General features: G+C 39.6%; 3 protein-coding genes across 3 annotated transcripts; 2 read left to right on the plus strand and 1 right to left on the minus strand.

The window, feature by feature from the left end:
* The first annotated feature begins 8367 nt into the window (after nt 1-8367).
* LOC129762831 (GTPase HRas) lies at nt 8368-10408 on the plus strand. The gene is made up of 4 exons (XM_055761389.1): nt 8368-8781; nt 9166-9306; nt 9374-9489; nt 9547-10408. Exons 1-4 carry the CDS (start codon nt 8643-8645, stop codon nt 9721-9723), a joined length of 573 nt encoding a protein of 190 aa, XP_055617364.1. The 5' UTR covers nt 8368-8642; the 3' UTR covers nt 9724-10408.
* Nucleotides 10409-20289: 9881 nt separating this feature from the next.
* On the plus strand, nt 20290-40064 carry LOC129774973 (ethanolamine kinase-like). The gene is made up of 5 exons (XM_055779101.1): nt 20290-20925; nt 27232-27659; nt 28001-28227; nt 28290-28509; nt 39525-40064. Exons 1-5 carry the CDS (start codon nt 20809-20811, stop codon nt 39595-39597), a joined length of 1065 nt encoding a protein of 354 aa, XP_055635076.1. The 5' UTR covers nt 20290-20808; the 3' UTR covers nt 39598-40064.
* LOC129774964 (lipoamide acyltransferase component of branched-chain alpha-keto acid dehydrogenase complex, mitochondrial) lies at nt 40011-56914 on the minus strand. Its single transcript, XM_055779092.1, has 4 exons — nt 56670-56914; nt 55683-56354; nt 40494-40889; nt 40011-40430 (listed from the first exon to the last, which is right to left on the minus strand). The coding sequence occupies exons 1-4, from the start codon at nt 56736-56738 to the stop codon at nt 40191-40193; spliced, it is 1377 nt and encodes a 458-aa protein (XP_055635067.1). The 5' UTR covers nt 56739-56914; the 3' UTR covers nt 40011-40190.
* Nucleotides 56915-72089: the final 15175 nt, after the last annotated feature.

Below are 72089 nucleotides of genomic sequence, written 5' to 3' on the forward strand. Positions count from 1 at the left end.
TTCTGCTTTCTTCCGTACTGTTTTCATATACCGCTCCCCTAACCAACTTAGTGACGAAACGGCCTCACCTAGTACCATAGACCCGTCTTGGTTTGCAGCGCCACGCGTGTTCAGATAGTAGATCTTGAATGACTTCGAATCACAGTAGAACCCTGTTAACCCTCCTGTACTCGCGTACAAAATCATAACACGTCGCGCACGGTGTCACAGACCGAAAATTGAACTTCTCTGTAATGTTGCCATTGTGTATTTTTCAGGCTTTATTGATATTTATTTGAAGAAGAAGGTATGATTGAGTGAAAAAACTCAAAAAAATATGTTTTCTTCGTCTTTATTATGTTTTAATAGACATCTAATTCGGCCTCCTCAAAATAGAGTAATTTTTGATACTCCAACACAAATAACGAAATTCGAATTTTTCACTGTTATTAATTAAAAGTAGGCAACTGAATATAATTCACGGAGGTATAAAGAGCTATAAAATAACATAAAAACATATTAATCGATTGCGATTTCATATAAGAATCAGAACATAGCATAACTGCATGCTCGAAACAAACATTTTTTTTTACGTAGGATTACGTCTTTCGGGAACATTTTGGGATACAAATTGAAAATCTAAAATCGAGCACATCGTGAAAATTGTCCAATTTCAAACGCTTATTACTCAGCCATTTCATGATGGGTTGATGAAATTTTTGCCTCAATCGATTTCAGTACTTCATAACGATTTTTTATATTGAAGAAAATAATATATATCATTAAACTAACTATCGAACAATTGAAAAATCTCAACCCCTATCCTAACGGAAATACCCACTCCTGATTGGTTGAAATTGACGACACATGCAGCGGGTACCTAACAGAGACATCAAAACCAAGCAGTCTGAGGGAAATTGGCATTGCAAATACATGAAAGTAGGGAAAACTTTTATTCCTACCGAAATGTGTTCCCTAACAGAGACATCAAAACCAAGCTGCCTAAGGGAATCGGCATTGCAAATACATGTAAGTAGGGGGAACTTTTTGTTCCTACCGAAGTGTGCTCCCTAACAGAGACATCCAAACCAAGCCTGGGGGAAATCGACATTGCAAATATATGCAAGTCGGGGGCTTTTTTATATTGCAACTAAGGTGAGTGATACGATTAATTCTAGCAAATAAAAATTTAATTTGGAACTTGGTTGCTTCGTGAAATTTCATATCAATGACCGATTGTGTGTTGTGACTGTTTACTATCCACTGTTTACCATCCATCTGTCATCATCACTCGGTAAACACTGGAGGAGTGAACAAACAATACCCAACAACCAAACAGAGCCCTTTTCAGAGCCACCGAATCATTATCAAAGAGTTTAACGATGTAATTCTTCAAACATATACAAAATCAACAGATAGCCTAACGGAATTCTACGTCAACTATGCGGTTGTGTCCCGGACACAGCCCTCCTGTGACTTTTTACATTTCATGCAGTTGTTGCGTGTTTTTGGGGTCTTTTATCGAAGAGAAGGATATATAACGACCTTCTAGATAATTACCAGATGATAAAGGTTCTGGAATATAAAGTTTGCATATTTCTAATACTCTTTGTCTCTATAAACTAAGAATTAATGCCTTTTGTTAGATGGGGCATAAAAAATGGTATAAAAAGATTTCTAGGAACTTCCTTTTCTTTTTCTTGTTTTCTTGTCGATATTGTCCATTATAAAAAATATCCCCGAAACTGTAACTGTTAAAAATTACCATAAGCCACCGATTAGTTTATAGTTTACTGTTTACAATTCTTCCACAAGTGAAATTCTTTCACAAGTGTGTATATGTATGACTATTATATTTAGCGAATAACGATACGAAAGTCAAACATTAATATTTTGTTTTTGAACATACGAATCTAACGACGAATATATCGACTAATAGTTAATATATGGATCCGTTCAATCCAGTTACAAAATGGACTGAAATCAAATAAGAATAATCCGGTAATGATTTTATGGATTACATTCAATAAATGTTCCACGCCACTAACTTTAATTTATACATTTCATTCAACAATATTCTAGAATATGAAAAAAGGCACTTGTCCAAAAAAGTTACTCCTATACTCGCGTCGGTGTGTCAGTGACACACGTCCCCTTTGTACCAACACATGCGATACGCTAAACGATGACGAACGACGAATAACGAAGCTAGAGAGAATCGCAAAGTCGTAGTGATGATATTTTCTGAGAAATGAACGAATTATTGTTTTCTCGGTCTGACAGACCAATGCGCGAGTATAGGAGTGTTAAGGAGGACAGCAGAAATTTCCATCTATTTTGTGCCGCGATATGCATGAGATCGTGCGATCAATCACGTCAAAATTACTCGCTCTATTCTGGAAGTATTTTGACATTCTTAATTTTTGACGTGAGACTACGTCCAACCGGAGTATATAGGGGGTAAAATGAAAACCTAAACACAGCACATGTAGGAAAAAATGAAAGATTCCGAATGCTTATAACTCGAACATTTCTTATTGGATCGGTATGATGTTTGCTTCAATTGATAGGGAATATTTCTACGCATCCATCGCGATTAACAAAATGTTGTTTTTCATTAGATAAATAAGTGAATTGCTGTAAAATGTTGAGTATAATCTAAACGCCCTAACTGCCTCGTTTTGATTGGCCCGATTTACGGTTTCCCCATCACAGCCATCACAACCAAGCAGACTTGGGAAAATTGGCATTGCAAATACATGAAAGTATGGGGACTTTTGTTCTCACCGAAATGTTTTCCCTAATACCATGGACAGACATACTACTGTACTAGCGTTGTACGTGTACAGCGTTGTACAGGTACCACGATAGCATGACACACATACTTTGGTTGTACATTGTACCGCATGTCAAACTGACAATCAGAAATTTGAATTTATTGCATTGTATTTTCACCAATATTTCAATGAAAAAGGTTTTTATTTAGTGTCTAAACTATCAAACACACACAACAAATATGTTTCCAATTTGAGTTATTAACTCAAGAGAAAGTCAATAAAAAGAATGTATACCAAGTGTTCTGATTCGGTTTGTTCATGCTACCCACCAATAACCGTCTATGACACAGTACAACTGTAGCCATGTACAGCGGTGAAACAGGTCGGTACAGGTACAGCGATTGTACCGAGTTGCTTGCATGGTTCTAGCGCTGTATATGATGACAGACATACAATTTTCGAAGTACAACGCTAGTACAGCTGTATGTCTGTCATAAGTATTAATCTCCATAACCTCGAAAAGAGTAGCACTGCTTCATTATGATCAAGATTAGCGCAAATACAATCCTAGTTGAGAGCAGTTTTGCGACTGATACGCGAGCCCAAATAAATTAATAATTTAATATGACTTATTGAATAACTTGGTATTCTCCAAAAAACACCTACCAGCAAACATTAAATCGCATAACAAGCGCATATATAACATCATACGCCCTAAATTTTGGTTGGCATATAATGCGCCTAACTGGCATATGCATGCAAAAGTGGAGGCCATATACATACATGGCAAATGCTTACCGAATTAGTTTGGATGAATATGCAACTTTGACCGACTATAATAGCGATTATGTTGAAATTGAATTGCGATCTAATATGAATATATTCATGAATTGTCAACGCACCTAATACGACGTTTGCCATACTCATATACGACTTATTACAGACATAGAAAAAAAAAACAAATGGCGCAAAATATTTTCGTAAAATGTTCATTATAGCCTCACGAATCGCCATTTTTATATATGAGTATTTATATTTGTAGAAATAATAATTATTTAATAGACTTGTGTTGGGAGTGGAATATGAATGTTTAAAATGGCACAGATTGATGTTTGGTGAAAACTGCTACGATGCGGGTTCGAACTCCGGTCGTCTGGATTATCATCCACCAGCTATCTCGCGCGGTTATCTGAAATTTGATTCAACAGCGGTTAAAACTTTCGAGTGCATCAGCCTTCCATTGACATTTCAATATGATGTAATATGTTCTTTATTAGGATCTAATATGATTTACTGTTTCATGATTTTCTTCAGCATGCAACACGATTTACTACAGTACTGAATCGATTTAAATTATACGCTTATACGACACACAAACTGCATCAGCGTAATATACGCATATGATGCGGATTAAATATATTTTACGACAATGTACATCATAAAATTAATGTTTATTATACCGATTTGCGACCTAATTCGATAATGATATATAAAATCGTGTTTTTACATTTTATGCGATTTCAAATATACACGATACATACTTTGATTGATATTATATGCGATTATGATTTATTCTGATTTCTTGTAAGACTTATTAATCCGTTTATTTTTACAGGCTCAGTTACATAAGTTTAAAGGAGCCAAACTCTTAACTATATTTCAACTAGCATATATCAACATGTTGTTTCCTTAATTCTATGGTTAATGAAATAGGAAACCGATTACTCGCGGTCGACTCGAGTTTAGAAGGGTGACACATTTTCATTAGGTAAAGGATGGGATGTAAGGAGATGTGTGTTTACACTCGCACTCACATTCACATTCACATTCTCATTCACACTGACACTTCACACTCAATTCTTAAAACTATCCTTACATCTAATATGTATTAACAATTTAAATTATTCTAATGTTAGTAGGAAGGGAACCGATAGCTCGCGAAGGACGAAAAGGAGGGGAAAAGGGTGTATGAACAATCACACTCGAAGATCGATAGCTTTAAGGAAAACAACTCGCACGACCAAACAACGTGTTCGATGCCGTGGTAACCATGGCCACAACCGCAGAGATTGCTGTCGGCAAGATTAAAACGAAAAAGCAGCGCGTCTAACGAACAGTGATTTGACATGAGGCAGGAGAAGGTGCGAATAAAGTCCCGACTCAAGTCCAGACTTTTGAACCACGGATTGAGGCTAACCTTAGGGATAATTGAGTGGAGCCACCGGCCCAATTCATCTTCGTTCCATTTGCGTTGCCAGTTAACGATGGTATTTTTACGAACTAAAGAATAAAATTCATTGAAGGCGATTTGACGCTGATAAATTTCGCCTTCAATTGCACCTACCTTTGCTAATGAGTCAGCCCTCTCATTACCCGGAATTGAGCAATGTGAAGGGACCCAGACAAAGGTAAGGACATAACAGCGTCTGGATAAAGCAATCAAAATTTCTCGTATTCTCTCAAGGAAGTACGGCGAGTGCTTTTCCGGCCTCACTGAACGGATAGCTTCGACAGAGCTCAGACTATCCGTTACAATGTAATAGTGTTCAACAGGTCGTGAGGCGACGCTGTCCAGCGCCCAGTGTATTGCTGCCAATTCAGCAATATACACTGAGCAAGGATTCTGAAGACTGTTTTATTTTTGATTTATTTATTTATAATGATACTACATCCCATTCAGAGATTAGATCTTCTTCACAATTTTTCGCCAATAGTCCCGATCCATGGGTGCAGTTCTCCAACTCCCGGCTGCACCGATTCTTGCCAAGTCCTGCTCCACCTGGTCCAACCACCTCACTCGCTGGGCTCCTCTCCTTCTTGTTCCTACCGGATTCGATGCGAACACCATCTTTGCAGGGCTGCTGTCCGGCAATTTTGCAACATGCCCTACCCATCGCACTCGTCCAGCCTTGGCGACTTTCTGAATGCTGGGTTCGCCGTAGAGTTGCGCCAGTTCGTGGTTCATTCTCCTTCTCCATACTCCGCTTTCCTGTACACCACCATATATTGTTCTGAGCACTCGGCGTTCGAAAACTCCAAGCGCTTGTGAGTCCTCTTCAAGCATCGTCCATGCTTCGTGCCCATAGAGAACAACCGGTCGAATTAGGGATTTGTACATGGTACACTTCGTACGGGGTCGGAGTTTGTTGGACCTCAAGGATTTGCGGAGCCCATAGTAGGCACGACTTCCATTGACAATGCGTCGTCGAATTTCACGGCTGTTGTTGTTGTCAGTTGTTATCAACGAGCCAAGGTAAACAAATTCCTCTACCACCTCGAGCTCGTCGCCGTCGATCACAACACTACTACCAAGAAGAACTCTGTTGCGATCAGTCCCTCCAGCTAGCATGTATTTAGACTTAGACGCATTGATCCCAAGCTCAATCAGCCCTGCTTCGTGTTTCAGTCGGGTATACAAGTCGGGTATACAAGTCGGCTACCGTCGCATGTGTTCTTCCGATTATGTCCACGTCGTCGGCGAAGCAGATAAACTGACTAGACTTGTTGAAAATCGTGCCCCGCATGTTGAAGCCCGCTCTCCGCATAACACCTTCCAGCGCCACGTTGAAGAGCAGACAGGAGATTCCATCGCCTTGTCGAAGTCCCCTGTGAGTCTCAAATGATTCCGACAGCTCACCTGAGATCCGCACACTGCACCGCACACCGTTCATCGTTGCCTGAATCAGTCTTGTCAGCTTTCGGGGAAAGCCGTGTTCGTCCATGATCCTCCATAGCTGTCGTCGGTCGATTGTATCATATGCGGCCTTGAAGTCGACGAAGATGTGGTGTGTAGGGACCTGATACTCGCGGCACTTTTGGAGGATCTGCCGCAGTGTAAAAATCTGGTCCGTCGTCGAGCAACCGGGCATGAATCCGGCCTGATAACTTCCCACAAATCTACCTACTATTGGCGATAGGCGGCGGAAGAGGATCTGAGACAAAATTTTGTAGGCACCATTCAGGATTGTGATGGCACGATAGTTCCCACAATCCAACTTGTCGCCTTTTTTATAGATGGGGCAGATTACCCCGTCCTTCCACTCCTCCGGTAGCTGTTCTGTGTCCCAGATCCTGACTATCAACCGGTGCATACACTCTACAAGTTTTCTCGGACCTCCCTTGAAGAGCTCCGCTACGAGGCCATCCTTACCAGCTGCTTTGTGGTTCTTGAGCTGATTAATGGCCTCCTTAACTTCACCCATCGTCGGGGGTGGTACGTCGTCGTTGTTCATTGCACCGGTGTAGTCCTCCTCAACGCCGTCTAGGTCTCCTGTCTGCGCGCTGTTCAGGTGTTCATCGTAGTGCTGCCTCCACCTTTCGATCACCTCGCGTTCGTTCGTCAAGATGCCTCCCTCCTTGTTTCTGCACATTTCGGCCCGCGGCACAAAGCTTTTGTGCAAGGCGTTTAGTTTCTTGAAGAACTTCCGCGATTCTCGAGAACGATAAAGCAGCTCCATCTCCTCACACTCTTTCTCTTCCAGGCGGCGCTTTTTTTCCCGAAAGAGATGGGTTTGCTGCCTTCGTTTCAGTCTGTATCGTTCCACGTTTTGTCGAGTCGCTCGTTGCAGCATGGCTGCGCGTGCTGCATCCTTCTCGTTCAGGAGCGCTCGGCACTCGTCGTCAAACCATTCGTTCCGTTGTCCTCGTTGTTCATACCCGATGACGGTCTCTGCTGTGCTGCTAATTGCTGATTTTAAGGAGTTCCAGCATTCATCGAGGGGAACAGCATCCAGTTCGTCTAACCCCGGTAACGCAGCTTCAAGACGCTGCGAATATGTTGCAGCAACGTTCGGCTCCTGTAGTCGTCGTAGGTGGTATCGTGGTGAGCGCTGGTGTCTTATGTTATTGACGACTGACAGTTTAGAACGCAGTTTGACCATCACCAGGTAGTGGTCTGAATCGATGTTAGCGCCACGATAGATTCTGACGTCGATTCTGAAGACTGTGTGAGGTGCTAAAAAATTTGTTGAACACTCCAAATCCTGTGGACTCATTCATAGAGGACCCATCAGTAAAGTACATATTATCACAATTGACACGCCCATACTTTGCTTCGAAAATCGTAGGAACGGTCCCCGATCGATGATAATCTGGAATTCCATGGATATCCTGCTTCATGGACAGATCAAAATGCACAGAGGAATTGATGTAGTCAGGAAAACAAACACGGTTGGGAATATACGAAGAAGGATCAACCTGCATGGAGACGAATTCATGATATGAACTTGTAAGACTTAGTACGTGCAAAATTATACGATTTAATGTTTGCTGGGTAGTGAACAAACTTGTTGCTTGTGTTGCTACGCATCGTGAAACGCATCCTCTGATGATTCCTCAAATGATAGCGGAAAGGTTCTGTATTGAGTTGACGGTAACGATTAAGCAGAGATAATGGGGCATGTACACAATTGAAAAAATCTAAAGTGGAGAAGGAAGTCTTAAATCATGCTTTTCCTCTCCACGTGGGATGTGGATGGCCCCTCAACTAACCACATATTCGGTTGAGTGTAGAATTCTCCAATACTTATCCTACTCTCCCCCAGTTAGCGCTTCTTTCGCTCAAAGCGCTGCAGCTCCCGCATTCAGCTGTCACATCTGACACCAACGTCAAACCAATCAAAAACCAACAACAACGACGACGAAGACGGTGACGGAGTGACGATCACGGAGCAAGAAAAAAGATTGTTTGTTTCGCTGCAAACCAAGCGCCACCAAACCATCGGATCGGGGTGGATGCCGTGAAGAAAATAATTGTAAGACAATCTCGAAGTCGAAAGTGTGGTTACGCGACGCTCTCCGACGGCCACCCGGGTAGGCAGGAAGGCAGATAGGTAGGTAGGCAGGCACTACTACTCTTAGTCGGTGCAGTGCAGTGCAGCAACAAATATGACCGAATACAAACTGGTGGTGGTTGGGGCTGGAGGCGTTGGCAAATCCGCCCTTACGATACAGCTCATCCAGAACCACTTCGTGGACGAGTACGACCCAACCATCGAGGATTCTTACCGCAAACAGGTGGTAATCGGTGAGTTCGTTTGTGGATTTGATTTTTTTCTTCCTCTATTTACTGCTTGATAGGGATATTATGATGGGATGTTCAATTCGATGCGATCGGCTGCGAAAGAACTTTGTTTAATTAATGTGTGCTCGGTGGAAAATTTGTGTTTGTTAGTTTGTATTGTTTGCAAGATGGAACCAATTAGTCATTCCGCTCGGGTTGTGGGTGGAAGGCACAGGTAGAGAAGTGGTGGAATGCAAGATGAAGAAACAACCCTTCCGAGCGCACATGAAACAATTCGAGAACAACAATGAGTCATATGCGGAGAGAAGATCAATCAGTTTCGTTAGTGCAATTAAGTGGATAATAACCTTCGACATCAATGTTTGTTTTTTCGTTTCTTGTCGATAGATGGCGAGACTTGCCTGCTGGACATACTGGACACTGCTGGTCAAGAGGAATACTCCGCTATGCGTGATCAATACATGCGAACCGGTGAAGGTTTCCTGCTCGTGTTTGCTGTCAACAGTGCCAAAAGCTTCGAAGATATAGGCAAGTTAAATCGGTTCTGTTTAATGTTGTGCACAATCAACATTATTTGGCTTTCGTTTCAAAACAGGAACCTATCGAGAACAGATCAAACGCGTTAAGGATGCCGAAGAGGTTCCCATGGTGCTGGTTGGGAACAAATGCGATCTACAGGCGTGGGCTGTCGACATGAACCAGGCGAGAGATGTAAGTCCTTCGTCTTGACAATCGAGCATTCCCAAATTTTATTCTGTATTTTCTCAGGTGGCGAAACAGTACGGAGTTCCCTTCGTTGAAACGTCCGCCAAAACCCGGATGGGGGTCGATGACGCTTTCTACACGCTCGTGCGTGAGATCCGCAAGGACAAGGAAAGAGGGAAGAAGAACCGAAAGCACAACAAGCTCGGTTCGAGCCGCCGCTTCAAATGCGAACTATTATAATATGTGTAATATGTGTTCTGTTTTCGATATATGCAAAACATTAAGTGCTGCCTGCTCTTTACTTTTGCGTTATCAATCTGGCGCGCATAGAGAAGTGACCGCACAAATCATAAACTCAATCTGTATTTGTTACCGTCTCCTACGGTTGAGAGAAACGAAAATGATTTAAGAACAAAAGCATACTAATTAAGATATCGAGGAAAAAAAACTATGATCTACTACAATTATTATTAGTGTAACAAAATTATACCCTTTGGAGAATGAAAACAAGAAAAAAACAAGCTATGTAATCCCAGAAATGAGAGAAACAAAAGGGAAACAAAATCAACCCGAATCCACGAACAAAAAAAAAACTCGTGAGAACACGTAGACAAAATACGATGGTAACCATTAGCTTTAAAAATCTTATTCTTTACTACGCAAATGTATTTTAAATTTCCCCCACTTTTTATTATCAGTGCTATTTAAAACTATAGTTGTCATAATCACTCTAGCAAAACGATACGTCGAACAATTAATCAGTAATAGGAGAGATTTTCGCTAACTGGATCCGTTCCTCCAAACCATGTTTTAAGAAGATGAAAATAAAAACAAAAATTCAAACTGTATTACAAAATATTCAACATTGAACTGACGCATCATTGATAATTCTGGAAAATAAAGATTACTTCGTCTACTTATTATACAGGAAGTGTTGCGTTTAGAATCGTAGTCCGATTTATCGTTATAAAAAAAAGCTTACCTTCCGAAGCTTGTATTTCGAAAATGGAAAATTTTCGAATGACCATAAAAAAAACTACAAATGATAGTTTAATGATAGTTTAAACAAATTTTCCATAAAACATATTTCTACTGACCATGCTATAAAAGTATTTCAACGACCGGTTGGGCAGTTTTTTCTTAGTTTTATTAATTAGTTCCTCCTCCGTTTCCGCCACGAACTTGTTGGAGTGAACCCCTTCGCTTCAGGTTCACCCAGAAATTCCCGATGCGACGCAGCTTGGGAACGTCCGGAGACCGGTGGACTTCAGAACAACATCTATCTTCAAGCGGTTCATCTCCTCCAGCGACTTTTTCGCTTACTGGACGGAGGTCATGTCCGGCCAGAATGGATGTGATTTTTGAATGAAGAAGGCAACTTCCGGCAGGCATTTTGTGTTGTAGATCTTTCCGTTCACCGTAAGTCCCGAACGACCGCAAAGGGTTTATAGAGCAAAGAGAACCAAAATTGGAATGTGAGGATGTAAGAGTACAAAAACTCATATAAACCCATTCGTTGCCAAGCTGCCAAGGACGAGTACACTCGTCTCGTGTGTACTCATCTAATGTCAGATGAGAAGACATGTTTTTATTTTAAGAAAAGCAACAAACATAGAGCGAACATTTTTGAATTTGAAAAAAAAAACATTGGTTTATCTAAATTACTCGAAAATTGAGTGGGGCTGTCCACATACCACGTGGGCAACTTTAGGGGGGTAGGGGGTAAGACAATGTCCACGCTTGTCCACGGAGAGGGGGGAGGGGGTATGGATCGAGTCCACGTGGACAGGAAGAATATTTTTTTAAATACAACCATCAGTTCAAAATACATCCACCAGGTAATGATGCTACTCATTTGAAGGATAAGAAAATTTTGGGTAGAATGCAGTTGTAAAAAAATTAAATTAATGGAACCAAGTAACTTTTACAGGTAAAGATGAAACCTAATTTTTTGTGCTTTTATAGGTTTTTCTAAATTTTCCAAAAATGCATGATAAACTGGATTGTTTCTATCAACCAAATTGAAGCTGCCCAACCATTCTACGATTCTTTTCTTGACACCACACTGTTATCTTTCTTTTTATCTTGCAAAAATTTAAATTATTCACAACATAATTTATGCATTTCAATTCGTACCGCCCAATAGCAATGCTGTCTTGTATACGGAAATTGTTGGAGAAAATGATCTTGTTTCGCCTTGATCGATGGGTTGAAACGAATGGCCTACTCTCAGATACACAATATGGGTTCCGCAGGGGCAAGGGGACGAATGATTGTCTTGCGTTGCTTTCTTCAGAAATTCAAATGGCTTACGCCGAAAAAAAACAAATGGCTTCAGTATTCTTGGACATAAAGGGGGCTTTCGATTCCGTTTCAATAGAGATTTTGTCGGACAAATTACACTCTCGGGGTCTGCCGCCTCTATTGAATAATATGTTATATAACTTGCTTTGTGAGAAACATTTGAACTTTTCTCACGGAGATTCGGCAGTAAGTCGGGTCTCTTACATGGGACTCCCCCAGGGCTCATGTTTAAGCCCCCTTTTGTACAACTTCTATGTAAGCGACATCGACAATTGCCTTACACAAAATTGCAGCCTAAGACAACTTGCAGATGATGGAGTGGTGTTTGTCGTAGGACCAAACGAATCCGACCTGCAAGGACCCTTACAAGATACTTTGAACAATTTTTCAACCTGGGCCATTGGGCTAGGGATCGAATTCTCCACGGAGAAAACAGAGATGGTGGTTTTTTCTAGGAAGCATAGACCAGCAAAACCAAAGCTTCAACTTTTGGGTAAACCGATCACTCATGCTATGTCATTCAAGTATCTTGGGGTCTGGTTCGACTCCAAATGCACTTGGGGGGCCCATATTAGGTATCTGAGTAAAAAATGCCAACAAAGAATAAACTTTCTCCGTACAATTACCGGCACATGGTGGGGAGCCCACCCCGAAGATCTTATAATGTTGTATCGAACAACTATTCTCTCAGTGATGGAGTATGGCAGTTTCTGTTTTCAATCAGCTGCCAAAACACACCTCATTAAACTCGAGCGAATTCAGTATCTTTGTCTCCGTATTGCGTTGGGATGTATGCCCTCAACGCATACCATGAGTCTCGAGGTTTTGGCAGGCGTACTCCCACTAAAAGATCGCTTCAATTTATTATCTCTTCGGTTCCTCATCCGGTGTAAGGTTATGAATCCATTGGTGATCGGAAATTTTGAGCAATTGATCCAGCTAAATTTTCATTCTAGATTCATGAGTTCATATCATGAATTCACCTCTATGCAGGTTGTTCCTTCTTCGTATATTCCCAACCGTGTTTGTTTTCCTGACTACATCAATTCCTCTGTACATTTCGATCTGTTCATGAAGGAGAAAATCCATGAAAATCCAGATTATCTTAGATTGGGGTTCGTTCCTACAATCTTCAATGCAAAGTATGGGCGTATCAATTGTGATAATATATACTTTACTGATGGGTCCTCTATGAATGAGTCCACAGGATTTGGAGTGTTCAACGTATTTTTTAGCACCTCACACAGTCTTCAGAATCCTTGCTCGGTATATATTGCTGAATTGGCAGCGATATACTGGGCGCTGGACAGCGTCGCCTCACGACCTGTTGAACACTATTACATTGTAACGGATAGTCTTAGCTCTGTCGAAGCTATCCGTTCAGTGAGGCCGGAAAAGCACTCGCCGTATTTCCTTGAGAGAATACGAGAAATTTTGAGTGCTTTATCCAGACGCTGTTATGTCATTACCTTTGTCTGGGTCCCTTCACATTGCTCAATTCCGGGTAATGAGAGGGCTGACTCATTGGCAAAGGTAGGTGCAATTGAAGGCGATATATATCAGCGTCAAATCGCCTTCAATGAATTTTATTCTTTAGTTCGCAAAAATACCATCGCTAACTGGCAACGCAAGTGGAATGAAGATGAATTGGGCCGGTGGTTTCACTCGATTATCCCAAAGGTTAGCCTCAAACCGTGGTTCAAAAGTCTGGAATTGAGTCGGGACTTTATTCGCACCTTCTCCCGACTCATGTCCAATCACTGTTCGTTAGACGCGCTGCTTTTTCGTTTTAATCTTGCCGACAGCAATCTCTGCGGTTGTGGCCATGGTTACCACGATATCGAACACGTTGTTTGGTCGTGCGAGTTGTATCTTGTCGCCAGATCGAATTTAGAAAACTCCCTTCGGGCTGGAGGAAAGCAGTCCAATGTGCCGGTGAGAGATGTGTTGGCTCGGTTAGACCTTGATTACATGTCCCAAATATATGTTTTCCTTAAAGCTATCGATCTTCGAGTGTGATTGTTTATACATCCTTTTCTCCTCCTTTTCGTCCTTCGCGAGCTATCGGTTCCCTTCCTACTAACATTAGAATAAGTTAAATTGTAAATACATATTAGATGTAAGGATAGTTTTAAGAATTGAGTGTGAAGTGTCAGTGTGAATGAGAATGTGAATGTGAATGTGAGTGCGAGTGTAAACACACATCTCCTTACATCCCATCCTTTTCCTAATGAAAATGTGTCACCCTTCTAAACTCGAGTCGACCGCGAGTAATCGGTTTCCTATTTCATTAACCATAGAATTAAGGAAACAACATGTTGATATATGCTAGTTGAAATATAGTTAAGAGTTTGGCTCCATTAAACTTATGTAACTGAGCCTGTAAAAATAAACGGATTAATAAAAAAAAAAACTGGCAACGCAAGTGGAATGAAGATGAATTGGGCCGTTGGTTTCACTCGATTATCCCTAAGGTTAGCCTCAATCCGTGGTTCAAAAGTCTGGAATTGAGTCGGGACTTTATTCGCACCTTCTCCCAACTCATGTCCAATCACTATTCGTTAGATGCACTACTCTTTCGTTTCAATCTTGCCGACAGCAATCTCTGTGTTTGTGGCCAAGGTTATCACGACATCGAGCACGTTGTTTGGTCGTGCGAGGTGTATCTGGTCGCCAGATCGAATTTAGAAAACTCCCTTCGGGCCCGAGGAAGACAGTCCAATGTACCGGTGAGAGATGTGTTGGCTCGGTTAGACCTTGATTACATGTCCCATATATATGTTTTTCTTAAAGCTATCGATCTTCGTGTGTGATTGTCCCTATGTCCTTATACCCTCCTTCCTTCCTTTGCGGGTAATTCGTCTTCTTGCTATAAATAGTAGAATAAGTTGAAATGTAAAAACACTATAGATATACGAACAGATTTAAGAATTGAGTATTCATCAACATTGTTACAATTTCCTTATATCACATCCTTCTCCTAAAAATATGTCACCCTTCTAAACTCGAGTACACCGCGAGTAATCGGTTTTCCCCCTTACTAACCATAGATGTAAGAAAATTGTTTATATATATATATATATAGTTTTAAAATTATATTTAAGAATTCGGCTCCTTTAAACTTAAGTTACTGAGCCTGAAAAAATTAACGAATTAATAAAAAAAAAAAATAATTTATGCACAATTTTCTCAAATGAAAGCAATTGAATCGTGCTAAGCAGCGCAGCGAAAGCAATTGAATCGTGCAATTTAGCAGCTAAGCAGCTAAATTAAAGTCAGTTTAAGGAAAAAAAACGGTCTCAAGGAAAAGTTCAATAATTCTTTCGTAGATGAGATTCAACCATAGGCGTGGAAGATTTTTTTCACCAAATACGATCCTCTATCACTTGAAATATTTCGGATCAGCTACCTAACAACTTGTATATAACAATATATCAAACAGATATAATAGTTTTCGATATTCTATTCAATTTATGAGAAAGTTTTCTCAGCAGTTTAACCCATTAACGACCAAGCTGTTAAAATAATTATTTTCACGAACTACATTGGTGTAATTTTGATTATTGACGTTACAGAAACCCAAGTCTTCAAGAATTATTTTTTTCCGTCCTTCCGTTTTCCGAAAAATGACAAAAAACCGAAAAATCGCCAAACAAAAACATTGGCTAAAACCTACATGTATGATCCTGTAGGAGGTTCAATCCAATGTTTTTTTCTCCATCACAATGTGTGTTCTTTTATTAAAGTAATACTGTAAGAAAGTTTACATATTTTTGCATTTTAGAAAGTTTTGTTATTTATTAGGTTATGTGAGATTATGTACTTTTCGCACATAGTTGCTTTAATCCGAATTTATTGTCCAATAAAGTTATACAAAATCGAATGAAATTGATGGTAAGTGATAGCTAATAAATTGAGCTATCATTTGATGCCAAAAGCTTACCATATGGTAGCTTTCCACAGAAAAATTAGTTGCTGTTCGATTTTTCGAAAGGAAAACCAAAGAGCAATTCAAATAACTTTTCGGACAAGGTTAGTAAAAAAAAATGAATGAGTCGTGAGATTTCTGATGTATACATCGATTCTGCATTCCGCCGGATTTGCATTTCGTTCGAAACCATTATTTCGTTCGAGATATAATTTTGTGTTCCCTATTATTGGCCCATTTAATGTTCGAAGAGAAGCAGATTGAACGAAATGCAAAAACAACTTGAACGGAATACAGAATGGAATTTTATCAAGTCGATCGAAATATAGAATAGGGGTGGTATTTTTTCCCCGCGAGCATTTTGGAAGCCATCTAGACACTCAATGAAGAATGGTGAATAGGCAGTTGAAAAATTAGAAAAATATGCATTGAAAATATTTCTAATACGCTATTAAAGGGTGTGTCACATCAAATTGCATCACGGAAAAAACGCTGTAGAAATTCGCCCAGTAGACCAATCCTTTTGAAAATTTTAGACAGTAAAATAAAAACTATTAAACAACTTTTTTCATTTTCTTTTTATTCATACTTCGAGCCCAAGCCCGTATGCTCGCACCTTCCTCTTTACCCCGTCCATAAGGTTCTGTACAACGTCAGAATGTAGTTTTTTTTGAACAGAAATCCATTTTCTCTTGAAGTCCGCCTCCGATTTGACAACTTTTGGGTTCTTCCGGAGGGCCTGCTTCATAATCGCCCAATATTTCTCTATTGGGCGAAGCTCCGGTCCGTTGGGCGGGTTCATTTCCTTTGGCACGAAGGTGACCCCGTTGGCTTCGTACCACTCCAACACGTCCTTTGAATAGTGGCACGAAGCGAGATCCGGCCAGAAGATGGTCGGGCCCTCGTGCTGCTTCAATAGTGGTAGTAAGCGCTTCTGTAGGCACTCCTTAAGGTAAACCTGCCCGTTTACCGTGCCAGTTATCACGAAGGGGGCGCTCCGCTTTCCGCAAGAGCAGATCGCTTGCCACACCATGTACTTTTTGGCAAACTTGGATAGTTTCTGCTTGCGAATCTCCTCCGGAACGCTGAATTTGTCCTCTGCGGAGAAGAACAACAGGCCCGGCAGCTGACGAAAGTCCGCTTTGACGTAGGTTTCGTCGTCTATTACCAGACAATGCGGCTTCGTCAGCATTTCGGTGTACAGCTTCCGGGCTCGCGTCTTCCCCACCATGTTTTGCCTTTCGTCGCGGTTAGGAGCCTTCTGAAACTTGTATGTACGCAGGCCCTCCCGCTGCTTGGTCCGCTGGACGAATGAACTTGACAAATTCAGCTTATTGGCGACATCCCGGACCGAACTTCTCGGATCACGTCTAAACTGCTTAACTACGCGCTTGTGATCTTTTTCACTGACGGAGCATCCATTTTTGCCGTTCTTCACCTTCCGGTCGATGGTTAGGTTCTCGAAGTATCGTTTTAGTACTCTGCTGACCGTGGATTGGACGATTCCCAGCATCTTACCGATGTCCCGATGTGACAACTCCGGATTCTGGAAATGAGTGCACAGGATTAATTCACGACGCTCTTTTTCGTTCGACGACATTTTTCCAAATTTACGAAAAATTGACAGTGAAACATGGCCAACGTGATCTCTACACTCTTATCTGATTATAAGCGACAGCTGAAGATATAATTCCTAAAAATTAAATTTCTACAGCGTATTTTCCGTGATGCAATTTGATGTGACACACCCTTTAGTACCATCTGAAAATTCCCGGAACTATTGCGGAAAAGGTCTCGCATTGCGCTGACGACTCAGAAGATCAGGATCACGGCTACCTGAGATATCCCGGACGGGGATGTCCGATTGTCTGCCTAGTGCCCTCAATGCTTTGGAAAGCTGAGAGCGGGCAGCATGGAAGCGGATACACGACCAGACAACATGCTCGATGTCGTGGTAGCCATCGCCACAATCACATAGATCGTTTGCTGCGATAAAGATGCGCGTTTAGGTTGGACATTGGACATAAGCTGAGATATCACGCAAATGAAATCACGACCTACATTCAACCCCTTGAACCATGCACTCGTCGAGACCTTAGGGATAATCGTGTGTAACCAATGACCGAACTCATTTTCACTCCACATGTGCTGCTAACTTACGAGCGTGTACTGACGAGAAATGTGGAAAAAATCATTATAAGCAATTTGCCTTCTAAAAAGTGTGCCTTCTGATGCGCCCACCTTAGCTAACAAGCCCGCTTTCTCATTTCCCGGAATCGAGCAATGAGAGGGAACCCATGCTAAGGTAATCTTAAATAATTTTTCGACCAAAACACTCAATAGATGTCTTATTCTTGTTAGGAAATAAGATGAGCGTTTATCAACTTTCATTGAGCGGATTGCCTCTATTGAGCTGAGAATGTCTGAAAATATAAAATAATGGTCGATGGGTAATGTTTCAATGATCCCTAGTGCGTGGTATATCGCACCCAGTTCAGCGACATACACGGAACAAGGATCTTTGAGTTTGAAAGAGGCACTGGAATTTTTATTGAAGATGCCGAAGCCAGTAGATTCGTTTATGAATAAACCGTCGGTAAAGCACATTTTATCAGATCTAACTCTCCCATATTTTTCCGAAAATATCGACGGAATAACATTGGATCGTAGATGATCTTTGATTCCATGGATTTTTTTGTCTCATGGACAGATAAAAAATGACAGAATTGCAAAAGTATGGGAAGCAAACTTGGTTGGAGATGCCCTGTGAAGGGTGCACTTCATAGGTAAGGTACTCATAGTATAAAGACATAAAACTTGACTGAGGAGTCAGTTGGAGTAGAAGTTATCAATCACCAATGGATTCATGATCTTGCAACGGATGAGAAATCTGTAAGATAATTCTGTGAACCGAAGAGTAAGCGGGGATACTCCTGCCAAGACTTCGAGACTCATCGTATGTGTCGAATGCTCGAATTTTCTTGCAGTTGAAACACATGAATTTGTTTGCTTTTTTATCATGCCAAAACTGAGCAATTTAATTACATATAGTTGACAACTATCCCCTCCCTACCCTGTTGAAGTGTCCCCATGGTATATAAATAACCTCGTAATACTTTGGAATTATTGTAACAAGTTTTCATTCGTTTCTCTAAACGCGTCGGTTTTACCCCGACAGGATGTCGATCTTACCCGCAATCGCATCAATTTTTGTATTCTATCAAAATTCGAGTTCTACTCAAAAAGATCAACAAATACTGTAGAACGGTTCATGAAATGTTGTAGAGGGGTACTGTAATGATTTAAAATTGAAGAAACATGGGATGTCTTGGAAATATGTGGAAATGCTTAGAGTGTAGGTTTTACCCTTATTCTTCCTAAATGGAGTTCTGTCTGTCTGTCTTTCTGTCTGATTCTTAAGGTAACCGTACACTGTTTGTTCGGAGGTCAAATCTTTGACACTCGTTGACAGATAAAGTCTCCCATACAAACAGAACACAAATTTCTGCATAACTCGAGAACTAATAGGGCAAATGGAACAAGAATTGGAATGTGAGAATTTAAGAGTACAATAAATGTTTCTATGATGGTTTGACACTCCTCCCTGCTTTGGAAGGAGAAGGAGGGTCCCATAAAAATATTACACATATCTCAACTAACCATAATAATAACTAAACATGACAAAACTTTCGGAAAACTCAGAAGAAAAATAGGAAAATCCGGAGAATTGAAATCCCAAATTTTCTACAATTACATCGTTATAAGCGTTCTTAGTCCGTTTGATGTTTGCGCTAACAAAAGTGATCTTTTTTCGAAAGTAGAAATGGATTTTCAGATGAAAAAACGGACTCCCAAATCTCCTAACTATATAAATAAAAATGAATCGCCAAATGTATTGGTAAGCGAAAAACGCGAGAGAGGAATAGTTCGATTTGAGCTGTCTTCATTTTATCATACTTTCTGTATCAAACATGTATTCCATGTAACGAAGAAACATGTTATTTGCAAGTAAATGAAGAATCTTGAACGAGAATTGTGTCTGAAAATAATTTTATATTATAATGAGTTTTGGTAGAAATACTAGGAAGTTTGTGGTAAAAGGAAATTGTAAAGGGTCAATTAGAAAATCAATCAATGAATAGTTCTGCGATTGGATCCATAAACCTTCGCCTAGTAAAAAAACGTGTATGTTAGAAAGTATTCAAAACAAAAAATCCATTTTGAACGGGATGAAGTTTGCCGGGTCAGCTAGTATCACATCAAATTTTTGTACCCTGTGCTGGACTCGTGGACCAACATAGCACACAGCGAACGAATTTGTCGTAAACACATGCCGAGTTGCGAATTCATGCGACTGCGCGGTAACACGTATACCAGCAGAAGAATGCACGCTTTACGCAAGGCATCCACAGACGAGAGCCGCAAAAGCGTCCCGCGTGGTTGGGTCTGAACAAATCCAGTCGGGAGATAATGATAAAGAGAGACGAGAATAACACGAACAGTTGGTCACTTTTGCGATTGACTCCCTCCGTATGCTCGTACTTCTGCTTGAATAATTTTGTCTCGCGCCGACTGTCACAGTTTGTTTTCATTGCTCGATTCATTTCGACGTCCTTTTTCTGCGTTGGATCTGGGTTCACTCGTGTGCAAAACCTAAACCAAAGCATTTGAACAGAAAATCACCCCGCATGAAACCAAATAATTGCAAGAGATAACATACAGGTGCTAAACCAGATATTGACTCAAGCTTTACAGTGGTGCGCGCCCTAAGATCAGCATTAGGCCATTGGGCAGCAACTCTGACTTCGAAGCGCGTGCAAACTGTGTTCCGATCGACGTGGAACGGGTTATCACCAGTAGTAAATCAGAGAGACGAGCTGACATTCCGTCGGGAAATATTTGCTCTGACAATCAACCGAGGGCGCCTGATAACGGGCAGCAGTGAACCACGAATCTCGCGAAGCGCTCATAATCTTGCAGGTCAAGATTTTTGGTCGATCCTAGGGCAACCTGGCGACAAGGCTCTTCGGAGGGGAATCACTAGTTTAGTCTACTATCCAGGAAATACGTTGGTCGAGATTGAGTACGAATAAATGGCCGAAGTGTTCAAGCTAGATCTGACCATCGATGAGAACGATGTGATCGGGGGCGCGAAGGAAGTACTTAATGTCATTCGGCCACACTGGATGACGGATTGTGTTCGTTTCAAGGTGAGTAACGCGTAAAAATATTAATTTTCTTTATGGTTCCTACATAGAAAACCGAAGAACGCGTTTCTGATAACGATTAATTCTACGACAAAGTCGGGGACCAAAGTTCTATGGGATGGTTAATGATGAATGATAACATTTGACACAGATTATGTTTTAAGTTTGAGCGAATCATCTGACTCTGTCCTACAAGTCTCATGATGAACAAATAAACATTTGGCAGTAAATCAGAGGTAATCTTCTGAAACGATCATAGTTTCAGCAATGTAACAAAGAGGCGCGCAATGAAGCCGTGTACTTTTGAGTCATGCTCTAAAACCGGTTTGCTCATTGCCACTGGTAGTAGAAAACTCATTCCGGAAATCCATTGCAATTGCAATTTACTTCGTCTAGCCACCTAACCAATAGCAAATGGGAGTCACAGCGAAGTAGAACGCTTGTTGGACCGTGTGAAAAAACACCATGATACTTATTTTTGCGAATTTACTCCTATAAGCATGTGAGACATTTTATTGTTAAAAACGGTTACTCTAAATATGATGTTATTACTACATTATGATTTGATGCTACCCGTGGAATGTCTTATCAATCTTAATGACGCGTTAGCAATATTCACAATCGTTTCGATGTCAGATCAGTGCAGAAATTGATATTGCCTTTGACCATGCTGATAAATTTTTAATTACTCTAATGTCAGATTTTAATTCAATGGAAGTTGAATTGATCACGCGGATATTGCGCTCCTAGATTTTGACGTAGGACTACGTCTTTCATTGCTGTACCGGGGTGTAAGTTCAAAGCTTGGAAAACGAGAGAGTGACGCTGGAATGCAAGGTTTTGAACGTTAATACCTCTTTACCGGCTGAATGAAGTGGTATAATAATCACTTCATTCAAAAGCTAAAATGTCAAAGCGTTATATGATTGTCACTTATTTGTCCAAAAAATCGTTTCAATAGTTTAAAAATTGCTTTGAAAAGAGGCTATTGAAATCATAACAATCTAGCTTATTGATAATGATTGCTTTTGTGATGATCGGAATGTGTTCCTGAACACGAATGCAAAATCAAGGCACCTGGAAAAACCGTCGTCGCGAATACATGCAGGTAGGGATCCTCGATCATTCATCAACTAATCGAATACTTTTCAGCAGTTTGTTATTCGATACGATTAATCGTTATCGGATACCTAATCGATTAATTGTCATATTGAGAGAAATAATTAGTTAGACTAATATTTCTCATTTGCTTGAAATTGCTTGACGTTTTAATTAATTGTAATTGTATATTCGAACCGTTATAATTACTTACTTACATTCGAGTTGCTAGTGGTGCTGCGTTAAATGGTCATGGGGCATATAAAACATAAGCTAAGCATTGTGCAAAACACTTTATCCGAAATAATATTAACTCCTTTTGAAACATATGAATTAAAGTTAACTTTTCCATCAAAAATACGTTTTATACAATAGGATAACACGATCTTTAAGAGTTGATGAAAAAATCTTCTATTTTACATTTATTAACATGACCTAATTACATTATATACTTTTCTTAATACATATTAAAAGGTCTTTCAGATTAAACGCTCACGCAAAAAAAAATCGAATAGCTCCTTATGAACATTTTTTTTCGCTCCGTCGATGGTAACACTGCATTCCCCACTTCGGGACGATAATATTTGGCTACTCGTTCAGTCTGATCGGATAGTTTCTAGTGTCAAGATGTACAATTTACAAGAACGTGTATTTTTAGTGAAACCGTGTTACTCGAGCAACTAAAGCCTTAATGAAACCTTGTGCTCTTATGGTAAGAATTTCAACATTTCTCGTCGTCGATTACTTCTTCTGGACCGTTGCTATACTAATAAACCACAAAATTTGGAGGAATTTAATTCTGTTCACCGTTTAAAACACATTATCGAAAAAGGGGTGGTTACATCGAAAATATCGTAAAATAAACTTTATTTTCGTTTATTAAAAATAAAAATCGGTTCACTTTAGTAGAAGTTATCAAAATTTGTTGCGTGAGCGTTTAATGTCAAAGACCTTGGGCCTTATTTCCGTATCCACTTACACTTACGTCCCCACTACGCTTACATCTCACTTCACTTCTTTGCACCTATTCCCGTTTCCACTGTACTCCGAAAAAAAGTCCCGGAGTGCCGACGTTTAACAAAAAATTTTTTTCGAGATTTATTTATTTATTTATTATACTTGTCTTCGATATAAGTCCTAAAGACAGATTAATCCTATTTTTAAATACGTTCTTGGATACAGCAAAGTCAAAATTTGAAGACACTTCGTTAAAACGACGGCAACATACATCCAACGGGTTGTTTTGTCCAAAAAGAGTACGATGCACCGGTAGACGAAGAAAAACTGAAAACCGCGTTGTTCTGGCCGGAACGTTGAAATTTATGTTTTCCAGTAGTGCTGAGCAGTCCACATTGTCGTTGAGCATATCGAATATTAAAAGCCGCTGCAGCAGAATACGTCTACTCTCCAAGTCGGAAGGTGTATTAGAGCGCAACGTTGTTCGTAGGGTGGCAACCGGATAGGATCATTCCACGGTAGCAAGCGAAGCGCATAACGAAGGAAGTTCCGTTGAATTCGCTCAATTCGGTTAACCTGAACGGCATGGTATGGCGTCCACACAAGAACGCCATATTCTAGTACGCTACGTACCAGCACACAAAAGATTGTCTTCAAGCAATAGATTTTTTTAAGAATCCAAGCAGCGAGTATGCTTTAGCTGTTGTTGCTGCTATGTGCTGAGAAAAGTTTATTTTACTGTCAAGAAGCACTCCGAGGTCCTTTACAATGCTGACTCTGACGATGCTGTTTGCGGACATTTTATAGTCAAATGTTGTTGTATTTTTGTCCGACAGAAAGAGATGACATTACATTTACTTATGTTGACCTCTATTCCATTTTGCTTTCACCAGTTTAGTCATGCGTCGATATCAGCTTGGATGGCATAGCACTATAGATGACACTACCCGGTAGAATTTGAGGTCGTCGGCGAACATTACCTTCTGCGAATTGATCGAGTGACAGAGATCGTTGACAAACAGCACAAATAAAAGTGGTCCCAGGTTACTACCTTGGGGCACTCCGGATGTGATGTCAAAAGGGACCGAGTTTGCTCCATCTATGCGCACGTACGCACGACGTTCGGTAAAATAGGACAGTATCCAGCGAGTTAACCAAGCGGGTAGGCCCATTTTGCTAAGTTTGTCCACCGCAAGAGAATGAGGAACTCTATCAAATGCTTTTGTGAAGTCGACATAAAGGGTGTGTCACATCAAATTGCATCATGGAAAAAGCGCTGTAGAAATTTAATTTTTAGGAATTATATCTTCAGCTTTCGCTTATAATCAGATAAGAGTGTATAGATCACGTTGGCCATGCTTCACTGTCAATTTTTCGTAAATTTGGAAAAATGTCGTCGAACGAAAAAGAGCGTCGTGAATTAATCCTGTGCACTCATTTCGAGAATCCGGAGTTGTTACATCGGGACATCGGTAAGATGCTGGGAATCGTCCAATCCACGGTCAGCAGAGTACTAAAACGATACTCCGAGAACCTAACCATCGACCGGAAGGTGAAGAACGGCAAAAATGGATGCTCCGTCAGTGAAAAAAATCACAAGCGCGTAGTTTAGCAGTTTAGACGTGATCCGAGAAGTTCGGTCCGGGATGTCGCCAATAAGCTGAATTTGTTAAGTTCATTCGTCCAGCGGACCAAGCAGCGGGAGGGCCTGCGTACATACAAGGTTCAGAAGGCTCCTAACCGCGACGAAAGGCAAAACATGGTGGGGAAGACGCGAGCCCGAAAGCTGTACACCGAAATGCTGACGAAGCCGCATTGCCTGGTAAAGGACGACGAAACCTAAGTCAAAGCGGCCTAAGTCAAAGTTCAGCGTTCCGGAGGAGATTCGCAAGCAGAAACTATCCAAGTTTGCAAAAAAGTACATGGTGTGGCAAGCGATCTGCTCTTGCGGAAAGCGGAGCGCCCCCTTCGTGATGACCGGCACGGTAAACGGACAGGTTTACCTTAAGGAGTGCCTACAGAAACGCTTACTACCACTATTGAAGCAGCACGAGGGCCCGACCATCTTCTGGCCGGATCTCGCTTCGTGCCACTATTCAAAGGACGTGTTGGAGTGGTACGAAGCCAACGGGGTCACCTTCGTGCCAAAGGAAATGAACCCGCCCAACGCGCCGGAGCTTCGCCCAATAGAGAAATATTGAGCGGTTATGAAGCAGGCCCTCCGGAAGAACCCAAAAGTTGTCAAATCGGAGGCGGACTTCAAGAGAAAATGGATTTCTGTTCAAAAAAAACTACAACCTGACGTTGTACAGAACCTTATGGACGGGGTAAAGAGGAAGGTGCGAGCATACGGGCTTGGGCTCGAAGTATGAATAAAAAGAAAATGAAAAAAGTTGTTTAATAGTTTTTATTTTACTGTCTAAAATTTTCAAAAGGATCGGTCTACTGAGCGAATTTCTACAGCGTTTTTTCCGTGATGCAATTTGATGTGACACACCCTTTATATGGCGTCGATTTGCAGCCGCTTTTCCAGACCGGTGACCAACGAAGAGACATAAACCATCAAGTTTGTTGTGGTCGAACGTTTCTCACGAATCCATGCTGGTGCTCAACGTCATGTATACTGCCAGTTTTATGTATAGGAGTGATAGTAGTAGTTTTCCAAAAACTTGGGAAAACACCGTCCTTTATGGGACGATTGAAAATGATGGTGACGGGAACGGTTAGCGCGTCGGTACAGTTCTTGACGGAAAACGGAGATAGACGATCAGGTCCCGCGCCTTTGGTTACATCCAATCCCTGCAGTTTGTTCAGCACATCGTCGGCAGAAAAGTTGAAAGGTGCCATATTTAAACTATAACGAGACAAACTATTCAGGTATGCTTCAGACGAAAGTGGTCGGTCATTTCTTAGCACACTGCTGAAGAAAGGCGAAAACAAGTTTGCCGATTCGAGAGGAGTTTCGGCAGAAATTCCTTTGTAGAAGACGTGATGTGGAACTCCTTTTGTCTGTTTTCTACTTCTGACGTACGACCAAAACGATTTGGGATCTTGCTTAATCCTGGTTTCCGTGTGATTCATGTAGCTGCTAAAGCATCGCGCATTCAAAGAGTTATATTCGCTCTCAAGGTCACGAAGCTCAGCTTTGCGTAGTTCACTCCTCGACCGAAAATAGCGTCTCCTAGCTTTGCGGAGACGATTTCGTTGATGCTGCAGCTCGTTGTTCCACCATGTCTGTCTCTTCCCACCGGATCGACGTCGTTTCTTCACAGGGACGACATCACAGACTATTGAAAGCACACGTTGATAAAAAATGGCAACAGCCTTATCGATGTTCCATGCAGTCTTCCATGCACGTTTGTCAAATCATTAATCTGATAGAGACCGCATCCCACAACCAACTCTTTCAGCGCGATTTCTTGCTCGGAGGAAGCATTCACCGGCAACAAAGAGTTTATATCCTCGTCATGCATCCAACACAAGTGGGGTAGATTAGAATCACCTACAACCAATTTGACACTAGATCACGACGTTTCATGCAATTTTAAGACATTTGGCATCAATTTTTTTTCCCGAAAACCCCGATTTCCTCCCCCTTGGGTGATTTTTTGATTTTTAAAAACCACTCTGCGCCACTCTCCCTTAAGTCCGATTGAGCTGAAATTCGGCAAAGGGTGTTTTTTCGAGGTGGTGAACATTTTGCATAGAGTAACTTTTTGGAATTTTAGGGTCGATTTTTTCCCATGCATTCATTGGCACCCTAGCGAACACATTTCGAATGTTGTGAACTTACCTTGGAGCGAAACAACGTTTATTGGAGTGTCGAAAAGATGTAAACGAAACGTGCCGGAAGCCGGAGCACGTCAACAACTGAAATCGAATATAAGTAATCCGTGGGTATACAAAAATTGTGATACTTTTAGAACAGCTCTTGTAGCTATAGAGTGATCCACTCTATCCCATTCCATTAAACATTGCCAGAGCCATAGCCGGTCAGCATAAGTGAGAGACCATAATGCCACAAAAAATCTAGAATTGAATATACGAACCCGCGTAAATTCGAAAGTCGCGATACTTTCGAGATGCAATTTTAAACAAATGAATACAGAGCCAACGGTAGTCCTACGTCTACCTTGCGGTTGTATCACAGATATAACCCACTTCAAGTTTTTTGTTGTTGCTATTATTCATTATCACATATGACAATGCTCCAATTATATCTTTGATTTCCCTCGTCTAATTTGCATTTCCCAGCTGTTCACGGACGGTATCACGAACAAGCTGGTCGGATGTTTCAATCAAAACAACAACGTCGACGAGGACGCCGATGGGACCTCGGATGATGTGGTGCTGGTGCGAGTGTATGGCAACAAAACCGACCTGCTGATTGATCGGACAAAGGAAACGGAAAACATTCGCCTGCTCCATCGGTACGGCTTTGCGCCCACGCTCTACGCCACCTTCCGCAATGGACTCGCCTACGAGTATGTCCCCGGAGTAACGCTCACGCCGGAAAGCTGTCGGGAGGAAAGAATCGCTCGGCTAGTGGCCACACGAATGGCCCAGATGCACAAAGTTAAGGATGGATCGATCGGAAACCGGGAACCAATGCTGGAAGCGAAGATCGACCAGTTCCTCAAGCTAATACCGCCGACTTTTAGCGATCCATCAAAGCATTCAAGGTGAGTAGTGATAGCCCATTGCCTCACGTTTTTGTGCGTTGCTCAGACGAAGTTTGCATAGTAAATTAGATGCACTTTGCGAGGCAATGAAAGTGCGCACGCTTACCGTTTATAGCGCAATCATTCGCGCTAGATGGAATTGATTCGATACCTTCATGATGCTGTAAGGTTCATTCCTACTGTACGGGATGTAGAAAAACACCATCTTTAGTGATGAGGTTGCCGTTGAATATGAGTGGAGCTTCATTCTCTTTCTCTCGATTAGTAGGAGAAGGTCTGCGACTCTCACGATCAAGTGTTGCCATATCGATGCTACCTATCGCTGTTTTCAATATTTGTAGGATATCGAAGATATTCCCAAGTGCGGCCCAGTTGAGACGTGACTTTGACGATCTTTACGGTAAATTGCGCCGGCTGGACAGCCCGGTTGTTTTCTGCCATAACGATCTGCTGCTGGGGAATGTCATTTTCAGTTCGGACACGAATCGAGTCACGTTCATCGACTACGAGTACGCGGCGTACAATCATCAGGCTTTCGATATCGGGAATCATTTCACCGAGTTTGCAGGTAGATAGGGCATGATTGACGATTCAGAGACGAGCTTTTTTTAGATGTTTGTTCCATTTTAGGAATCGATGAGATCGATTACGATCGTTATCCAAGCAAGGAATTCCAGCTGCAATGGTTGAGGGTATACCTGGAGGAGTTTAACGGAGAATCATGCACGGAGAGTGATTTGGAAAAGCTTTACGTGCATGTGAATCAGTTTGCGCTGGCTTCGCACTTCCTTTGGGCGGTTTGGGCGCTTATTCAAGCGGAACACTCGAATATTGATTTCGATTTTATTCGGTGAGTATAATTTAATCGTTCATTTTGCTTTGAGAGACTTCAGTTCATGCACATCCAGTCGCTTCTGTAAGTGTAATTAATCGGATGGTGTTGATTTGATTTGGGTGCGACTTCATCACATCGACTATTGCTTAAAATATATTCTTAAACTGACTAAGACGAATTTCAGGCCAACTCGAATGGCCGTTGGCAGCACCATCTCAGATAGCAGTGAAACGTTGTGGGTGTAAAAACATGGGTCATTTAAGCAACTTTGCATACTCGAAATATTCGAAAAATAATTAGACTACTTTTTGGAAAAAGTAATTTTTTTTTCTTAATTTCTTACAAAACGTTATAACTGAAAAACTATGATACCAACAAAATTCATGTCAAAGGATGCAATGTAGGAAATTGTTTCAATTTTCATTTAAAAAAATACCAATAACGCTGACAAAAAAGTTATTTTAAAAATTAAAATTCATTTTTCTCAAAAACGTATTTTTTGAAAATTCCCAAAAATATATATGAATAGCCCTTAAAATTTCCAACAAGTCGTCCATACATCGGAAGATGGGCACTTTTAGAGGGAAAAAGTTTCTCTAACAACCTTTTTATATTTTCTTTGAAAAAAAATACAACTGATCCTAATTTTGTTTAAAGTCAAGATAGCGATATAGTGTATTCGACAAAGTTGTAGATCTTGTTAAAATATAAACTTTTGTCGAAGACATTAATTTCTATCTTTTATAGTTTTTGGACTATAAGTCATTTTTGTTTGAAGACTCCTGAAAAAAAAAATGTTTTGCTCGTAATTCTCACGTTTGACATGTTCTTGACATGTTTCTAAATAGAGAAAAGTTAGCAGAGCATGTAAAATGCGATAGATTTTACATAAAAATGTTACAAATTAAACATTACTAGTATTATTTCAAAGAAAAAAATTAATAAGTTGTTGTTCGAAAAACTTTTGCTATGTAAATGTGCCCATCGTCCGATGTATGGAAAACTTGTTGGAAACTTTAAGGGCTATTTATATCTTTTTTTTTTCAGAATTATCAAAATATTTTTTTTTCAATGAAATTTTTTTCCAAAAAATTCTCTGACAATTTTTAATGAAAACCAAAATAATTTCCTACGTTCCATTTAGCATATATGTGACTAAAATTTCGTAGGTCTAATAGATTTTTTTGTAGTTTTTTTTTTAAATTTAAAAACTATAAGATCTACTACAAAAAGTTGGTTAGAGAATGAAATGTAGGAAATTACTTTTCATTAAAAATTATCAAATAATTTTTTGAAAAAAATTGCATTGAAAATATTTTGAAAATTAAAATTTATTTTTCCCAAAAACATACGCTTTTAAAATTCTGAAAAAAAGATATAAATAGCCCTTAAAATTTCCAACAAGTTTTCCATACATCGAACGATGGGCACATTTACATGGAAAAAGCTTTTCGAACAACAACTTTTGACGTAGGACTACGTCTAACCGGAAGATATAGGGGGTGAAATGGAAATCTAGGCACTGAACAAGTAGGAAAAAATGCAAGATTTGGAACGCTTATAACTCGAGCATTTCTCAATAGATCGCAAAGGTGTTTGCATCAATTGATAGGAAATATATCTACGTATCTATCATAACGAATAACATTTCATTTTTCTTGAGATAAATAATTGAATAATTGTGAAATATCAAGCATTGTCCAAATGCACTATGTGCCAACCGTACCGACCAAAACGGGCAACCAGAGCAGCAGTGAAATAGAATGAAGCACGATTGGAAAGGAAAAAGAAAATAAAATGAAAGAAACATTGGTCGCAGTCTCACACATGCGTAATTCTCGAGCCAGCCAGTCAGCTTAAAAATTCCCGCTCCGCTGCCGTAACGATCATTCTCATTCAAACCGTACACCACATCAGTTCGCATCACAACACATCAACAAACCAACCCAAGCAGCCATGTCTGGACATGGCAAAGGAGGAAAAGTGAAGTGAAAGGCAAAATCCCGCTCGAGCCGTGTTGGTCTGGCTAGGCCGAGCACGTTAGTACCAGTGCACCAGTCCACCTAGCCGCCGTTGTATAGTTTCGGCCGCCGAAGTGATCGAGTTGGCTGGCAAAACTGCTCGCGACGATAAGAAAACCCGCATTCGGAACAGAACACATTCGGTTAGGTGGACATCAAGACAACAGGCAGTTGCAGCGAGTGGCGAGTGGCAAACGCAATCGCAAAACGGCATCAGGTAGCAGAAGAAAAAAGTTTGTTCTTTATACAATCTGCTTTGGTGGCAAATTCAGAACAAGGCGACATCGAGGGCGTTCGAAATGATTTTCTTCAAAACCACGAGTACAAAGTTTTCTAAATTGGAACCATTCCATAAAACACGGCCATTAAATCTTTCAAAAAAGAGTTTACGAAATACAGTTCAATGCTTTCTATAATAATATCCAAAATAATAATAAAACACAAATTGATTTTTTCATAATTTGTTTGTCAGGATCTGATGAGTATGTGAATTTGGCAGTTGTTCTGAGCTTATTGATAGTTGGGGACTTTCCTGATTATTCCACTTTCACCAATTCTTAAATTGTTTCCAGATTGAAAGTACAGTAATTTACAATTAGTTCGACATTTAGCTAATTGGACGGACATGCAATGCGACACTTTGAAAGTCGACACTGTACCACTGTCATCGCAAATGTTCAATTACAGGTTAAAATCGCCTCCAATGCGACACTGAGTGGTGCTTCGGCACATCGCATTAAATATAATTTACTGTACAACATGTCACAAGCTGGATGGGAAGAAATTTTCCAACTGTATAGCTGTGGCGAGTGGCAAACGCAATCGCTAAACAGGAAGGTTTAGCCGAACAAGATGGGGATATCGAGTGATAACAAAACAATAAACTCTTTAGATTAAAGACAATTTTGTGATCCTGAAAAGGACCCTTTTTAGCCTGCATGTGAATCCAACGAGCGAACAAATCGTAATGAATGTATTTTTTTTTGCCATCGCTGCCTTTTAACGCTCATTCGTTCGTCTCGTTGGACTCGCCCCTCTGGCTGAGTCTGCCGATTTGTCTCTATCATGTGAGTGTGTACCGCTAGAGTACAAAACGCGCGGACCTCAAAAAAATATCTCATTTTCTTTCAAACCGTAAACCAGTGTGGTTGTACGGCATCGTTTAACATCGCATCGCATCACATCATAAAAAGAAAATAAGCAGCAACGTGGATGTGTGGACGTAATAATGGAGGACAAGTTAAGGGAAAGGCCATTACTTAACTGATTCCCTAATTTCACAGCTTCACTCACCAATAAGGACAAATACATTAAATAAACCTATCCATTTTTCAGCTCTACTATATACCATTAAATTCAAAACCACTATATATTATTATTATCTATTCAAACTGTATTTCATTTCATTTCACTCTACCCCTCATCTCATCAAGGCAAGACTACAAATCTTACAATTCATTCGTTTCCGAAACCACAGTTTAAGGTACGGTAATGTGCTCAATAGTGAAATATATGATAGTGAACGAGCTGATGACCACCTATGCATTCCCTATCACAGCCATCACTTTGATTGTACGATATGTGTATACGCCGAAAGATGCCCGACGTTGAACATTTAATAAGTACAAAGCCTTCAGAAAAAAAATCAAGAATCAAGTTTGTAAAAAAAAAGCAAAAACACAACACCAAAGGTTCTTTTCAGAACCCCCAACACGTTCATAAAGAGTAAACAGTAAACTAATCCATTTTTCAGGTAGATAGGTATGTATTCACGTAGGAGAAGAAAATAAAACAATATATTTAAAATATATATTTAGCAAAAGCTGTCCCCTTTGTATAGTCCTACGTCACTCCGGTTTTGTCACCGACATTACCCACCCGTCTTTTTTTTTAATTATTTTCTTTGGAATAATACTATTAATGTTTAATTCGTAACATTTTTATGTATAAATTATCATAAATTATCAAACATGTCAAGATCACGTCAAACGTGAGAATTTACCCACAAAATGTACGAGCAAAACATTTTTTTTTTTTCAGGAGTCTTCATACAAAAATGACTTATATTTCAAAAACTATAAAAGATAGAATATTGATGTCATCGACAAAAGTTTATATCTTAACAAGATTTGGAACTTTGTCGAATACACTATATCGCTATCTTGACTTTAAACAAAATTAGGATTAGTTGTATTTTTTCCAAAAAAAATATAAAAAAGTTGTTAGAAAAACTTTTTCCCTGTAAAAGTGTTAATCTTCCGATGTATGGACGACTTGTTGGAAATTTTAAGGGCTATTCATCATATATATATTTTAGGAAATTAAAAAAAAAACGTTTTGACGTAGGACTACGTCTTTCATTTCTATACCGGGGTGTAAAACCAAAGTTTCGAAAACGAAAGCGTTACGCCGGAGACCGAGATTTTGAGCATTAATAGCTCCTAAACAATTGAACGAAATGGTATGATGAACACTTCATTCGAAAGATAAAATGTCTACGCGTTATATACTTGTTTCTTTTTGATCCAAAAACTTGTTTCAATAGTCTTAAAATTGATTTCAAAACATGCTATTGAAATCACCAATCGGTATATAAGCGAGCGCCACTCGGAAATCCACTCAGTTCTAATTGAACAGCGATTGGAGCATGTTGTCGCTGTTGTGGTGAAGCTCTTCGTTTATCATGAAAGCGCGAATGAACGGTGTCACCAAGAGCCTGTTTGTGCACCTTAGGCCAGAAGGGAATCCATCAGGAGGAGAGTGATGCCGCAAATGGTTCCCCGGGAAGAGATCGGAGCAGCCGCCACACACACATACACGCGCGAAACTCTTCGTTTGGATGCCATTCAGCATCGAGAAAATTCCGGAAAGATTCAATCGTTGCTGATAAATAATCTGCCAGTTCCCCTGGGAACTGAAAAATACATTCAAGCGAAAGAGTTTATTTTAATGTTTTCTATCCATATAACACTGCGGCCAAATACATTTGGTTTTGGGATTTTTCAATCAAGTCGAATTAACAGGTGCTTACATATAACATATAAAGGGTGTGTCACATCAAATTGCATCACGGAAAAAACGCTGTATAAATTCGCCCAGTAGACCGATCCTTTTGAAAATTTTAGACAGTAAAATAAAAACTATTAAACAACTTTTGGCATTTTCTTTTTATTCATACTTCGAGCCCAAGCCCGTATGCTCGCACCTTCCTCTTTACCCCGTCCATAAGGTTCTGTACAACGTCAGGTTGTAGTTTTTTTTGAACATAAATCCATTTTCTCTTGAAGTTCGCCTCCGATTTGACAACTTTTGGGTTCTTCCGGAGGGCCTGCTTCATAATCGCCCAATATTTCTCTATTGGGTGAAGCTCCGGCGCGTTGGGCGGGTTCATTTCCTTTGGCACGAAGGTGACCCCGTTGGCTTCGTACCACTCCAACACGTCCTTTGAATAGTGGCACGAAGCGAGATCCGGCCAGAAGATGGTCGGGCCCTCGTGCTACTTCAATAGTGGTAGTAAGCGCTTCTGTAGGCACTCCTTAAGGTAAACCTGCCCGTTTACCGTGCCGGTCATCACGAAGGGGGCGCTCCGCTTTCCGCAAGAGCAGATCGCTTGCCACACCATGTACTTTTTGGCAAACTTGGATAGTTTCTGCTTGCGAATCTCCTCCGGAACGCTGCATTTGTCCTCTGCGGAGAATAACAACAGGCCCGGCAGCTGACGAAAGTCCGCTTTGACGTAGGTTTCTTTGTCCATTACCAGGCAATGCGGCTTCGTCAGCATTTCGGTGTACAGCTTCCGGGCTCGCGTCTTCCCCACCATGTTTTGCCTTTCGTCGCGGTTAGGAGCCTTCTGAACCTTGTATGTACGCAGGCCCTCCCGCTGCTTGGTCCGCTGGACGAATGAACTTGACAAATTCAGCTTATTGGCGACATCCCGGACCGAACTTCTCGGATCACGTCTAAACTGCTTAACTACGCGCTTGTGATCTTTTTCACTGACGGAGCATCCATTTTTGCCGTTCTTCACCTTCTGGTCGATGGTTAGGTTCTCGAAGTATCGTTTTAGTACTCTGCAGACCGTGGATTGGACGATTCCCAGCATCTTACCGATGTCCCGATGTGACAACTCCGGATTCTCGAAATGAATGCACAGGATTAATTCACGACGCTCTTTTTCGTTCGACGACATTTTTCCAAATTTACGAAAAATTTACAGTGAAGCATGGCCAACGTGATCTATACACACATTATCTGATTATAAGCGAAAGCTGAAGATATAATTCCTAAAAATTAAATTTCTACAGCGTTTTTTCCGTGATGCAATTTGATGTGACACACCCTTTAACACTGCGACCAAATACATTCGGTTATGTGATTTTCCAATCAAGTGTGATTGGCAGGAAAGGTTCTGAAGAGTATTCTTCCCCATCAGTAGGATATGTTCGTTTCCAATATTGGATGCGCGCGCAACGGAAAATGTTTCGCATCGCGAAAAACATAATTCTCAATCGATTATTGCTCAGTCGCTGAAAGTTTCAAACTCAGAGAGCTCATTCGCCTCTAGTTTGTCTTTCAAATTACCATCGTAAACCACACCTTCTTTCTATTCAATCACGGACAAAAAGCATACTTAAGCGATATTCTGGTGGTGAAACGCATTCATTTTTCGTGAGGACATCGACAAGACAACATCGCTACTGAACGAGTTGAACGAGCTGGACGGCGAGTGATCAAGAGATTAATTACCAGGCCTGACCTAAAACTCATTCAGTTAGTTTGGAATTGTGAGGAAGCGCAGAAAAGCCGATCCATCAGAAGAAGAGAAGACGACCGAGAGAATACCAGCATCGAAAAACGGTTCCGTTTGAGACATCGAAGCAGCCGCCACACACATATATACGTACGGAACTTCTTTCATTTCAATGCCATCCAGCATCGAGAAGGTTCTGGAAGAATATTATCGTTGCTGAAAAATAATCTGCCAGTTCCCCTGGGAATTGAAAAATACATTCATGCGAAAGAGTTTATTTAAATGTTTTCTAACCATATAACACTGCGACTAAATACATTTGGTTTTGTGATTTTTCAATCAAGTGCAATTAACAGGTGGTTAGCATTAGTTAGTGGTGGACTTCGAGAAGAATCGAGAAGAATCCGAAAAGATGTCATCGTTACTGCAAAACAATCTGCCAGTTCCCCTTGGAATTGAAAATTACATTCAAGCGGAAGAGTTTATTTTAATGTTTTCTATCCACAAAGTGCTGCTGCGATCGAATTTATTGATTTTGTGATTTTTCAATCAAGTGTAATTAATTAGCAGGAAATCTTCTGAAGATTATTCTCCCCCATCAGTAGGATATTTTCGTATCGAATACAGTTTGCGCTCGCAATGGAAAATGTTTCGCATCGCGAAAATCATATAATTTTCAATCAATTATTGGCTCAGTCGCCGAAAGTTGCAAACTCAAAGAGTTCATTCGCCTCTAGTTTGCCTTCCATATTGCCATCGTAAACCACACCTTCTTTCGATTCAGTCACGTACAAAAAGCATACTTAAGCGATATTCTGGTGGTGAGACGCATTCATTTTTCGTGAGGACATCGACAAGACATCATCGTTATTGAACGAGTTGAACGAGCTGGATGGTGAGGGTTCAAGGGATTCATTACTTGGCCTGACCTAACCTGAAACGCATTCAGTTTGTTTGGACTGTGAAGGAGCGCAGAATAGCCGATCCATCAGAAAGAGAAGAGAAGACGACCGAGAGAATACCAGGTTCCGCTTGAGGCATCGGAGCAATTGCCATACACACACACACACACACGCATACACGCGCGCAACTCTTTACGTTTGCTGGTTATCGAGAAGAATCCGGAAAGAAGTGATCGTTGCTGCAAAATAATCTGCCAGTTCCCCTTGGAATTTAAAATTACATTCAAGCGAAAGAGTTTATTTTAACGTTTTCTATCCATATAATACTGCGACCAAATACAATTGGTTTTGTGATTTTTCAATCAAGTGCAATTAACAGGTGGTTATCGAGTTAGCATTAACCACTGGTGGTGGACTTCGAGAAGAGTCCGGAAAGATATCGCTTCTGCAAAATAATCTGCCAGTTTCCCTTGGCATTGTAAATAACATGCAAGCGAAAGAGTTTATTTTATTGTTTTTTTTTATGTTTTTCTGCGACCAAATACATTTGGTTCTGTTATTTTTCAATCAAGTGCAATTAGCAGGATGGCTTCTGAAGATTATTCTTCCCCATCAGTAGGATATTTTCATATCCAATATTGGATGCATAAAATCTTGTACCTCCAACGTAACGCTCTCGTTTTCGAAGTCTCCCAAATATTCATTTATTCTTTCATTCAGAATGGATTCAGATTCAACTTCAAACAAATGATCACTAAATCAACGATAGTTCTACGTCACCATTGCGGTTATACCATAGATATAACCCACTTCCTGTTTTTGAGAAAAATGAATTATAATTTGGAATATAACTTTTGTCAGCGAAATTTTTTTTCAAAAATTTTTTGGTGTTTTTTTGTGAAAATTTAAACAATTTCCTACATTTCATCCTTTGACAAGAATTTTGTAGGTGTAATAGTTTTGAAGTTATAAATTTTTGTAAAAATTAAGAAAAAAAATTGGCTTTTTTCCAAAAGTAGTCTAATTATTTTTCGAATATTTCAAGTATGCAAAGTTGCTTAAATGACCCATGTCTTTACACCCACAACGTTTCACTACTATCTGAGATAGTGCTGCCTAAGTCGAGTTGGCATGAAATTCGTCTCAAAGAGATGGCACAAAATGCTAATATCTAGTCAATATCGGCAGGAACGTTATAAAAAAAATGCATCTTTTCTGCGAATGAAAATTTGCATCAGTGACAAACATTGAAAGTAATTCCGAAAAAACGATGGATTTTTTTTCAGAAGAGTGGGAGAACAGTGTATTTTTTCTATACTCGCACCTATAAATGGCACCCCAAAAAATACCACTTTTTCCGATTTTTCCACTAGTTTTGAGATCGTGATATTTTGGGTAAAGGACTCACTCATACCAATGTTCACTTTGAGCAATTTATTAGTATTTAGAGGGCTAGGAATATCATTACCAGCTTCGCTTATACTCTTATACTTATACTATACTTATTATTCGTTTTAGAACGCAGATAATTTTTCATCAATTTAAGCTTGCTGAAATTTAGTTCGCAGGATGCGCGATCTGTGCCATTTTTACTTTAGTGTAAACCAAACTAGCTAGCTATTTTAGTTCAGTACCAAAATGGCTCAGCCTGGTCACGGTACGAGGGAGGGAAGTAGGCCTTCCATTAACATAGACGTTATCTAGAAGTATGCGTTCTTATAATGCATTTTAAGCAATAATTGACGGATTTCATGCCAACTCGTCTTAAGAGTTGGCAGCACTATTTCAGATAACAATGCAACGTTGTGGGTGGAAAGACATTAGTTAGTTAAGCAATTTTGCATACCTAAAATCTTCAAATGAGAATTAGACTACTTTTTGAGAAGGGCCATCATTTTGACGTGGGACTACGTCTAACCGAAGTATACGGGGGTAAAATGAAAACCTAAACACAGAACATGCAAGAAAAGAAAGAAAGATTCCGAAAGCTTATAACCCGAACATTTCTTAATGGATCGGAAATATGTTTGCCTCAATTGACAGGGAATATTTCTACGCATCTAACACAATTAATAAAATGTTATTTTTCATTAGATAAACAATTAAAAAACTGTAAAATGTTAGGCGTTATCTAAACGCCCTAACTACCCAGTTTGGATTGGCCCGATTTACGGTTTGCCCAACACAGACTTCAAAATCAATGTGTCTGGATGAATCCGCTTGGCAAATATATGTAAGCTGCGAGTCCCCGCTGGCACGAAGACAGTGATCAGCCGCCCCTGACATGGGCACAATAAATCAAACTAATGATCGCAGTGGTTTAATGTTCCTACACAAGAAGACAGAAGAAGAAAACAACATCAACACTGTCCCAATACTTTGTCTGACCGAAAGATAATAGGCGATCGTGAAACAAAATCTGAGGAAGGTGCAGAATACGAAAGAAAAAAGTAAATAAGAAGGAAGATTTCACCAAAAAATGGAAAAAGCCTCAAAACTGGTGACAGAGGATACCGTTAAAAAGTTTATGGATGTCCTCTGTCGTAAAAAAAAGAGTATTTGGACATAAAGCGACGAACTAAAGGTTCTGTGATGTGAATGTGAATTATCCCAGATATGAACATAAATTAAAATGGTTTTCGCTGCAAGTTTTTCTTTGGCCGAGTTTTGCTAATCATCTGTAATTTATACCAAGTTGAAGGAGGTTAACATCCATACCTGTCACGTTAAAAGTCAGGAGTTCAATTCTCACTTCAGACATTCTTCCAAGAATGGAAGTAAAAGTGACGAACCCGCCAAAATGTGTTGAAAGTACTATATAATAGAGAGGAAAAAACCAAGTTGGAAATTTGGTTGAAAACGAACAGAAGATGTCAACTCCTCGTATGGTCTCAATAATTACTTTGTAACTTCAAGAAGTTTCGGCAGATGGGAACCTTAATTATCAAGTTCTAAAGGAATTTTTAAATTTAAGAATCGAAAAATGTTATGATTGAATTCAGCATCGAACTTTGAGATTGTAAAATAAAACTTAACATTACAGATTTGATAGAGATTAGGCAATAGGGAACGTTCATCTACATCAAGTAGCGGTTCTTTCAAAGAAACTAAAAAGCAAGAAAGAAGGTTCTTTCAAAGGAATCAGATCTATGCTCAAATCCAAATGCCTTATCGTTGACGTACAAAGAATGAAAGGCGAGAAACCTATTTCCACAAAAAAGTGAATTGTTAGTGTTCGATTCGAAATGGGATTTTCACACAGAGAACGATATTTCAAAGGTCGAAATCCCATTGTTGGTAATCTGACACGATTGAGAGATACAGATATAATTAACTGATCTTAATTGTTAATTCTAGGTTCGGTGAGATCCGCTACAATGAATACCTGCGACGACGCGATGAGTTCCTGTCGCTAGCATATCAAAACTGACAGACGTAGTGTTCCAGAAGCTGTCAGGAAATGCAACTTTTGACTACGAGGAACGACAAATACCGTCTGTCTCATAGTTAGCATAATTATCGGAGCGCCGTTGTACTCAACATGAACCCGACTTTACAGTCGCACTTCATTCCACTATCGAAGCATCACAGCCGCAACAGCAGCAGCAGATTCAAAATGCATCACATTCAGCGGTGGACAGCAGCAACTATCAAGTGAAAGTTAATTTTAAGGCCACGAAATCACGGACCAAAGAATGTTCCGTGAGTTTAGTTTTTTTTTCGATTCAATCAGACGTTTGATTTTTTGGCAAATGACTTAGCCCAGGATGGTTCTTAGAACTTCGAAAGTTCCTCTGTACATGCTTTTGTTAAATAAAATGTAAGTTTAATAAACGCGATATCATCGGTGTGCAATCAGTATATTTCCCCGTATATACAAATTAAAATAATCTAAAAGTGCGTTATAATATCTCTCTGTATATCACTTAATAAATGCAATAGTGGTAATAGTCTAGGACTAATCATCTTCTCCAAATGCAAGCGTGTTGCGTTTTCATCGTTCAATTATGGCACGACGCGTTGTTATTTTGCTGTCAGCAGAAAAAGTTGGGGATTTTCAAGCAGTTTCTTCCACGCGTTCGAGAAGCTGGCCATAGTCACTCCATCGATTACCCGGTGGTCGGCCGACCAGCTGACGTTCATGATGTGCGCCGCGATCACGCTTCCCGAGGCATCAAATCGGGGCAGCAGCTTAGTTTTCCCGATAGCACCAATTGCGACCTGTGGGGGCATGATGCAGGGGTGCGTGTAGGTTCCGCCGACCTAGAGATTAAAGAACATAAACTATAGTTAAAGCTCGATTTGCAATTTACTGACAAGACTCACGATTCCTATGTTGGACAGCGAAAATGTTCCATTGAGAAAATCATCTGGTGTGAGAGCGCCTTTGGCGCCCCGATCCTGCAGGGCATTCATATCGGCTGCAATTTCCAGAATTGTTTTCTGCTCAACGTTCTTGACGTTAGGTACAACCAGACCCTGCGGGGTATGCATTGCGATGCTGATGTTGTGGTACGACTTGTAAATTAAACATTCGTTGGCCTCGTCGAAGGAGCTGTTTATGATGGGGAACTGCTTGAGGGCATTGGAAGCGGCCTTCACAAAGAAAGGCATATAAGTCAGCTTCACTCCCTGGGCCAGGGCTTCTGCTTTGAGCGCGTCCCGGAGCTGTACCAATTGGGACACATCAATCTCGTCGCTGTATGCAAAATGTGGAATTTTCTGTAAGAACAATATCATTATCGTTAACCGGGAAATACTGAATCGACTAGTGATGAAACAGATAATAGTTTGGCCTGATACCGGATACCGAATATCCGACAACGAACGAACGTGATGAATTATATGTTAGATTAATTCGGATCAAGAAAAAGTATTTTACACCACAAAGTAAAATAGAAAAATTAGTATCGAATTTATTCACGTGTGTTTCTCACTGTATCTATAGATCGAATGAAATTTAACAAAAGAAAAAGTCTTGATGTCAATGTATGTGTTATGGCAGCGTTGCCGTTATTTCTGATGCACTGTAATAGCAAACGAGGGGCGTACTGCTAATTTCTACACTCCTCCTCAGTGCGTCCTCCTTTAATCCTTGTCTGCATTCCCAGCATTTCAGCAAAACGTCGAAGTTTCTGAGCCGCTAATGGTTTTGTAAGTATATCAGCCGCCATCGAGTCCGTTGAGCAGTATCTAATCTCGACTTTCATTTCTTCGCATAAATTTTTCACGAACTGTTCCTTAGTATCAATATGCTTGGATCTTCTTGTAACTCGCTCCGATTTGATCAAAGCGATGCAACTTTGGTTGTCCTCATAAATAACCGTCGCATTATGCTGCTCCTCGCCCAAGTCCTTTAGTAATGTTCTCAGCCATATATCATCCTCGCACGCTTCGCATAAAGAGACGTATTCCGCTTCCATTGAAGAGAGAGAGTCACTGAACACTGTTTTCCGACTTATCCACGAAATAGCCGCTCCACCAAACAGAAAGGCAAATCCGGAAGTAGATTTTCGACTTGATATTTCACTTGCCCAGTCCGCATCTGTGTAGCCAATCAGCTCTCCTGCGTCGCCAGTAAACGATAATTTCCAAAATTTGGTGACAAGTAAGTAGCGTACCACCCTTTTAGCAGCTACCCAGTCTGTCTGTGAAGGACTGCTTACTCGTCTGCCTAAAATAGAAGTGCTCACAGAGATATCCGGTCGTGCATGTACTGCTATATACAGTAACGCACCTACTAAGCTCCTATACGCTGATGGATCTTCAAATTTTCCGTTGCATTCCTGCTTCAAAAATCCTTCATCTATTGGAGTTTTTGCAAATTTAGCATTGGTCATTCCAAATCGAGCAGCTATCTTCTCGATGTAGCCAGTTAAACTCAAACTGTAGTTTCCGTTTTCTCGTATTATTTCCATGCCCAAGAAATATTTTAATTCACCAAGATTCGTAATATCCAATTGTTCTTCTAATCCTTTCAAAATTAAACGAGTGGATGTTCCATCGACACAACCAAGAACGATGTCGTCGACATACACTAATAGATAGGCCAACTTGCCATTGATTGCCTTTGTATACAAACACGCGTCTGCTGCTGCTCTGGTGAAATCCCAACTGAATTAATATGCTGTGTAATCGATTATTCCAACATCTGGCACTTTGTTTCAGGCCATAAATGCTACGCTTGAGACGGCACACTTGATTCTCCTTTCCTTGTATCTCGAAGCCAGGAGGTTGCTTCATATACAGCTCCTCCTGAAGCTCGCCGTGGAGATATGAAGCTTTCACGTCAAGATGTATAAGTGGAATGTTGTGCAAACTCGCAACTGCAAGTAACGCCCGGAAGGAGGTTTTGCTTGTAACCGGGGCGTACACCTCCTCGTAGTCAACCCCGTGCTGCTGCGAATAGCCTTGCGCTACCAGACGAGCCCTGTACTTCACTACTTCTCCGAACGCATCACATTTTACCTTATACACCCATCTACTGCCTATTGCTTTTCTTCCGACAGGCAACTCTGTCAATTCCCACGTTCCATTGGTATCGTGGCTTGTAATCTCCTCTTGCATAGCTTTTTCCCAATTGGCTGCTTCATTTGATTTTCTAGCCTCATTTACGTTTCGTGGCTCCTCCTTAACAAGACACACAGCATTAGCTTCTAAATCAAAACGACTTGTTTTTTTTTTGCCCTTATTGATTCGCGATGAACGACGCAATTCCGGAAGAAATCCTTCAAACACTATTTCGCCGGATGCATCACCGAAAAATTCATTCTCAGAAGCACTATCATAGCTGGTATCTGCAGGTTGTAATGTTGCATCCAAAGTATTTCGATCCTCGTCCATACCACGAGCTTCACCTTCTTGTTGATTTGCTTTTCTACCACTGCCAAGCATTACTTCAACATCAGTAGATTGGGGTTCAGTCGTCACCGGCACTGACTCCTGAGAATCCATTTCCAGCACCAGAAATTTAGCATCGCGACTAATTTGGATTCGGTCGGTACTTATGTTCAGAAAACGACAAGCCTTCCTATCCTCCGCATATCCGACAAATTTCAGCTTAATGGCCTTCTCATCCAATTTCTTGCGCTTTTCAGCTGGTATATGAACCCAAGCGTTCGATCCAAATACTCGAAGATGATCGTATTTAGGCTTCTTTCCATACCATAGCTCATAGGGCGTAGAATCCAACTTGGAAGAAGGCAGAAGATTAGTCAGATAGCAAGCAGTCATCACCGCCTCTCCCCAATACTTCTTGTTTAGCTTCGCTTCCAATAACAAGCATCGTGTCATTTCCATCAATGAACGATTAGCTCTCTCTGCTTTTCCGTTCTGCTGCGGACTATAAGGTGCAGTCTGTTGTAGAACAATTCCATTTTCTTTCAAGTACTGCCTCAATTTATTACTCGAATATTCATCACCACCATCCGTTCGCAGAACCTTTGGTTTTCTACCAAACATATTCTTCACTAAGCTAACATAACTGAACATCTTTTCATACACCTCTGACTTATGTTTCAAGAGATAAATGATTGTAAATTTGCTGTAATCGTCAATCATCGTCATTACATACTCGTTGCCACTTGGTGTCGTGACCTCCATCGGTCCACAAAGGTCGGAATGAATAAGATCCAAAACCGCTGATGACTTGGATTCCGAAATTGGAAACGATTCCCTCGACATCTTTCCTTTACAGCATGTTCCGCATACAGATCGAATACCACAGTCACGTATGTTTATACCGATTCCCATTCCTTCATTGACGATCCTGTTTATTGCATATGGGTGGCGATGACCTAAGCGCCGATGCCAAAGATGCTGACATGTATTTGAATGAACAGCTGTTGATAACAAACACTGCTGACTTGGTTGCTTCAAATAAAACAGACCGCCTATTCTTTCACCGATCGCTATCACTTTACCCCCACGCAGTATTTTACAAACGTCAGATCCGAAGATGACATCAAAGCCTTCATCAATAATTCGACTCACTGACAAGAGATTTCCAGCAAGACCTGGTACGAACAGCACATTTTTTATAGTTATGTCTCTAGATTCACTGCTTCCACAAATCACTTTCAGCTTGCTAACACCGATACCTTTCGCTGGAACTTTTGTACCATTTGCCATACAAACAATTTCGTTCGACTCCGAAAGTAATTGTAAATTTTCTTTTCTGCCAGTCATGTGCTTAGTGCACCCAGAATCTAGCAACCACTTGTTTTCTCCCGGCTCGTTAGCACTATCTGTAAAGCAACACGCTTCTGCCATTGCCGTAAAACACACTTCGAGGTTATCTTCATTATTCTGCTGTATCACAGAGACCTTCGCTTTCTGTTGAAATTTACTTTTCGCACTCTCGCAATTTTTCATTTGCTTGTCCGCTGTCAGTTTCGGACAAAATCGCCTTAAGTGTCCTTCTTGTTTACAATAGTGACAAAGTTTACTTTTCTTTGAACTGCCATCACTATGAGAAAACACTTTCAATGCTTTGTCTTGGACTTTGTTTTCACAACGACGCCTCCATTCATCTAAAAGTTTACCCTTGACGAACTCAAGTTTCAACTCTTCTACTGGACGGCTTTCCAGGGCAGAAAGTAGTGCATCATAGCTTTCGGGTAGACTCGACATTATGATAGCAACAATTAGATGATCTTCCAGCTTTTCACCAATCGAGTTTAACCTATGCACCAGCTCCGTTACTTGCATTAGGTGTTGTGACATGTTTCCACCTGTTGTCAATCGCAATGAAAATAATTTTCGTAAAACATGTATTTTATTGGTTAGAGAGTCTCGTTCATGGTAGCTCCTCAATGCTACCCACATATCGCTCGCTGATTCTGCACTCATAACATGGCATAACTGATCGTTCTCTAATGCCAACCCGACTATCGCACGAGCTTTTCCATCCTGCGTTTTCCATTGTGGAGTTGGATCCGCCGGCTTCGGTTGCATCATACAATCATGCAGCTCTTCCTTAACTAGCAGCAGTTCCACGCGAAACTTCCAGCTTGCCCAGTTGAAATTATTGAGCCTTTCCAGCACGATTTTTGCATCCGCCATCTTGTCTCCAAATCACGCGATAGAAAAAAAAAATTATACGAAAGCACTTCACTTTTATTTTCCGAATCGAACAAACTTTACGACCACTCGCAATACGCTACTGGGCCCATAACCTGTTAGATTAATTCGGATCAAGAAAAAGTATTTTACACCACAAAGTAAAATAGAAAAACTAGTATCGAATTTATTCACGTGTGTTTCTCACTGTATCTATAGATCGAATGAAATTTAACAAAAGAAAAAGTCTTGATGTCAATGTATGTGTTATGGCAGCGTTGCCGTTATTTCTGATGCACTGTAATATCAAACGAGGGGCGCACTGCTAATTTCTACATTATAGAGGCTTTAAGCTTTTTAGTTCATTCGCTTCTAAATATCCGGCAGCCGGATATTCTCTTTATTTGCGAATATAAAACTGGAAGAAATTGTATGTGTTCATGATGCAAATAAAGCAATATATTTTACGGGGAAATAAACACATTTTCACATACGAATAATGAACGATGATTATCTTTTCCTTTTAAAATAGGCTGACCAAACGTACCGTTTTTAACGGGACAGTACCGTTTTTTCGAACCATTTTGGATTGCCCCGTCTTTTTAACAATTTTTACCGTATTTTGAGTATAAAAAAAATATTTGTAATAATGCTCTAAATCCATGCCTTAACATTTATTCGTCTTGTTGAAAGAGATGATGTATCTGTCATTGAAATTGCTGTTAATTTTGACCGTTAATTAAGTTAATTAAGACCGCGTTGTCGATGTGCGACTATAGAATCATTTAATTCAACTCGTCTTGAGATTCTTTTTTTGATCACTAAAATGGTTTGATCGAGTGAACATCAGGGGTTTGTCATACTGTCTTTTATGAAAACAATCAGTGATTGCGAATCGAAGAGGTATCAGTCGACATTGTGATACTCCCCGTTCAGAATCGGTCCCTAATTCTTAAAGCAATTCGAACGGGTTTAAACTGTCTGATCGCTACAGGAAGCACAATTCTGAGGGCACAATCGAAATAGGAGTCGAAGAACATCTGGAAATATGGAACAAGTAAGAGTTTCAATTGAGCAGTCATTGAGACAGTCTGTTGGGGACCTGGTACCGAGCTATCGTCTGACCAACACAGTCTGTGCGCAAATATGTACACGTACACGCTTTTTCATAAATAATGATGATGATCGTTTCCTCCTGGAGGGAGGTTTTCATCAAACAGAACTTACTATATTGTGTGACTGCTAATCCAGGGGAACGCAATGTATTATATATACCCTCTCAAAAGGGTTATAGTATGTAGATTTTGAACTGTTCGATCATCTGAGATCGATTCATCGTGTGGAACGATTTCGCTTTTGAGGTTTGTGTCGAGCAAAACCGTAGTGTGTGACATCAGCATTAGATGCTGCTGATTGCTCGCTAGTTGGAGTGAGACTGAGTATTAGAAGGAAGGAAGGAAGGTATTGTATTATAGAGACTTTAAACTTTTGCAGTTCATTCGTCTCTAGCCTTGAGAAAGGCCCTTTGAAAACTCTACTCTACTCTACTTCAGCGCTACCACCTCCGCCCTCTTGCCTTGAGAAAGGCACTCGATCCCTCGCCGTTCAGCTCGTCCAGCAACGATGTTGTCCAGTCGGTGTCCACACAAAGAATTGGAGTATTAGAAATCGCGCAAGGACTATTTATACCCAATAAGTTTTTGAACGGACAGGGTTAATTTGCAATATCTCCTTTTTCCACAGTATCGGCACGAAAGATCACTGCATTTACATTTCTAGCATGCGATTAACGCATGCCTCATTCGCAGTGATGTATAAAAATTATACTCCACGACTACACCCATTCCTCAGAATAGGAAGTACAGAATATATGTATGGTAAAATGAGTGTGCTTCCAATATTTGTTAATTTAAACCATTTGAGGATAAGGGAAAAATTGAAGGCTAGTCTAGGAGAAACATAGCAGTATGATATTAACCACTTGCTCTAAGATTTCATTTCCAAATGTAAGGACCAAATACGAGCATATCGAGTAAATGTCCTTACCAGTTGCGAGTTGTTGTGTGCAAATATTTTCAAAATGGAAAACAAATTTCCATAATATAAGGAATTGGTGAAGGTTACTGATTATATTTTGTGTTTTCCTTGTAGTACCGCATCTGTTGGAAGAATTTCCCTCAATGATCAATAAATGTGCACAATATTGTCGCAACTCAATGTTTTTAACTACAAACGTTACTATAAATGCCAAACAGAACAGTGATCGGGAATGTGAATGTTTTATGATAAAATTTCCAAAAATCATAACCTCCTTCGCAAAAAATCTTCTTATCATTCTTTAATTGTGGAGAATTTTTTTTAAATTTTAAAATGAATATTCTTTAAATTTTCTGCAAGGAATCTGGAACATTATTTTTCTGATATGGATTTTCTATTTCAATGATGATTTTTTGACGTAGGACTACGTCTAACCCGAAGATATAGGGGGTGAAATGGAAATCTAGGCACTGAACAAGTAGGAAAAAATGCAAGATTTGGAACGCTTATAACTCGAGCATTTCTCAATAGATCGCAAAGGTTTTTGCATCAATTGATAGGAAATATATCTACGCATCTATCATAACGAATAACATTTCATTTTTCTTGAGATAAATAACTGAATAATTGTGAAATATCAAGCATTGTCCAAATGCACTATGTGCCCATTTTTGATTGGTCTATTTTGTGCTCCTCAAATCGTACCGACCAAAACGGGCAACCAGAGCAGCAACGAAATAGAATGAAGCACGATTGGAAAGGAAAAAGAAAAAAATGAACGAAACATTGGTCGCAGTCTCACACATGCATAATTCTCGAGCCAGCCAGTCAGCTTAAAAATCCCCCCTCCGCTGCCGTAACGATCATTCTCATTCAAACCGTACACCACATCGGTTCGCATCACAACACATCAACAAATCAACCCAAGCAGCCATGTCTGGACATGGTAAAGGAGGAAAAGTGAAGGGACAGGCAAAATCCCGCTCGAACCGTGTTGATCTGGAGTTCCCCGCAAGGGTAGCTAGGCCGAGCGCGTTAGTACCAGTGCACCAGTCCACCTAGCCGGCGTTATATAGTTTCGGCCGCCGAAGTGATCGAGTTAGCTGGCAAAGCTGCTCGTGACGATAAGAAAACCCGCATTCGGAACAGAACACATTCGGTTCGGTGAACATCAAGACAACAAGCAGTTGCAGCGAGTGGCGAGTGGCAAACGCAATCGCAAAACGGCATCAGGTAGCAGAAGAAAAAAGTTTGTTCTTTATACAAACTGCTTTGGTGGCAAATCCACAACAAGGCGGCATCGAGGGCGTTCGAAATGGTGTTTTTTCAAAAACACGAGTACTAAGTTTTCTAAATTGGAACCATTCCATAAAACAAGGCGCTTTTCAGGGCCATTAAACCTTCCAAAAAAGAGTTTAGGAAATACAGTTCAATGCTTTCTAAAACATTATCCAAAATAATAATAAAACACAAATTGATTTTTTCATAATTTGTTTGCCAGGATCTGATGAGTATGTGAATTTGACAGTTGTTCTGAGCTTATTGATAGTTGGGGACTTTCCTGATTATTCAATTTTCACCAATTCTTAAATTGTTTCCAGATTGAAAGTACAGTAATTTACAATTAGTTCGACATTTAGCTAATTGGACGGACATGTAATGCGACTTATTTAGTTGGACATTTTTGTAAACATAGAGATCCAAATTATGACCCCACATTGAAAGTCGACACTGTACCACTGTCATCGCAAATGTTCAATTACTGGTTAAAATCGCCTCCAATGCGACACTGAGTGGCGCTTCGGTACGTCGCATTGAATGTAATTTACTGTACAACATGTCACAAAGCTGGATGGGAAGAAATTTTCCAACTGTGAAAGCTGTGGCGAGTGGCAACAAATCGCTAAACCGGAAGGTTTAGCCGAACAAGATGGGAATATCGAGTGATAACAAAACAATAAACTCTTTAGATTGAAGATAATTTTGTGATCCTGAAAAAGACCCTTTTTAGCCTGCATGTGAATCCAACGAGCGAACAAATCGTAATGAATGTATTTTTTTGCCATCGCTCCCTTATAACGCTCATTCGTTCGTCTCGTTGGACTCGCCCCTCTAGTTGAGTCTGCCGATTTGTCTCTATCCTGTGAGTGTGTACCGCTAAAGTATAAAACACGCGGACCCCAAAAAAATATCTCGTTTTCTTTCAAACCGTAAACCCGTGTGGTTGTACGGCATTCTAGATTGAAAATACAGTAATTTACACTTATCTCGACATTTAGCTAATTGGACGGACCTGCAATGCGACATATTTAGTTGGACATTTTTGTAAACATAGAGTTCGGGGTCCAAATTATGACCCCACATTGAAAGTCGACACTGTACCACTGTCATCGCAAATGTTCAATTACAGGTTAAAATTACCTCCAATCCGATACTGAGTGGTGGTAATGCGACGTGCCATTGAATGTAATTTACTGTAAAATATGTCACAAGCTGGATGGGAAGAAATTTTCCAACTGTGAAAGCTATGGCGAGTGGCAAACGCAATAGCTAAACAGGAAGGTTTAACCGAACAAGATGGGAATATCGAGTGATAACAAAAACACAACACCAAAGGTTCTTTCCAGAACCATCAACATATTCATAAAGAGTAAACATTAAACTAATCCATTTTTCGGGTAGATAGGTAGGTATTCTCGTAGGAGAAGAAAATAAAACAATATATTTAAAATATATATTTAACAAAAGCTGTCCCCTTTGTATAGTCCTACGTCACTCCGGTTATGTCCCCGACATTACCCACCCGTCTTTTCTTCCTTCGCTTATTTCTCGCTAATAGCTTCAGATATTATTTTACAGACACAGACTTATCTCCGCTTTGCGCTCTTCTTAACAGAAGCCCTTTCTATAAATATTTCTGGTCTCAATTAGCTTAGCTGTCATCCTTAGTGGAGATAGTTCTACTATTGTCATCACACACAAAATTGCTGAACAATTTTTTTTTCTTGGTGAGCTGATTATAGCCTAGTTTGATTATTGCCCACACAATTGTGTGGTTCAGAACCTTAATTGAATGGCGTCAGTTTAATGTAATGATTGCAATGCCAGAGACATCAGCGAGTAAGTAATTTGGTCGCGTCCATAGCTCAATCCGAAACGAAGACATGTGATGAAGCAAAACAAGGATGAACATGCGATGTTCATTGCTTCGTATCTTGAACGATACTGATAGTTTGCCTCAACGAGATCCAATATTTATGATCCAAGCACATATTTTCCTTCGTTTTTCTTTTTCTTCTTTTCTTTGTTCACGATGACTTTAAATCATTTCCCTTTGTTGATCGCCGATAAGTTATTGACGGCATGGGTAGGGAAGCTCACAAATGAACAGAACAAATGTATGGGAAAACTGAAATGCTTCTAGTTTTCTAGTTTCCAAATCCGTTCGCGGCAAAAATAGTTATTAACGTTAACTTTATTTAATGAAAACGTGACCTGTTTTCTGATCTGGCACCCTTAATGAAAGACGTAGTTCTACGTTAAAAAAACAGGGTATACTTACTCCACTAAAAGTTCTGTTGAAGAGTTCTGAAGAAGAGTAACAGTGAAAGAAGTCGCAGTTCAATTGGCTATTTTCTTACGTTTTCAGTTCGCTAAATTCACCAATCACATCTCAAAACAACTCTCGGGCCGCGTTTTCGGAATCAATCAAATCGCTATTTCGACATCGAGCACGGCAAATCAATAAATACTGTTTTCGTACTTTTACGACAGCATTTTAGGTCATACAACTCTCTTCAGAAGATTACCGCCACTGCCACTGTATTACTGTGTAACTGCTGTTGTTGCCCATCACAATGACAAACAAACCAATCACACGAACTGGATCTGTACCGGGATACAATTTTTCCGCTTACAAATGACGACAATGTTGGCAATTTCTCTGATTTGTACAGTAAGATGCAGCGAATGTTTACTGATTCCATTTCCAAGATCGAAGCGAAAGTTGAATCCAGTCACGTCAAGCTAGAGAACCGTATCATTGCTATGGAGAGCCAACTATCTGCGCAGAGGTCGGAGTACTCCGAGAGCGTAAACAAGCTTGCCTCTTCAGTGACGGAGTTACGTTCTGAGATACCTGAGGTAGGTTCAATGCAGATCTTTGCGTTTGGGTCAGTTGGAGAATGCAAACGATCATATCATTTTTGGCGTTCCATACACGAGCAACGAGAACTTGAAGCAAATGATCTGTACTCTAGCTGCAAGTCTATCGTGCAAGAACTGTGGATACCCATCGTAAATCTCAAGCGGTTGGCAAAATTACCGATAGTAACTGGTGCAACTCCGCCGATTATGTGTCAGTTTGCTTTTAAAAGTGCCAGGAATGACCTTTACCACCGGTATTTGAAAACAAGGATTTGCGACACTTAGGTTTTGACAGTGGTGAGAAGATTTATCTAAACGAAAACCTGACTCAGAAATCTCGAGATGATCCAGTTTTGAGTTTTGCTCCATCCATATGTTTGCCGATGACGTCCAAATATATTTGTGTACTTCAATCATTTTTTTTTTTTGAGGAATTGAGGAATATTTTGCAATGGACACGGAAACACTTTCTTCAGTGAATCCTTCGAAGACTAAAGCAATGCTTATTTGCAAGCATAAAACTATACCCACTCCACCTCCAATAATTTTTGGTGGACTGGTTGTTGAATATGTTGATAAACTAAATAACTTAGGGGTCATATCCACATGTAATTTGTCATGGGATACTTGCATTCATACTCAATGTGGTAAAATCTATAGCGCATTGAAACGCTTGGATTTAGTAACTAGATATTTTGAAATATCTACGAAATTGTTCAAGTCGTTGATTCTTCCACTTCTGTACGGAGATTTTATCTACACCAATGCTTCTGCGACCGCACTCAACAGACTAAGAGTTGCTTTGAACTCATGTGTTAGATATGTGTACAATTTATCGAGATATTCTAGTGTTTCTCATTTAGCACGTTAATAGAATTAACACGTTGATATAATAGAACTTTATGTGTACCGAACATGTATAATTTGTATTCAAAGTAGTTAAACGATGCGTGCCATATTACATATTTGAAAAACATCAATGTATGGTAAACAAGAGGACCATGGGTTTTTCAATTTCTCAACATTCATCTGTATACAGTAAACATTCACTAACTGGGCGAAAAGGGAAGACCACTTACCGACATTCGCGTTTTAACTGGTCCGGCATGTTAAACGTCAAATAAAATCGAGGGAAACTTCAATGAATTGCTTGATTCGCATTGTTCCTGTAATTGGATAAACAAAAGGATTCCAATGGAAGTTTCGCATTGAGTGCAACAACAGGTATGACATATGATTTGAGAAAATTATTTTTCTGTAGTTTAATCGATGTTTTTGTCGTGCGAAAATAATGTCAATTTTCATAACATTTAAAATTACATTCGAATGCCCCTCACAGCAAATCTTCCATTTGAATATGGCGTCGATTGTTTACGAAATTCTGCTTTTTAACTGGTCCAAAAACCAGTTAACGTTCGCCCAGTTAAACAGCAGACCAATTAAACCACGACCAGTTAGCGAACGATTACTGTACTACTGTATACTCAATTTTAGTCAGAGGTTATTTTATTGGAATAGGTTATCATTATCGGGGAAAAAGTTATCCATTATTTTCTCGTTGGCTGGCTTTAGTGATCAATATCTCGTGTAGGGTAAATGATCTTGGTTTGTCCAATTTGGGGTGTTTTTACGCAACTAGTAAATGCAAATCGATTTTTCTTCATGAAAATCACACATAATCGATACGAGTTTGGGGAAAAGCCCCAAGTCTCTAGTTGCTAATACTACCATAAGGTGTTGAAATTATTCAAATTTCTATGTTTTTTAACGATTTTCCTTAAAGAAGAATTATGATCATGGTTTGACCACCTTTGATCATGGTTTGCCCAAAAAAATGATCATGGTTTGTCCGGTTTTAGAAATCTCCATTTTTGAATGAAAACATTCGAATTCACAATTAGTTGTTGCATTTATCATTGCTTGAGTTTACTGTCATCATATTGATTAATTCATAATTTAGGCTTTCTTCAGAATATTGCCTTTTCTTGGGCATTTTAGAAGTGTTCACCTCAACACAATCAACACAGAAAAACCATACTTCTGCTATGCGCGAAGCACACCATAAACAAACATAAACAAACTGCAGCGCGCCAAGCGGTGGCCATAGAAATCATGTGGACAAAATAACATTATTGAATTGGACAACTCATGATCAGAATTGAGTTCATCAAAATGCGTTAATTGAATGGTTTAGCTATGTAAATCCGATACAAATGGTGAGCAAGCATGATGTTTACAATATTTATAAGTGTTGTAATCCAGAAAAGGTCTGAATACGTGCCAAATAATCATCTGGTGATCGATTAAAAGTTAGCTCGAATGAGGGGCGCATTGACACAAATAGAAGGTGTATTTTATAATCCTTTAAAACATTTCGATTTCGTAAAAATATACTATCAAACTACTATAAATCATGTAAAAGGCAATTTCATTTATATGTTTCGAAACATTCGAAGGCCTTATTTGATACAGGAGCGCTGAATTAGAGCATTCCAAAAAGTGGACAAATTATATTTTCGACTGGACAAACCAAGATCATTTACCCTAATATCGATCACACAATTTCTCGTTGTAAAGGTGGCATTTCACACTAAAAAAAAATTTTTTGGTGTTTTTTGTTTGTTCCATTCGGTTATGAGCTACAGGGTGTTAACAATGGAGGTCAACAAAGACAAAATTCGGTACATTGTATATTTTTTTATTTTATAAATGCGAAAATGAAGGCCGTTGAAATTGTGATTGATGTTTATGGTGCCGATACTGCAACAGTAAAATACTTGCAATTTAATTTATTTTCGAAATAATTTTTATTCATTTTTAAATTTTTGAAAAATATTTTTTAAAATTTTTTTTTCATCATGCAAAGACTTATTAAGATCGACATCAATTACATCACAAAAATTAAATGAAATATTAATATTGCTCCTGACTCATATTCATAATTCTCAATTCCATCTATGATAGATTGAGCAGTAGAACCAATACGACTTGATTGTGATAGTCTGTAAACGAACTTTATTGCACCGAAAAAGCTACTGCTCCCGATGCCTCAAAATATTATGGAATCGAGAGTTTTTTCAACTTGTTTTTTCGTTTCTTCCCCATAAATTCCATATTCAATGTAATCAATGACGATCTATTTTTTTGGTTACCGATTCACATATACAGTCACGCAACCGATTTACACAAAAAAAATTCGTATAAAAAAATGTCTCACGATCTTCTTTATTCTCGAATAAAAAACGATACGACAACTGATGAACCGCTTAGGAACCAACACGCTCGATAGTTGCAGCGCGATCGTTTTTTTTCCTTCAGAGAGCGTTGCGTGACTTATTTACCACTCTGTACTTCATCTACCATTCCACACTGTTATGTGTCCCATTGATATTCATTAATCATTTTCAGTCAGACAGTTGAACTTCCGGCCAGAAGCTAATTGTCTCTCTTTGTTCGTTACAAACCGTTTGAAGGTTATGAGCACATACAACAAACGGCCCTTTTGAGGGCTACTATTTGGAGTTTAAAAAACAGATTTCTGAACAATGAAAATAATTACATTGAAAATAATCAAGTGTTCTGAACAATCACAGTCCTATGTCAAACTTCCGTTCGTGCCCCTAGGCTCAGACGCTTCTACTTTTTTATTTTTTTCATATAAAATAGAAGTCATGTAGAAAATTCAAAAAATGGGCACAAAATGGTCGAACTATTTTTGACAAACTTTGTGGAACATCGAATTTTTATGAATTTTCGAAACTTCGAATTTTTGTATGTTAACAATCATTTTAAGGCACAAATTATGTGATTGATTTTCAATGCAGCCATTCTCAAGATATTTGAAAAAAAATCTAATTTATCATCTTTTTAAATTTTAAATAAAAAAAAAGGACTAAAGAAATGTTAACGGGTTTTGGACGGGTATGCAAACAGCGTGGGTTACCCTCCTCAACAAATGTAGCATAATTTGGTCGAAAGTATGCCCCAACGACTCATGGCAGTAATGGAGAATCGTGGAGAACACACTAAATATTGAGATATATTATTCCTGAGCTTCGCTCCATTTACAATGCTTTGTTTTTATACGGTTTACTTTTTTATTTCTTAACCTGAATCACTGATATTTGAAACAAAAATGAATTGGAGTAATATAAATTCGAAAATAAATACAAACAATGGCTTGTTCACATCCTTTCCATTGTAAAAACACGTTCACTGCCATTTGTATACAATATCCGTTTCATCTCTAGAATCGACATTCGTCATACTCACCAGAGATTCTGTCATTGATTTCACCATGGCCTTTGCGATTCCTTTCAGCGGTACTACGGTTTCCTGTTGTGTCGTAGTTTTGGAAACGGGCTCTTTTTGTGCCAAAGTTGGATGTGGCTTCACGGTTCCTTCGGGAATGAGCTTCAAATATTCCAGGAGGTCTTCCTTCAAAACTCGTTTGTTCTTTCCCGAAGGCTTCACCTTCAGCAGATCAACTTTGTTCTCCATTGCGATTCTTCTAACAGCTGGGGTGGCTAACACCTTTCCACTTCTAATCACAGAGGCTGCATCCCCGGCGATTTGTGCTTCCGCCGTTGCTACCGCTTGGACCTGTTTTTCTTCTTCTTCATCTGAACTGCTCCCCTCATCACTGTCTTTTTCATCTTCAACATCGAAGTCCAGCAGTGGTTTGCCGACCAAAGCAATTTCATCTACAAGTTTGTGCAGCTTTGCGATCTTACCATCGTAACGACTTGTGATGGTGACGGAAGCCTTGTCGCTTTGTACCTCGCAAAGATTGTCGAACTGCTCGACAACGTCACCCTGCTTCACGTACCACTCCTTGACGGTAACTTCCCGGATACCCTCGCCGATGTCGGACAGGTTGAACGAGACTATCCTCTCAAGTTGAGCACTGGTGTGAAACTGTGAGAGGGAAAGCACCTTGCGGGTCTGGAAAGGATCAATGAGAATAGCATATGATGTCAATGGGTGGTATGAATGTTCTAACCACCGATCGCAATCTGTTTGCCGACCGGCTGATAACTCAGTTTGTCGTCACAACCACACCTTCAAAACAAAGCGGGCGCCACTCTCACTTAAGTCAATGTGCCTGCGTATTGTGTCGACAACCCATGTCGTGGCGTTCAAAAGTGTAAAGCCAAAACTGATCATTCTAGTTCGCTTTCCTGCCTTTTCGCCAGGTCAATATTACGTAAGTCTTCCTTTCTATAAATATCCCACTTTAACAGGTGTTATCATACTCACAAATTGTATCCTTTTCGAGCGAAGCAGGAGCGCCAAAGCTGGACCATGTCGTTGGATTAAGCCAGCCATTCCGTACCACACAGACAAATCGTCGCGCACACGTGTTGTTGATTCTCGGATTCCTCGGATCACAGCTTGTAAACAGGCCCTCTTGAGACAGCGCTGGCTCGCTCTCTCTGCAGCTACCTCCGGCTGTCTGGCGATACCGTCTCGAACTGAGCGCGGCGGCTAGTCGTTGTGAACGCCACAGTGGCACTTATCGGCCTGTGCGTTTTGGGCTGAGCGTTTTTAGGGGTGTTCCATGTTGCGCTGGCCGTAGTATTGATCAAGGAGCTGAAATTGACAGGTGGTTCGTTTTCGACAGTATGAAGATAAGACATGGAAGATGCGAGAGGGGATGAAAAATGACAGCGACTTTTTTTGTTTATAAACGAAGCAGGTCTAATTTTTATGCTACATAGCGGTCCCCACCAACATATACCTACGCTGGGCCGGTTTCAGTCGAACTAGCTGTTGTGTCTCACAACCGGAACGATCAGGTGAGTCTCCAACTAAAGCAGTACGGCACAAGCCCGCCGGTAGTGGTTCTTTCATATACCCACTAGCAAAGCTCCCACAATCGCTGAGTTGCCAATCCCAGCAGCAACGGTAACAACCCTCACGTCCCGTAAAACCGCAATGCAGACAATAACTTGCAGCAGTCACCGAAACACAACAATGATGCCAACAGCGTAAACAAATAAACAAAACCATCGTTTATGCACAGCAAACACATAGCTCCTCATTGCATGCCATCCTCTTTATCGGAAAACTCTAGCCGTTCGTTTGGGCGCTGTCAATTCGAACTCAAGTAATGGCTGAACAGCAGTTCTGACATAACGTTCCACCTTATTATACCACCTTGGTATTGATGAAGAATAGGGTGAAAAAAGGAGCGTCTCTATCCTAGTATTGATGACGCAGTTTGCAAAGTTGATTATCACAACCGGCGGCGAGACAAACACTTTCGATGTGTTTTTGCGATGGTAAGTCAGGGTCGATTTGTGTTTGTATTTCGTTGTTGCTTTCATACTTCGGTTCCAGAGGCGCGTTTGCTGTTTTCGTGGCTTCTATATTCGATGACAGGAGGTTCATTGAGGGAGTGTTGGTTTAACAATTTTGATTAAGCGAGTATTTTTATACGTATTTCGCGTTGACAATATTGAGCTGTTCCGAAAGTGTGCTAATAAATGTTAATACACATGGAATACGAAAATTTTTGACATTAAAATTATGAATGAAAAATACCTCTCCCGTTACATATGTAGAAATGGATATATGAATTTGTGGTTACAATTTCACAAAGTATTGAAATTTCATAAACTTTCAAAGATTTGTATCTCATATTAGGCGAGTTTACCGCGGCATTACTGTACGGCAAACCTTGTTAAATTGGAAAGGTTTCCCAATAAAAATATACTTAAAAGGAAAAGTGTTTTTAACATTGAATTCGATTTTTGAATAAGATTTTTAAAAAGTGGATTGAAAATGTTTTTTTTCTAAACAGTTTATCATGTTTCTAACAACTTGGCCAAAAATTATATTTTAATCGGACATCTGGATTTTGATTTACAATTGTTTGAAATAAGATCAATGATTTTGAATACACTCTTTTAAAAAATCAGTAATATTTTGAAAAAACATATAAATATGTATACAACAATATATGAAATTCCTGCAGTTCCAGGCAGTTTTCCGTATTTCTGAATATAAGGCTGTCTGATAGTACTGCGCGGGTGAAATTCCATAATTTCATATTTCATTATCGATCAGAATTGAGACGCTATTATCTACAGGATTCAGACGTCACCAAAGCATGTTGGAATATTGTTATATTAAAAATACACGATATTGTTTTCGATGTTTCGATTCAGCTTCCATTCTCAATGTTAAAACCTTTTCGTTTATGTTTTTTTAAGAACTCGAACAACAAATTCTTCCACGGGGACCGTATCTTTAGAAAAGTCTCCCTAGCAGCGATGCTCATCTTCGTTGAATTGTAATATTTTCTGGAATACGCTTCTAGTTATTGGGTTGTTCAGCAAGTTTGTGTGCGCAACCGATGATAATCGAATCGAGATGCGGATCAAGAATAATCTTCGGGACACATCAATTTGCAGGTTCCTTATGAGTATCTATGTTCTTGAGCACCTGGTGAAGCTTGAACCTTGATTACGCAGAACGCTACAATATATGAGTTCTACACCTTTTGACTGAAAACATTAAATGGATCGCATCAACAACTTGCTTTATAAATGACGGATTTCGCGCCAACTCGACCAGATGTGGGCATGACCCTCTCAAAACTTAATGAAACTTTCTGGGCGTGATGACCTTACCTAATTAAGCAACTTGACATATTTAGTTTTCCGAAAATATATGGAAAGGGCCGAATATATAAAAAAACTGTATTCCAGGAACGAAGCACTTGATTTCACTGTCTGATGGTCTTGAAAACTGAAACAGTTCAGCTAGCTAAAGTCGGTTTATGATAGAAAATGTCCGAGATTAGATTTACATGTGACGTTTTGTTATAACGTAAATATTATGTTTTATAGCGGGGACGGGGGTGTCTGAAATCGTACTTTTTCTGTCTAAGTGGTATGTGGACAGCCCCTAATTTCCATTCAAATTTCAATTAAAAAAATTAACATTAATTAAAACTATCTTACGGGTTGCTATTCTGATGGAATATTTTTGCATCAAGCTGACTCAAAACTTTGGCAAGACTGTATCTTCGGTATCACGAATGAGTTAACGCTTGCATTAGAAAAAAATGTACAAATTTTACTAATTTTTCACCTTTACACCTTTGTGGATCGTGAATCATAGTAACCCATGAGTTTTCAAACAAAAGTTGACAGCGCTATCCGTTGAACTGCGGAGTTTAGGCGAAAACAGTAAAGCAACTGCGCTCCATGGTTCATGCGAACTGGGAGCTCCATCCCGTTGCGAAGAAAGTGGACACTGTCAAGTACTTTGATTCCGCCGAATACGCCCGTTCTGGTATGTATAATATTGTTACACTGCTGGAGAAGAATGAGAGCATTGAACGAGGAAGCTAGGTTTCGGTCGTCCGACGGTGCTACGCGATCGTAAACTGCAGCACTGAAGCTGAAGCAGAAGACAGAGAGAAAGGTGAACTCGCTGGAGGAGAACTGCTTCAAAATAGATGTTGTTCCGAAGTCCGCCAACTTTTCGAATGCTCCCCAGCTGTATCCCTTCGAGAATTTCTGAGTAAACCTGAGGCAGAGGGTCTACTTCAACAGTTTCTCCACGAAAACGAAGGAGGAACTATTAAATAGAGCTAAGAAAGAAAGAAAAAACATGCCAACAAGTATGTTTGCGAGAGCAATGGTGGAAGTTCTGCCGAAACTCGAAATATTTATGTAACACCCGGCAAACTTCGTCTCGCCCAAAATTTATTTTTCGTTATCACATCCACGTTTTCTTATTAAGCGTACGTTAATGGGTCCAATCGCAAAACTGCTCATTGATTGATCTTTTAATTTACCCTTGAAAATTACTTATTACTAGTACTTCTACCAAAACTCGTTATTATAAAATCAGATTATTTTCAGACACAATTCTCGTTCAAGATTTTTCAACCACTTGCAAATAACATGTTTCTCCATTACATGGAATGAATGTTTGATACAGAAAATATGATAGAATAAAGACAGCCCTAAATCGGACAATTCCTTCCTAGAGTTTTGCTCTTATCAACACATTCGACCTTCCATTTTTTTATATATATTTATATATATATATATATATATATATATATATATATATATATATATATATATATATATATATATATATATATATATATATATATATATATATATATATATATATATATATATATATAGAAAACGATATATGAGAGCGTTGTCTCACATTAAAATTCATTTCCACTTTTGAACGAAGATCAATTTTGTTACCGCAAACATCAAATGGACTAATAAGGCTTGTCAATATGAACATATGCAAATTGCATTTTTTCAGACATTTCCATTTTTTTTTTCAGAGTTTTCCGAAAATTTTCAATTGTCATGTTTGGTTGAAATATGTGTATTATTTTTATGGGGTGTCATACCATCATAGAAACATTTCTCGTACCAAAAAACCCTCACATCCCAAATTTGGCTCAATTTGCTTGATTATTTCTCGAGTTATGCAGAAGTTGGTGTTTTATTTGTTTGGCAGCCACCCCTCAGAGAGAGGGGAGGAGTGTCTATTCACCATAGAAACATTTAGTGCCCCCTAAAACCTTCACATGCCAAATTTGGCTCCATTTACTTGATTAGTTTTCAAGTTATACAGAAATTTGTGTTTCATTTGTATGCAGCTCCCCCTTAGAGAGGGGCGAAGAGTGTCTATCCACCATAGTAACATTTATTGCACCTTAAAACCTTCACATGCTAATTTTGGTTCTGTTTGCTTGATTAGTTCTGGAGTTATGCAGATATTTATGCTTCATTAGTTTGGCAGCCCCCCCCCCCCTATGAGAGAGGGGAGGAGTGTCTAACCACCATAGAACCATTTTATATACCCTAAAACCTTTACATGCCAACTTTGGTTTCGTTTGCTTGGTTAATTTCCGAGTAATGCAGAAATTTGTGTTTTATTTGTATGGCAGCCCCCCCCCCCTACCCTTAGAGAGGGGGGAGAGGTCTCGAAGTATCCCAGACCCCAAAAACCCCTACATACCAATTTTCATGTCAATCGGTTCAGTAGTTTCCGTGTCCATAAGAATCAGACAGACAGAAAGACAGACTCCACTCCATTTTTTTAAATATAGATTGTCAATAAAATTATGTTTCATGGGATCAAGCAAACCATTTGTCATGACAATGTCGTAATCCTTTTCAAAATCATATTTATTAATTTCTTTTCCATAAAATCACTTGTTTTTTACTATTAACGCATGCAACTATTTTAGGATGGTGATAAAAAAACTACAAAAGATAATTTAAAAACAAATATCCCATGCAAGCAAACCATTTGTCATGACAATGTCATGCGAAAATGCGAAAACAGAATAGAAACTGAGAGGGGTTGGCGTCGACATCATGCCTCATACCGTATGTTTCTAATCTGTTTTCACATTTTCGCATGACATTGTCATGACAAATGGTTTGCTTGCATGGGATATTTGTTTTTAAATTATCTTTTGTAGTTTTTTTTATCACCATCCTAAAATAGTTGCATGCGTTAATAGTAAAAAACAAGTGATTTTATGGAAAAGAAATTAATAAATATGATTTTGAAAAGGATTACGATGTGTTTTCTCTGTTATTTATTCCAACCATGAAAATGAAACAGATGAAAAAAAATGAGTGGATACTTTATTTTGCCAATCACTGTAGTGTTGAGTTTTTGTAAATATTCTTGATTTTGTTGCAGTTTAGTAGCTATTAAATAAAGTTGAAATGTTTTTTCGCAGTTAAAAACAGTTGCATTGAATTGAATATAATAAAACAACCTCTATTACATATGAGGGGCTTAGAATGAAAGTGTAAGTGATTTGATCGATTTCTCTTCATTAACTTTCATTAACTTTCTTTAGTAAATAACTTAACGTTTTTGCAGTTCAATTTGAGTTTGCTATATAATCCGATAGACGATGTCCTGATCTATCTTCTACATTATCAAATACAGCTGGGAATGAGTTTGCAGCTACGTTATGACCAAAAGAGAGAGTCGATGTAGAGATATCGATGATGTCACTTACACCATTTTTAATTTTGAGGCCCTCATTGACATGGAATTCCATGTAAATGTGAGTGTTATATCGCATAGGAACCAAACGATGAAAGCAAATTTGTAAGCAATTCCGCTGTTTAATGCATTATAAAAATTAAACGACTAAACTATATACATGAAAATTTTTAGATTTTTCAATTTTATATTTGTTCTTTGTAGTAAGAACGTTTTTTTTTGTTTATTTGTTTTTTTTTTCAAAATTTTCGTGATTTTTAAGCATATTGTATAATATTGTATTATACTGTGTTTTTCAAATAGTTTATTTTTGACTTAACTTATTCAAACTATCTGTAGTTCTTTTATTGGTCATATAATTCCAAAAATAACTGTTGTTCCCATTCCGTATTGAAATGGAAACTTAGTCCTTCAATCCAAACAACTTTTGATCATCAAAAAAGAATAAAAATTTTAAACAAATTCGAAAAAAGATCTTTTATTGCTTTACATTTACACAAAATTTCATGTGTACTTTCGTTATATGTAATGGAGGATATTTTGTTACATTCAACTCGCTGTAACTGTATTTATTGTGTATAAACATTTCCATTTAATTTTATAGCTACTATAAACTGTTAAAAATTGTTTAGATAGGATACCTCCACGATACTTGCGCTGAAATCTTTATGATAAAACTTAAAAAATTGTCACAAACTGAAAAAATAAGAATATAAACAAAAATTCAACACTTTCTTCGATGATTTATTTTCTGTTAACATTTCAGTATTAACCCAGTTCAAAAATTGTTCAAACCTAAGGTTGTTCTCCAAAGTTGTACAACAAGGTTCTGACAATGTACAAACGTTGCATGCTTATGGATGACGAAACATAAACAGGGATGCCTCAGCAAATTTAAGTTTGTTTTCGGTGAAAGAGTTCTGGCAAGGGATTTGCAAATGTGGACAGAAAACCAAGGTTCTCATCACAAACAGGACAATAGACTCGAAACATGTATAGGGAAGAGTGCCTGCAGAAACGTCTCCTTTCATTTATTAAGGCTCACCAGGTTCCGGGGTAGGTTTGGTAAGATTTGTCAAAATGTCACTACAGGTGAGAGGTGCTTCAGTGGTACCGTGATAAGGGAGTCGATCACATTGGAAAAGACTTTAATTCTCAGAATTACCTCTTATCCCGCCCGATCGAAAAATATTAGGCAATTGTAAAGCGGAAATTGAAGAAGGGTGTTAAAGTGATGTGAATGTGTTAAGGTGTTAAAGTGAAGAGATCGTGGAGTAAAGTGACTGCTGAGGTTCACCATCAGAGAGTCCAAACTTTGATGGAGGGTATCCGAGGAAAAGTACGAAAATTCATCGAAACTGTAGTGGAATATCTGTTAGAATATTTTTTCTGAAAAGAACAATGATTTATCTGTATCTGCATCTATTTTTATAAAAAAACATTTTTTGTATCTTTAATATATCCCGAGATACAACTGGTTTTGTGATTTTGGATTCTAAATGAATCAAGCTTCATTTCTTATGCTGTATCCTTCAACATCTTCGCTTTATTGCTCTAATCGAAATATTTCATAGACATTTCTGCTTAATTTGGTGAGCTAATATTAGTCCAATTTTCGCAAGAAACACTTGTCGTCCTGACGAGCCATCCTAAATACATAATGTTAGACTTTGCAGACCTTGAGTATCTTTGCTAAAAAATTTCTATGAAGACAGCTGGCGCGGGCGTATTTTGGTGAAATTGTTAGAGCATTTGCCGCGGAAGCACCGCATATAAATAGTATGCAATTTCTTCGTTGTCATCATAGAGTCTGAGGAATTAAAACAAAAGGTGGGTGAATTAGGCTGATTGAACCGATAAAAAAATATATTCGGCAGTATCAGGTTTACAAATATAAACCCACCGTTTTTCATTAGGTCGCCGTCACTATGTGAGGCTAGGTACTAGTGATCAATTCATCATTATTACGGTTGAGAGCTTTTATTGGTGTCAGCTCCGCCGTTGAACGGCATTAAATGATTGTTTGATACCCTGCGGTGAGACCGCTATCATTAAATGAACGGTATCGCAGATTGCTTCAACGTTTCAGAAATGAAGATTTTAGTATCGTAAACAAGAAGCATCCGGAAACGGTGAACATTTGATCCAGTTTTTTGCAAATGTTGACAAAAAAACTGCTGATTTCAATTTACACTGAAATATCATCATGACGCCAGAACAAATAGATAAATATGAGCACTGTCATTTGATTAAATCCTTGCGTGTAGTTTCGCACTTCTTTTCATAATAGATTTAATATTAAATATCTGTATTTTTTACACCATTTTGGGTCACCCAAACAAATTTCTGGAAATACCTTGATTTCCTCATATTTCATGATTCGTAGATTTATATTTTGTTGATCAGTATATTATCGTTTTCGTGGAACAATCAAAAGAACTTGTTGAATTAACCCCAATCGATACTTTTATCCTTACTTACAAGAACATAATCCACACCCGAGCCCGAGTTAAACCGTTCGGAGATAAAATCATACCTTAAAAACATCAAGTAACATCAACAAAAATAGCCATTCGCAGAAAAAAAACAGCTTCTTGACAACCCCACCCCCAAAACAGGATAAAAAAGAACCAACGGATCGTGAACAGAGTGGACCGCCCGTTATGCTAATTAAAATACGAACCGTGAAAGATCCGCTCGTAACGTCGTAACATCGAATTACCCAAAGATTATTGCACCAACTTTTCTTCCCTCTTTCCTGGTGACGATGGTGTCTTCTGGCCATGACGGTGATGACAAGATGAAGGATGAGTAGGAAAAAAAAGGAGAACGACAACAAAACTGCTAAACATTATCCCCGGCTATTGTCGGTTACCATATTTACTGCTGATGATGTCCCTGGCGATTGGAGATGCGGTGGCGTATTGTGTGGGAGGGTGTGTTCCCTGCGTTCAAATGGCAACGAATCTCATAATTTGATTAAAATTCCATACTCGTCGCGTACTGTCACGAGTGTGTGGGTGGGTGGCGGAGCCAATGCAACCCCGTGAAATTCTAATCCAGTTGGCAGCGAACCCAGATTGAACCCTGGATGTGTGCCCTGTCGGAGAAAGTGGGTGTTGAGTGAAGGTGGTGCGTTGGGAGCAGAATAACAGTAAAGCAAACATTCAACCGTCCGGGCGCGGAGTCCTCGTTCCAGTTCATTAGGTTTACTGTCACTATAATAACTGCTCGAAGGTAGCGCGTTTCAGCTTTGTCTTCGCGGCTTGCACGTGATGGTGGGTGCGAAATTGACGCATAAACAGATAATGGGGCGGAGTATTAGCGGAATTGAAATGATCAAAAAGTGATCATTGCTTGGGAGAATGTATTAGATGAATTAATAAATTTACACATGTCGTGAAGGGTTCATGGAACATAAATTGTGTGTTGTGTGCCTATTTTCGGATTACTGATTCAATTAGATTTTGGATTTCCCACCAACTTTGTAGAGATCTTTGCTTAGACATTTACAGTATATAAAAAAGTTTATCCAAATTATGACAGAAAAAAAACTCATTTTTCGTGTGCTGAAGTATGAATTGAGCAAATAAAAGAATCTTTTTCAAGAGTTTTTAATTGTTTGTATGTATGGGAGCAGATCTCTTCATCTCTCAGATTGAACGTCAGCTTGGAATTGTACCCAAAAAAAAGTCCAAACAATGCCAGAACCAAGGCCGACTGGAATTTAAGGCTTTTTTACACGACCACGCTATCCACATAAACACTGGTGCTATTGCCCAAACGCGTGAGAATATCACACCATATTATAACAAAAAATTGGATCTTAAATGTATACGTGGAAAGTGTTTTCTAAAAGTAAAATGGAGAGCATAGACGTAAAGCTGTAACCTTTTCGCGACGGGTGCCGTGTATGAGGCAAAAAGGAAAAAAGTTAATACGTGCTTATTTGCAATGTGTTCAATGTGTCGCTCTCTCATATTGCTCTTACATTACTATGGAATATATTATATTATACACACATACACAAACTCGCTTCTCGTTTGAGTAACTGCTGTACTTGTATGGGAGGGTAGCACACGGATGTTATTTTTAAGCTGCGGCCCCAAATCTTTAATGTTATAAATGAGGACACATTTAATGTTATAAATCAGGAAACAGATGCATCTCGATGACAATGCGGGGAATTGTTCGAACGAAATGTGGGGAATTCTCTGTGCACATTTTTTTCAGGAAGTATATACCACATTTTCGAAGGAAAATCTTGATAGGGACTAGTTTTCGTTTTTAAGGGAATATTCAAATGGCATATCGGTAAACTATCTATCCCAACAAGCAAAAATTTAAATCATTGAAGAAGTCAGGAACCAGGACCTGACGGAAAAGCACCTGTATTTTTGAAGAACCTGGATGGGAAACTCACCCTTTACTTACATTGCATCTCCTATATGTCAATTCAAACTGAAATATTCCCAGAAAAATGGAAACTATCTTCAATTCTAACTAAATCTGACGTACGTAATTATAGTGGAATTGTCATCATCTCGTGCATTCCTAAACTATTCGAAGCTATTAACACTTAACTAAATGTCTTCCAACAAGTAAAGAATAAAATAACTTGCTTCTTCGTAGACCGCTCAACTGCAACTAATCTGCTGGCAATTGTGACTTTTATTTTGAATGCAATGGAAAAAGTCGTCAAATTGCAGTAAATTGAAATGGAACAGAAACTCTTGAACTGGGTCACGATCGTAAACATATTGTTCATTTTCAAAGCTCTCTCTCTATCAAATCTACACTTGAACTAGCATTAGTAGAAAAAAAAATTCTTCGGCAGAAAAAATGCTTTTTAATGAACAAGAATGAACAAATAAAAGCACATTTTTCAAAAATTTTAAAATGTTTGTATGTATGGTAACCGAGCTCTCTTTTTCTCCCGGAATGGCAGCTTGGAATTTTTCCCAAAAAAAAAGTTCAAACGATGCCAAGCATGGATGGAACTGAGCCAAGCTGCGATGCAAGGCTGGTTTTACACGACTGCACCCAAAATTAATTTTTAGTCCAGCTTTTGACATCAACCCTTTTCGCACACTTTGCATACATACGGTCGTACATGAAGAGCGAATTTAGTCAGTCCAGAGACAGTTTCTCATATTTGCACTTCGTAAGCAAATTATGCAAACAACGCCCCTCTCAATAATTGACACAACCAGGGCCCGAAATCTTCGAAGGTGAAAAATGAAGACCGACTCTACTAAAGGGTGTGTCACATCAAATTGCATCACGGAAAAAACGCTGGAGAAATTCGCCCAGTAGACCGATCCTTTTGAAAATTTTAGACAGTAAAATAAAAACTATTAACCAACTTTTGGCATTTTTTTTTATTCATACTTCGAGCCCAAGCCCGTATGCTCGCACCTTCCTCTTTACCCCGTCCATAAGGTTCTGTACAACGTCAGGTTGTAGTTTTTTTTGAACAGAAATCTATTTTCTCTTGAAGTTCGCCTCCGATTTGACAACTTTTGGGTTCTTCCGGAGGGCCTGCTTCATAATCGCCCAATATTTCTCTATTGGGCGAAGCTCCGGCGCGTTGGGCGGGTTCATTTCCTTTGGCACGAAGGTGACCCCGTTGGCTTCGTACCACTCCAACACGTCCTTTGAATAGTGACACGAAGCGAGATCCGGCCAGAAGATGGTCGGGCCCTCGTGCTGCTTCATTAGTGGTAGTAAGCGTTTCTGTAGGCACTCCTTAAGGTAAACCTGTCCGTTTACCGTGCCGGTCATCACGAAGGGGGCGCTCCGCTTTCCGCAAGAGCAGATCGCTTGCCACACCATGTACTTTTTTGCAAACTTGGATAGTTTCTGCTTGCGAATCTCCTCCGGAACGCTGAATTTGTCCTCTGCGGAGAAGAACAACAGGCCCGGCAGCTGACGAAAGTCCGCTTTGACGTAGGTTTCGTCGTCCATTACCAGGCAATGCGGCTTCGTCAGCATTTCGGTGTACAGCTTCCGGGCTCGCGTCTTCCCCACCATGTTTTGCCTTTCGTCGCGGTTAGGAGCCTTCTGAACCTTGTATGTACGCAGGCCCTCCCGCTGCTTGGTCCGCTGGACGAATTAATTTGACAAATTCAGCTTATTGGCGACATCCCGGACCGAACTTCTCGGATCACGTCTAAACTGCTTAACTACGCGCTTGTGATCTTTTTCACTGACGGAGCATCCATTTTTGCCGTTCTTCACCTTCCGGTCGATGGTTAGGTTCTCGAAGTATCGTTTTAGTACTCTGCTGACCGTGGATTGGACGATTCCCAGCAGCTTACCGATGTCCCGATGTGACAACTCCGGATTCTCGAAATGAGTGCACAGGATTAATTCACGACGCTCTTTTTCGTTCGACGACATTTTTCCAAATTTACGAAAAATTGACAGTGAAGCATGGCCAACGTGATCTATACACTCTTATCTGATTATAAGCGAAAGCTGAAGATATAATTCCTAAAAATTAAATTTCTACAGCGTTTTTTCCGTGATGCAATTTGATGTGACACACCCTTTAATAATAATTATTCGTGCGCCCAAAAAAATGGAAAATATACCTTAAACAATGACCAAAATACCGGAACACTTCACTTTATTCCTAACATCCGGAAAAACAATCACGAGAATTCATTATTTTTGACCTTCCAGACAGGCCCCCCTCCCCCTCAATTCAAAGCATTTTTACCTCCACTGAACGGGAAAACAGAATCCATTCGGTAACAACTCATCAGTGCATAGAGATTACAATCATACATAAAACCTATTGCAAAACACAAATTGTTCATTTAGTTGGAAACAAATACGCTTCTATGTATGCTAATTCATTGGCTTCCGACGAATTCTTGAATTATTTTGCATATCAAAAGCGCTCATCAAACCAAACCGCTGGCATTGTCAGAATCAACGTGATACGGAGGGGATTCCACTCGAAGATATCCTCCCATAAGCCGAGCCTATTTTCGTCTGATGAAATTTCGCCAGAAGCACTTTGGCCCGATCGATGATGAGTAAATTTCGGACTGGACCTTCGCCTCATCATCCATCTATCCACGATCTTCAGTCGACAAATTATATGGTCGGTCAGCTTTGATGTTCCGCTGAAAGTTTCCGGAACCGACAGCAGCAACAGCAGCAAAAAATTCCTTCCGTTCGGTACGCCATCGAGCGTCACTCAAAACTCGATGATTTGGCTCATTCAAAAATTCGGCGCCGATGGCGGACGGGGAGGAAGCACAAAGATCAACATCAAAGGCAAAGGCTCCCGCGGAGCGGTGGCGTACGACTCAACAGGCGCTTAAGCTTCACGGAAATTCGCTAATTTTTCGTTTAATCAAGTTGGCAAGCGTGGGCAGATTGTTATTCCGCGAGAAGATGTATGGCTTTCGGTTTGAACGTTGTGTTACCACATACTGGATTTCGATGGATGGGGGAAAAAGGTTTTAAATGTCATCGCTTCCCACTCGATATAACGTTAGTTATATCGAGTGGGAAGTTAACGTTACTGGGGTTCATGGTGGCGCAATTACCCGACCAGGAACACGTGCACTCGAATACGCGCTGCGGAAAAATGAATATCCTGAGCTGAGTTGTGGCGCGTGGGATGCAGGGTACATTTCCACCGGGCTGGGTTTCTGAGCTGTGAAATGCGATATTGATAGTTAAGTAGATTGCAACGACAAAGTATAATCAACTCTGGTTACCTCCCACAGCAGGACGCTATCACGTAAATTGTGCACACAGATGACGACAATGTCGATGTTCTTGGTTAACCTCCAATGAAAACACTATCGATCGAGAGGGGGCTACGAAGGGATCGGAGGATGAGATATCATTTCAATCACCTCGGATGGGATTCACTTGAATTGACATGGGCACATCCTTGCGGATCATAGTTTCTCAGCTGGTTTGTACAGCGTTTTTTTTCCAGAACCATTCGCACCCAGGATAATGTCCACATGGCTCGCTACAATTATTCGGAATACGGAAGGATGACGACGTTAATGACGATGATGATGATGATAATAAAATGAAAGAAAGGGAAGTGGGATAAAGGGATGATAAATATAAATTTTGACACCGGTTCCTCTCTGTTGCAGCCAGCGGTTCCAAACGTTGGGTCTTTTTTCGTTTGTGCCGCTGCTGCTGTTACCGTTGGTAGCGCGATGTTTGCACGGAATTCATTTACGGGCCACCGCGCAAACACGCAAATATTTACTTATCTAACGACACATTACTGTGGATGGGTTTTGGCGGGACCGAGTGAGCAGATAGTGGCGGAAGGACAGAGAATCGGAGGACATTATTATTATTCTAGGTCAGCTGTGGCCACGGCACCATCACAATGTTTGTACGTTTGGCCCCGGGAATGAAGGTTTATTATCATTAAATTTGATGGAAACGATTCTTAGTCGGAACAGATAATTGAACTTTGGCCGTGACTATTCGATGGAGTACTCAACGCAAGCGACAACCATTTGGGGTGGACGCTTGGTTGTTTAATTTGTTGCATTACCTCCTGTTGCTGAGGCATTCCGCCAACAACACGAATTTTCGAAAAAAAAAAATCAATTTCATATTTTTTATTTAGTTGAAACTTTGCTAACTTGTTCGGTACTAGGTACAATGCCATTTTACGGTATTAGTTTTTAAATACAAAAATGGTATCATTTCTATTCGGGACATCGAAGCTGAGTTTGACAGCCACTTTATATGCTTTATATGAAGCAAATATAAACAAAACGCATAGCAAAAAGTAGTGGATTTGAACAAGCAATTTCACACGAGTAATGAATTCTATTTTGATAATAGTAAGAGTTAAATGGAAGAATAATATTCTGCGGAGCTAATTAGGTTGAAATATATAAATTAGCAACATTAGAAACATCTTTTTATTGCTGTAGAAAATAGCGCTTTCTCTGCGGCAGGGAAAACAAAAACATTCAGAGCCAAAATTATCAAAGAAAATCATATTATCCATATCAAATGAATATTCTAAGTAAAAGTGTAACGAGTTTTGTACAAGTGGTAAAAAATCGTGGGCGAAAACAGTGTCTAGTAATGATTTATTTCGCGTTTTCCCAAGAGCCATTATTGAGAGAAAACGCAATGTATTTGTGGGCCTAGCAATATTTCAATGTCGCTGCTGGAGGAGGTCGTTTGGTCGTCGAGGGTAATTTTACATACTCGATGGATGGAAATGCAACGCGCTGATATGAAGATTTCAGGTACGGTTGGTTATCAACGGCTGAATCTATTCGTTGATACTATTCGAGATACCGGGTTTTATTCGTTTTCGATGAAAGGTTACGATATTCTTGGCTAATATATTGATTTATAATCAAATCGAGCGACAGTTAGATTAAGCATTACGGTCATATTTTGACGTGGGACTACGTCTAACCGGAATATATGGGGGGTAAAATGAAAACATAAACACTGAACATGCAGGAAAAAATGCAGACTTCAAAACCAAGCAGCCTTGGGGAAATCGGAATTGCAAATACATGAAAGTAGGGGGACTTTTGTTCTCTCCGAAATGTGTTCCCTAACACAGACTTCTAATCCAAGGAGCGTGGGGAAGTTGGCATTGCAAATACATGCAAGTCGGTGGTATTT

This window comes from Toxorhynchites rutilus, chromosome 1 (assembly GCF_029784135.1).
Source record: "Toxorhynchites rutilus septentrionalis strain SRP chromosome 1, ASM2978413v1, whole genome shotgun sequence".
NCBI classification, from domain to species: Eukaryota; Metazoa; Arthropoda; class Insecta; order Diptera; family Culicidae; genus Toxorhynchites; species Toxorhynchites rutilus.

What these genes read in the sequence shown, in the direction of transcription:
- LOC129774964 (XM_055779092.1), bottom strand. Translation starts at nt 56,738, where the DNA reads ATGGCTGGCTTAATCCAACGACATGGTCCAGCTTTGGCGCTCCTGCTT. An exon ending in GCTCGAAAAGGATACAATTT is followed by an intron (nt 56,355 to 56,669) that starts GTGAGTATGATA and finishes GATCCTTTCCAG; the next exon opens with ACCCGCAAGGTGCTTTCCCT. An exon ending in AATCAATGACAGAATCTCTG is followed by an intron (nt 40,890 to 55,682) that starts GTGAGTATGACG and finishes TTGTTCTTACAG; the next exon opens with AAAATTCCACATTTTGCATA.
- LOC129774973 (XM_055779101.1), top strand. Translation starts at nt 20,809, where the DNA reads ATGGCCGAAGTGTTCAAGCTAGATCTGACCATCGATGAGAACGATGTG. An exon ending in CGGATTGTGTTCGTTTCAAG is followed by an intron (nt 20,926 to 27,231) that starts GTGAGTAACGCG and finishes TGCATTTCCCAG; the next exon opens with CTGTTCACGGACGGTATCAC. An exon ending in TCATTTCACCGAGTTTGCAG is followed by an intron (nt 28,228 to 28,289) that starts GTAGATAGGGCA and finishes GTTCCATTTTAG; the next exon opens with GAATCGATGAGATCGATTAC.
- LOC129762831 (XM_055761389.1), top strand. Translation starts at nt 8,643, where the DNA reads ATGACCGAATACAAACTGGTGGTGGTTGGGGCTGGAGGCGTTGGCAAA. An exon ending in CAAAAGCTTCGAAGATATAG is followed by an intron (nt 9,307 to 9,373) that starts GCAAGTTAAATC and finishes GTTTCAAAACAG; the next exon opens with GAACCTATCGAGAACAGATC. An exon ending in ACATGAACCAGGCGAGAGAT is followed by an intron (nt 9,490 to 9,546) that starts GTAAGTCCTTCG and finishes GTATTTTCTCAG; the next exon opens with GTGGCGAAACAGTACGGAGT.